The sequence below is a fragment of the Equus przewalskii genome, chromosome X, assembly GCF_037783145.1.
Source record: "Equus przewalskii isolate Varuska chromosome X, EquPr2, whole genome shotgun sequence".
Lineage (NCBI taxonomy): Eukaryota > Metazoa > Chordata > Mammalia > Perissodactyla > Equidae > Equus > Equus przewalskii.
This window is the reverse complement of record NC_091863.1, coordinates 60,751,291-60,823,379: the sequence shown is the minus strand read 5'-3', so window position 1 is coordinate 60,823,379 and position 72,089 is coordinate 60,751,291. Positions and strand designations below refer to the sequence as shown.

Sequence of the window (72,089 nt, the reverse complement as noted above, 5' to 3'; positions counted from 1 at the left end):
GATCCTTAAAAATTCTCATACAGATGTGTCAACGTTAGCATCTCTTTTTGTTATAGTAAATAATCTCTTTCTGTTATTGTGAATATTTTCCTAGAAAATCACCAGCCCTTTGTGGGATTTCTGAACAATAAGTCATCATAGGGAAGAGAAGTAGACATTAAATAATTTACTGTTAATTCAAGTACTAACAATTATCAAGCAGAAGAAAATTCTTCATTTAGGATAAACAGGATGGCAGAAGGGAAAGGTCACTGAATCTAGTAAAGAAGAAACTTTATCTGAGTGCAGTCAAATAAGATTAGACAAAAATGTTCAGCTTGTCTGATTTGCCATGGCTTATCAACATAGTCATGCTACACAGCAGGGACCAGAAAATTCAGGCCTCACCACACATGCTCTACAGAAAATATCAAGTGGTTTGTCTGGGCCAACTCTATATGCAACAGCTGGTAGATACTTTCCATCGAGAGACAGTGAGAATACTACCCTCATATTCTTGAGGGCACCCTAATGGGGTACTCAGTACTAGGAATCAGCATGACAAAAGTGGACTTCAGGGGAAGGAGTGGGAGTAGGGAACTATAAAAAGAAAGATGGTATTTAAGGGGGTGTTAAAAATCAAAGTTGTGCTTACCTCACTATTTTACAAGAAAAAACATCAATTCATTCGTTCTTTCACTCATTCATTCATTTTGTAACATTTGTTCAATAACTTTTTCTTTCTTTTTTTTTTATTTTTCCTTTTTCTCCCCAAAGCCCCCCGGTACCTAGTTGTATATTTTTAGTTGTGGGTCCTTCTAGTTGTGGCATATGGGATGCTGCCTCAGCATGGCTTGATGAGGGGTGCCATGTCCATGCCCAGGATCCAAACTGGTGAAACCCTGGGCCGCTGAAGCAGAGAGCGTGTACTTAACCGCTCCACCACAGGCAGGCCCCCAATAAGTTTTCCTTGATGGCCCCCAATAAGTTTTCCTTGAGCATTCCTCTTTTTCAGGGCACTGAGAAAGATATGAAGAATCACAAATCACCAGTCCTACACCCAAGGACTGTAAATTTAATGGAGAAGATGGATGTGTTCACAATTAACTCTAATGACAAAAGGAAGTGATAATGAACGTTGTGGCTCATTTATAAAATAAGGGAGCTAAATTGGGCCATATCATCTATAAGGTCATTTTTAACTCTGAAATTCTGGCTCTATGATTCTAAATATTAAAACACTGCTATTTTAATACAGTATGCTATAAAATAAAGCATGTTACAAGAGCACAGAAAAGGGAGAGGGCAATATTAATCATGAAGAGATATATTCAGGAATTTCATGGGAAAGGTCCCATTTGATCTAGACTTTTAGAGAAAAGTGTTTGCTAGGTAGAGAAGGTAGCAGAGGGGGATTTTTCAGGGTAGAGAAACAGCACAAGCAAAGGCTTTGAGGCAGGAATGTATTTTACTTTATTTGGAAAGAAAACAAAATTTATCTAATCATTACTCATAAATTAATGATGAAACCTGAGATTTAAAATACCTTTTATTTTGATTTAACAGACAGTCCTCCTTAGAGGTGTTGAAATTAATTTCTGTTTTCTCAACTGCAATTTGCACTTCATTTTGAATATTCTTTATGTAGCTTACCACTTATAAACTGTCAATGGATTGTTAGGTTGCTTTCATATCTTAGCTATTGCAAATAATGATACAATGAACATAGAGGTATATATGTCTTTTGAATTAGTGTTTTTGTTTTCTTTGGATAAAAACCTATAAGTGGAATTGGCAGATCATGTGATAAAGTCATGCACTGCATAATGACGTTTTGGTCAAAGATGAACCACATATACAATGATGATCCCATTAGACTAATACCATGTAGCCTAGGTGTATACTGGGCTATGCTATCTAGATTTGTGTGAATACACTCTATGATGTTTGTACAACAAAATCACCTAACGATGCTTTTCTCAGAACATATCGCCATCGTTAAGCAATGCATGACTGTAGTTCTATTTTTAATTTTTTAAGGAACTTTCATATTGTTTCATATATTGGCTACACCAATTTACATTTCTGTCAATAGTGTATGAGGGTTCCCTTTTCTGCACATCCTCATCAACACTTGTTACTTTTTGTCTTTTTGATAGTAGTCAATCTAACATGTGTGAGATGATATCTCATTGTGGTTTTTGTTTGCATTTCTCTAATGATTAGTGATGCTGATTAACTTTTCATGTGCCTGTTGGCTATCTGTAGGTCTTCTTTGGAAAAATGTCTATTTAGGTCCTCTGCCCATTTTTTAATCAGGTTGTTCGTTTTCTGATATTGAGTTGTATGAGTTTTTATATATTTTATATTAATCCCTTATTGGATATATAATTTACAAATATCTTTTCCCATTCAGTATGGTGCCTTTTCCCTTTATTGATGATTTACTTTGCTGTGCAAAAGCTTTTTAGTTTGATGTAGTCCCATTTGTTTATTTTTGCTTTTGTTGCCCTTACCTGAGGAGACAGACCCAAAAAAAATCACAAGACTCATGTCAGAAAACTTACTGCCTATGTTTTCTTCCAGGAGTTTTATGGTTTCAGGTCTTACATTTAATTCATTTTGAGTTTACTTTTGTGTATGGGGTAAGACAGTGGTCCAGTTTCATTCTTTTGGATGATGCTGTCCAGTTTCCCCAACACCATTTATTCAAGAGACTCTCTTTTTCCCATTGTGTATTCTCGCCTCCCTTGTTGTAGATTACTTGACCATGTATGTGTGGGATTATTTCTGGGATTTCTGTTCTGATCCATTGATCTATGTGTCTGTTTTTGTACCAGTACCATACTGTTTTGATTCCTATGGCTGTGTAGTATAGTTTGAAATCATGGAGTGTGATGCCTCCAGCTTTGTTCCTCTTTCTCAGGATTGCTTTGGCTATTCAGGGTCTTTTGTGGTTCCATACAAGTTTTAAGATTATTTGTTCTAGTTCTGTGAAAAATGCCTTCGATATTGCATTGAATCTGTAGATTGCTTTGGGTAACATATACATTTTAACAATATTAATCCTTCCAATCCATGAGGACAGTATATCTTTCCATTTACTTGTGTTGTCTTCAATTCCTTTCATCAATTTGTTATGGTTTGCAGAGTACAGGTTTTTCATCTCCTTGGTTAAATTTATTCCTGGATATTTCATTCTTTTTGAGGCAATTGTAAATGAAATTGTTTTTGTAATTTCTCTTTCTGATACACCATTATTAGTGTGTAAAAATGAAACAGATTTGTGTATGTTAATTTCATATCCTGCAACTTTACTGAATTCATTTATTAGTTCTAGTAATTTTTTGATGGAGTCTTTATGGTTTTCTATATATAGTATCATGTCCTCTGCATATAATGACAGTTTTATTTCTTCCTTTCTAATTGGATGCCATTTATTTCTTTTTCTTGCCTAATTTCTGTAGATAGGACTTCAAAAACTATGTTGAATAAAAGTGGCAAGAGTGGTCATCCTTGTCTTGTTCCTGATTTTAGAGCAAAAGTTTTCAGCTTTTCACTGATCAGTATGATGTTAGCTGTGGGCTTGTCGTATACAGCCTTTATTATGTTGAGATACATTCCCTTTATACTCATTTTATTGAGAGTTTTTCTCATCAAAGGATGTTGAAATTTGCCATAGCTTTTTCTGCATTTATTGAGATGAGCATATAATTTTTATTCTTCTTTTTGTTAATGTGGCGTATCATGTTGATTGATTTGTGGTGTTAAACCATCCTTGCATAAATCCCATTTGATCATGGTGTATGATCCTTGTAATATATTGTCAAATTCAGTTTGCTAATATTTTGCTGAGGATTTTTGCATCTGTGTTCACCGTGGATATTGACCTGTTATTTTCTTTTGTTGCAGTGTTTTTGCCTGGTATTGGCATCAGGGTAACATTGGCCTTGTAAAATGAGTTTGGAAGTGCCCCTTCCTATTCAATTTTCTGAAATAATTTGAGAAGGAGAAGTATTAACTCTTCTTTAAATGTTTGTTCAAATTCATCTGTAAAGCCATCTGGTCCTGGACACTTGATTGTTGGGAATTTTTTTATTACTGATTTAATATTATTGGTAGTAATCAGTCTATTTGGATTTTCTATTTCTTCTTGATTCAGTCTTGGAAATTTGTATATTTCTAGGAATTAATCCAATTTTTCTAGATTGTTCAATTTGTTGGTGTATAATTTTTCTTAGTAGTTTCTAGTGATCCCTTGTATTTCCGTGGTATAAGTTGCAATTTCTCTTTCATCTGATTTTATTCATTTGGGCCTTCTCCCTTTTTTCCTAATGAGTCTGGCTAAAGTTTTATCAATTTTGCTCATCTTTTCAAAGAACCAGCTCTTAGTTTAATTGGCCTTTTCTATTGCTTTAATAGACTCCATTTCATTTATTTCTGCTCTGAGCTTTATTATTTCCTTCCTTCCACTAGTTTTTGGCTTTCTTTGTTCTTTTTCTAGTTCCCTTATATATAAATTAGATTGTTTGAGATTTTTCTCATTTCTTGTGGTAGGCCTGTATCACTATGAATTTCCCTTTTAGAACTGCTTTTGCTACATCCCAGAGATTTTGGAACATTGTATTTCAATTTTTCTTTATCTCGAGGCATTTTTCTTGTTTCCTCTGATTTTTTCACTGACCCAAGGGTGTTTAATAGCATGTTGTTCAGTCTCCAAGTTTTTGTGTTTTTTTCCAGTTTTCTTCTTATAACTGATTTCCAGTATCATACTGTTGTGGTCAAGAAAAATGTTTGGTATGATTTCAGTCTTTTTAAATTTCTTGAGACTTGTTTTGTGGCCTAACATGTGATCTGTCCTGGAGAATGTATGCTTGAAAAGAATGTGTATTCTGCTGTTTTTGGATGAAATGTTCTGTATAGCTCTCTTAAGTCATCTGGTCTAATGTGTCATTTAATGACATTGTTTCATTATTCATTTTCTGTCTAGGTGATTTATGCATTGATGTAAGTTGGGTATTGAAGTCCCCTACTATTATTGTATTGCTGTCAATTTCTCCCTTTTTGTCTGTTAATAATTTGCTTTATATACTTAGGTGATCTTCTGTTTGGTGTATAAATATTTACAAATGTTATATCCTCTTGTTGGATTGACTCCTTTATCATTATGTAATGCCCTTCTCTATCTTTGGTTACAGTCTTTGTTTTAAAGTCTATTTTGTCTAATATTTGTGTTTCTTCCTTAGCTTTATTTTTGTTTCCATTTTCATGGAATAACTTTTTCTATTCCTTCACTTTTAGTCTGTGTGTATCTTTAGGTCTGAAGTGAATCTCTTGTAGTCAGCAGATAAACAAGTCTTGTTTTTTTAATCCATTTAGCTCCGCTATGTCTTTTAATTGGAGAATTTAATCCATTTAAAGTAATAATTGCTAGGTATGGACTTATTGCCATTTTGTTGTTTTCTGGCTGTTTTTGAAGTTCCTCTCTGTTCCCCTTTCTTCACTTTCTTTCTTCCTTTGTGGTTTGATGTCTTTCTTTTGTGTTATACTTATTTTCCTTTCTCATTTTCTTTTGTGCATTTATTATAAATTTTTTCTTTGTGATTACCGTGAGGTTCACGTATAGCATCCTATCTATATAATAGTCTTTTTTAAAGTTTATAGTAACTTAAATCTGAACACATTACAAAGCTTTACATTTTTACTCTCCCCGCTTTATATTTTTGATGACGCATTTTACATCTTTTTATTTTATGTATCCCTTAACTGTTTATTGTAATTTTCATTTTACTACTTTTATCTTTTAACCTTCATACTTGCTTTATAAGTAATTGATCCACTACCCTTATTATTTATTTACCTTCTCCAGTGAAATTTTTACTTTTGTATGTTTTCTTGCTATTAATTAGTGCCTTTTCTTTTTAGCTTAGAGAAGTCCCTTAAAAATTTTTTGTAGGGCCAGTTTAGTGGTGATGAACTCCTTTAATTTTGCTTATCTGAAAAACTCTTAATCTCTCTTTCAATTCTGAATAATAACCTTGCCTAGAGAATTCTTGGTTGGATTTATTTTTTCTTTCAGGACTTTGAATATGTCATGTTACTCCCTTGTGGCCTATAAAGTTTCTGCTGAAAAATCTGCTGATAGCCTTATAGAGTTTTCCTTATACATGACAAGTTGTTTTTCTCTTGTTACTTTTAAGATTCTCTCTGAAACTTTTACTTCTACCATTTGAATTATAAGGTGTCTTGGTATGATTCTTTTTGGATTCATCTTATTTGGAACTTTCTAGGCTTCCTGGATCTGGATGTCTGTTTCCTCTCCTAGATTAGAAAAGTTATCAGCAATTATTTATTCAAATAATTTTTTGGACCTTTCCCTCTTCTCCTTTTGGGACCCTTATAACATGAATGTTGGTCCACTTGGTGTTGTCCCAGAGGACCTTTAAGGTATCCTCACTTTTTACAATAAACTCTTTTTCCGTTTTTCTCCTCTATTTTCCATTGCTTTGTCTTCTAGATCACTAATTTGTGTTTCTATTCATCCATTCTACTGTTGAACCCATCTAGTGTATTTTTCTGTTCAGTTATATCTTCTGTTTGGTACTTTCTAATATTTTCTCTCTCTTTGTTAAAGTTCTCACTGTGTTCATCCACTCTTCTCCCAAGTTCAGTGACCATCTTTATGACCATTACTTTGAACTCTTTATCAGGTAGGTTGCTTATCTCCATTTCATTAGTCTTTTTCTGGGGATTTGCCTTGTTCTTTGGTTTGGAGCATATTCTTCTGTCACCTCATTTTGCCTGTCTCTCTGTTTGTCTATATGCATTAGGCAAAATGCCTACCTCCCCTAGTCCTGAAGGAGTGGACTTGTGTTCTTTGTGGCCCAGAAGCACAATCTTCCATGGCCGTTAGAGCTAGGTGCTCAATGGGCATCCCTCCTGTAGGCTGCATGTGTCCATCAGCTGTGGTAGAGCTGCTTCTGCAGTGTGGGGTGGGTGGGGCACGGGGTGTTTGCCCAGTCTAGCTGCAGTGCAGCTGCTGCATGGGGAGAGTAAGGTTTGGGGCACAACCAGCCCTGTTGTGGTTAGGCTGCTATGAGGGGATGTTGAGGTCAAAGGTGCTTGCCCATGCTGGTTGCAGCTCCATATTGGCATAAGGTGGACAGGGATGCAATGCTCACATTGACTTGATTCCAGCCTGACTGCTGCTAGGGAGGGCCAGATTTGTGGTGCTCACCGGGTTGTGGCATGGTCTTTGTGCGAGATGGGTGTGGCTCAAGCTGCACAACTGGCCACATTGTGGCTCTTTCTCTGTGTGGGGTGGGGAGGGCTCGTGGCACTTGCCTGGTCTCTTTGCAGTTCAGCTGCTGCATGAGGAGTTCTTGGCTCAGGATGCTCACCTGGCCTGCACAGGGAGAGTGGGGATCAGGACACTTGGCCTGCCTGGTTGTGGCTCACGCATCACAGAGGGTGGACAGAACACAGGGTGCTTGCCCAGCCCAGTTATATTGCGGGGTGGGTGGAGCACTCCCACCAGTGTTTGCAGGCTAAAGGAAGGGTGCCAAAAATGGCACTCGTTGGCTCTGTCACTAGCAAGGTAGGATGAGATTATAAAAGTGGCATCTTCCAGCACTTCCATCCCTGGATAAACTCCCAGCAGGTTCCAGCCTCTCTGGCAGTCCCTTTAAAATTAATAAGTGGGTCTCTTTCACCTGTAGTCTAGGTGCTTTTGAAACTATTGCTTTTGCAAGGCAGATCTTAGGGCAGGGCTGTCTAAACTTAAACCATTTAAGAGCAGGTTCTCCATTCCCTACAGTTCAAGGGATCTTCTGGTCTTAATCTCTATTGATTTTAAAAATGAAATATTTGAGGGCTCATTTTTCCGGTGCTGGCCCCAAGGGTTGTGGTGCCTGATGTAGGTCACAATTCCTTCACTTCTTGAGGGATGGTTTCATATTTTTTAAGATCTCTCTCAATTATGGGCCACCACACCTGGGGTGGGATCTTAGGTGAGGCTGTGTCTCTGTCTGTCCTACTTTTCTCCATTCATCCCTTTTATTTTTTGTTGTGGAGACACTGTTCATCTAGTTCTTAGGTCCTTTTCAGAAGAAAATTATTCCATTTTCAGATAAAAATTTGTTGTGTCTGTGGAAGAAGGTGAGTTCAGGGTCTTCCCATGCCACTATCTTGAACCCACCTTCTGAATATTCTTGTTTAGAGTTCTGTTTATTGTTTCCATAACATTCTTTCACAGTTGGTGTATTTACATATTTTACTCTACTTGCATTTCAAGATAGGCACTTGGTCTTAAGTCCAAATGCTGAATTGAACATGCATTATTTAAATGACTCTGGCAATTGGACAAAGAATATGAAAATTCTAAAGTGCATGAAAAATACCTTTTGGAGATGTAGAGGCACTAGCAAGTTACTTTAGTATTTGAAGAAAATTGAGAATTTAGTCTGATCGAGATACCTGTGTATAACTCTTACTGAGTGCCTAGGCTAACAACTACAATTTCTTGCATTAGGCCTTGAAAAGGTGGGCTCTGATTTTAGAGATTCCAGTAAAGTAACTAAGATCCAAAAGAACAAATAAACCTATAACAAGATAATGCCAACTGGAATATCAAAAAGAATAATGAAAGGATACAGAAAAAATATATTCAGATCTTAAAATTAAAAAATTAAGATCCCAGAGCCAGCCCTGATGGTCTAGTGGTTAAAGTTTGGCCCTCTTATCACTTTGGTGGCACAGGTTCAGTTCCTGGTCGTGAATCACACCACTCATCTGTCAGTAACCATGCTGTGGCAGCAGGCCACATAGAAGAACTAGAAGGACTTACGACTAGAATATACCATCACGCACTGGGGCTTTGGGGAGGAAAAAAAGAGGAAGATTGGCAACAGATGTTAGCTTAGGATGAATCTTCCCTAGCACAAAAGAAAAAAATTCTTTAAAAAATTGAGATCCTTTTAGGATCATCACAGACTGACAAGAACACGTGCCACAAAATTTGGCTGCTTTGCATGACAAAAAGTCATCCTTTAGAATTTTGGTACTTAAAGCTTTTCTTTCTCTTTTTTTATTCCTCTTTCCTTCTCTCTCTCCTTCTTTTACTTTCTTTCTTTTGACTTTATTTTTCCTTACTGAAACTTCACTCATTTAATCTATACATCATCTTTAGAGTTCTTTACGTTTCTATTAATACTTCTCCTCATTCCCCTCCCTTCCATCCTCACCATCTTTTTGAGGCCAGTGCAAGAGTTTACTACGCAGACACATTTTTCCAATTATTTCTCCCTGTTAAATCTATTTACAAGTTCCATTAATTTCAAACATTTAAGTTAGGTTTGTCTAGCGTGTTGTCTGGCATATACTGGGCTTGACTATGTTTTTTATTTAATTTAACATTTATAGACATGATGAGAAAAGACAGTCTTGAGAAGGAGAATTACCTTCAGAAGCATTGCATTTTATTTTAATGAATCTTTATCTAATCTTGCCACAAAATCTAAAATTGAATACATTAAAAATATTCTAAGAGATGGCTCAGAATTTCATGCTCATTAAAAATATAAACATATTTATTTTGTCTCCCTCCCTCAAGTTTGGACATGTAATACATATGTACTTTGTCAAAACATTTTTAAAAACAAGTAACGTCAAATATTGGAGTGTGTGTGTCTGTATCTGTGTGCTTTTCTTTCCAGAAAGTCATAAAGAACTGATATCCTTTCATCTTATTTTGTGAATAAGTTTTGTCTGTTATGGCTTTATGCTTCATGATGTCAAGTTTCATGCACGAAGATAGGCACCTTATCTGAGGTTATGCATTCTCTAACTCTAAGAGATGCATATCAGTCCACAGTTTCTGTGTTTCATCATTTGTTGCCATGAGTCTCACATAACTGAAAGCGTGTCGAAAGTGTTGCCACTTCCAGTTCACTGCAGTATTTCTATGTTTGACAGAGTAGGTTTAAAGCAAAGGAACTAAGACTGCCTCTTTGGTTCACAAGATTATCTTTCATTTAAAAGATCACATACTCTTAAGCATGGGTAATCTTCATTTTGCAGGAGATAGTTTTCAAAAGTTTCTTAAAGTGAATTTCTGTACTTATTTCATGGCAAAAGATTAAACCACAGCTGTTTTCAAAAGTTTTTACCTAGCTAAAATCCATTATTGAGAAGTTCATAGCCAAGGATACTACATTTCCAAAATCAAACTAAGACACATCTTACAAAAGGTAGAACATTTGCAGTTCATTTTATACTAGAAAATTTAGAGCATCTAGACAGTAATCCTGGCTAATGTGAGCATCTAGTATAGTGACTTCTATCTTTTTCCTTTTACCTTATATATGATTATCCCATAAAATCCAAATTAAACAATTGTACTGAGAACCTTTTATCAAGGCAGCACTGTGCTAAGCACCGCTGGGCACACAAAGAATTACAACAACTGACTTATTTAATGGTGCATTACAGTTAACGAAACTTTCATATGTATATAACCACATTGGCTTCTCCTAATAACTTGAGGGAAAAAGCAGGGGGAAGCGTCTATTTTATAGAAGCCAAAAGAAATGAACTGACATGTCTAAAGTTACATGGCAATTATGTGGACTGAAGTACAGATTTTTGAACTCACAAACCAGTCCTCTTTCCAATTTTTCTGAAGCATAAAACAGAATCTCTGAATTCAAGTTTACAATCTAGATTGAGAAGAGTTAAATAACAAGAGACTAAAACAAATGTTACAACATAACAATAGAGGAGCTGTGAAAAGAAGTAGACTGGAGAATAACTTTCAAGGCTAAGAATAAATAAAAGCAATCCCAAAGGAAAATACTGACATACTGAACTCTACACAAATGTAAAATTTCTGTACAATAAAAAATAACTAAAAAATTTCAAAGTAATTAGTGGACCAAGAAAATATGGCAGCAAATATGACAGACAAAAGGGCTACTCTTTGTAGTCTATATAAAGAGCCTATAGAAATGAAAACAAAGACATCCAAATATCCAAATAGAAAAATAGGCAAAAACATGAACAGACAATTTATAAAAGAGGATATAGTAGCAAATCTACATGTGAAAAATGTTCAACTTTCTACTACAGTGTTTGAAGAAATAGAAAAAAACACAAAGAGATACTATGTTGAACATTACATAGCTTTAAAATTAGGAGATGATACATAAAATTAATGTGTGTATAAAACTGGTGCTATCTTGAATTTCTGGTAGCACAAGAGCCATAACAATGGGAATACTCTTTTCCTCAAAAACCTCATTTCTCAAAATTTTTCTAAGGAAATCATACAAATGGAGACAAAATTTTATGCATAAAAATATTAATCAAAACATTACCTATACTAGCAAAACAATAGAGGAAGCAATCCAAGTAACAATAGGAGTATTCATGAGTAAAATATGATGCATACACGCGACAGATTTTTATAAAACTGTTAAAAATAATCTATCTGAAGATGGTAAGAAAATGGAAAAAATGCTTATAAAACATTGTTAATTGCAAAAAGCGTACTATCTGTTATGAAAATATACACACAACATGACTGAAATGGAATATAAAAATAAGAATATTGGAAAATTTGTTGAATCACCTGTGCCAGGCTGAGTTTTTACTCTGTTTCACACGTTATCTCATTTAATAATCATAGCAATCCTAGGAAGTAAGTACTGTTGTTTTTTCCTATTTTCTAGATAGGAAAATTGATACTTAGAGATGTTAAGTATTTCAAGGTCACAGAGTTCATGAATGATAATACATGGGACAGAAAAACCTATGCTCCAAAGGTTGCAAGTGTTCCATTTAGGGACCTGGAATTCTGGGTCAGCTTCTCCATCTTATCACCCTTCCCATTTCTCAAGTATTTCTTTCATATTGTACTGTTTCTATAATGAAAAATAACAAATAAATAATTTAATAAGAAATAAGGCAGTTGAAGATTCATGACCAAGTGAACAATTGCTAAAGAAATTCAAAGAGAGAGATCACTTCAGGCTTAGTGGCTTGGGAAGGCCACTACAACATTTGACTGGGAATTGGTAGCATAGCTGGAGGTTGCAGACGTGAAGGGAATAAGGTTGGGTATTCCCAAGGCGGTAGGAAGACTGAAAAGAAAGCTTTGTGGTAATGGTGGAGACCAAGCTGTGTTTAGGGAATAGTCAACCTGTTTGACTGGAGGGAAGGATATGTGTGAGGGAGCGTAGGCTGGAGAAGGGAAGTTGGGGCCAAAGTGTGAGGGGATTTTAATTTTAAGACAAAGAGATTTTGCCTTATTCCCAGAGGCAGTGGAGAGCCAATGAAGATGTCTTTATTTTTTTTTCTTTTTCTTTAAAACAAGCTGCATTTCTGAAAGACTGATATTATGGCAAAACCAAAGATGAACAGGAGCAGACAGAGAGAACACTGGAGACTTTCGACGTAAACCAAAGATGAGCTGGTAAGAGGCTGCAGTGAGGATTGCAGCGCTGCAAATGGAAAGGAACAGATGCAAGAGATATTGTCTGAGCCGACTTGGCAGACTATGGTCACTGATTGGATACGGGAGTGAGGAAGAAGGAAAGCATTGTTTGATTTCCCAGCACTCCTCAGGACTCCACACAGGTGCAGAATGTTCTTGACTCCTACTTTCAGTTCAAATGATTTTGAATTGATTTTGTACTTTTTTTTTCCTCCCAAGCATTTCAAAATGCCTTCTGATATTATTAGCATTCAACTAGGGTGTGGCAAAATCAGTCACCATTCTAATCAAAAGATTATTCATCCTAGTTCCCTAGTTAACGTTTACCAACTTTAAGCTAAACTCCAGCACATGAAGCAGGTACAGGGACTTTTGCATCAAGAAAAAAAGGTAAATTATACCAGAAGTATAGATTTATAAGCCCATCTCCTCATTTTATAGAAGATAAAACTGAGACCCTGAGAGGGGTCCTTACTGGAGGTTTTGCTGCCTGAGTTTGTTCATGGTATTCTTTGTTTGGCAAAACTCATTTTTCACAGCAGTATTTTCCTCCAAAATTTCTCAATTTCCCAGCTCTGATTCAGAGTGACAATCTGCAGTGAGACTACAGGGTGAAGGTTTTCTTAACATAGAGCATGGAACTTAGCCAAGGAGTGTCTTTTATGATGAATGAGGTCCTTGTTTCTACTAAAAACATTATCACGTACTATATCGGTTTTATCCTCAGATGTTCTGAAGTTTTTATAGTCTTTCCATTCAATGTGCTGGAGTCCCTTGTCACAGAGTCTTTTTAAAATATGACCATAGGGCATTTTAAAGTGGTGACATAACTATTCATAAAACCTCCTTCGTGGATCAGTCATGAAAACCAAAATCACATAAGCCAAAACATTTACTTCTGTGAAAATTGTGGTTACAATTCAATAACAATTTAAAGAATCGCTTTGAATCCATGTGCCTCATTTATGAAATCAATCAATTAGTGTCATAAGGAAGCTTTGGAGCACACCTTCAGACCAAGGCTTACATGATCTGGGCTGCTTTTACACGATGACCAGGCAGCAAGGATGTCCTAAACTATATGGAGAAGCAGCAGACTCTGTGTGGGTAAGAGAAGCAAAGGGGTGTGGAAGGATAAGCAGAGGGCACCCAGCAGGAGGTGAGGGGGAAAAAACCCAGATGTTTTCTAGTGTGCACTGCAGATAGATTAATATTAAAGTAGATACTGGATGATGATGGCAGCACCTGTGCTCATTGGGCCCCAGAGTAAATCATCACAATGTGACACTGGATCCGCCTGAAGACCAGATTGCAGATTCCAATGACTGTCCCTCACACCTGTTTATTTCTTGTCATCAGTCAGCGTGTGGGCAACTGTGTGTGTGTGTGTTTGCGTGTGTGCCCAGCTATGCATATCAGTCATGCTAAACCAAATGCTATTAAAAGTAAAACAAAAAAACTCTTTCATACAAATTACAGACTTTAATGTTCCCAAATTCTGAATTAATAAACAAAATAAAAAACCAACAACAAAGTCTGTACCAAGATAAAGTTCCTGGAAAGAAAAACTGGTTATGAAAAGAGGAAATGATAGAACATTGACAAAGGCATTTATTATTATTATTATTATTGTTTGATTTTGTGTGAAAAGGGTTGAGGGATATAAGTTTAATCATCAGTAACAGCTGGGTCAGAGGAGACACTAAACCCAGTAGGTGGCATACTGTAGTAGAAAGAGCTGAGGAATCATGGGCTTCCGGTCCCACTCTCCTGCTGACTGACTGCAAACTTTGGGCAAGGGACCTCTTCATTGGGCAGTCAGATAGGGAGTTGAACCAAGCTTTTAAGTCCCTTCCAGATCTGACATTTTGTGATTCTATGAGTTATTCTTTTTCTGTTTTTTTTTTTCAACAGAACAAACCCTTAAAACATAGCTATTTTGACATAGCCTTTCCTGAGGGGCCCAAAGAGAAGGCATGAGTATATTTGCAACAGTAATCTTGTCTTTGTGTAGGGTTGGGTTCTTCTTTCGTGAAAATGGGAGCTGACAGAACTGATTTAGGTTTTTCAATACAAATCTCTTTCTTCTATGCCCAAAAACATACCTTTCAAGAAGATTATATTAATGAATATCAGGCAGCCAGCAAGAGGCAGGAGGATGGTAGAGAAGCAAAAGCATCTACTCCCAGATTTTCTAAAAGACAGTACATACTGGAAAACTGCAAATCCCTCATTGCTAAGCAAACACATTCTTTATAGTTTTAGGGTCATAAAATTGTGAGCAGGTTTAGCTTTGCTGATTCTTGCCATAATGGAAAGAGCAGCATATAAAGACTAGAGGGCCCAGGCCTGTCATTCAACATCCCAGTCTATGTTCAGAGAGAACAAACATCCAGCATAAGTCCACACAAGCAAATACAGAGGCCTGTAGTTCGGAGGGAGAGCTCCTCATCACAACTGCCAAAGCTACTTAAAATGCAAACGGGACTGGGAAGGAGGCCTGGAGTTCTGTTAGGGCCCTCAGTGATTTAAATAAGGCTTGTGTACACATGAAGAAAGCCTACTCTATGCACTCCCCAGGCATGCAGTGTGTGGAGGGAGAAAAAAGCCAAGGAGAAGCAAGCCTGGAAAAAAGGGGGGACACAGGATGCTTCTTCATTAGGATATGCCTAGAGAGAGAAGGAGGAAAAAAGAAAACCGGGATTTCATTATGCCTTGAAGCCAACTGTTTTTCCCCCAGAAACATGGTTAATTTTCCAATGAATGTCACTGAATAGTCAGGATTTGCTAGGTGGGGTGTATGGGAAGGGTGAAAGGGTTTGTCTAATGGTAAATACATAGAAAGGAGAAAGCCTCTAACTTTCCGATAAAATTATTATTTCCTAAATGAGTCACAAAACAAAGGAGGTTGGTTGATTTTTGCATTTGGCATAGAGGATTCAAGGGCAAAAGGAAAAAAAGGGTGCTATGGTTTAATGAGACAAAACTTAATGAAGTGAAAAGTTTCTTAGTTCCTCGCTCCTTTTATTAAACATTACTCTACCAGAAGGTTCTAGTCAATTCTCTGAAGATTTTTAAGGATGAATTTAGTAGCTGGAATCTAGTGAAACAGAATCAAGGCAGGCTTGTTGTTAGCCCTGCTCTTACTTTGTTACCCACTTCTTATATCCCTTATATCCCAGAAGTGTGCCCCTTTCTCATTCCCTCATCCCTGTCAATACGCTAGTTCTTCAGATTTGGGGGGACTGACTTATGACATAATGGAAAGTGTTACATAGACTACAAAGACCAAGAGGCCAAGGTCTATTATTCAATGTGGCAGTTGATGTGCAGATTGAACAAAGAAAGGTTGCATGTGCACCTAGTCCTCATGAACTGCTCCCAGGCATCTGATGCTTACTTCTAATTCCTACTGCTCTAGTCCTCTGACGTTCTACTTATATGTTCTAACTTTCACTGCCTACTTTGAAATCTTCCTAAATCCACTATCCTGCTCTAACAAGTTTGTCCATCCAAGAGAAGAGTCTTAAAATACTGCAAGAAAATTTTCCTCCAATTAAAAGGTAAGATATCACAAGAGTAATCTATGACTCATTCCATAATCTTGTTACCAGTTGAATATCGACCTGTGCAAAGTCAGAACACATACTAAAAGGATAGTATCTGCTTACAGAAGAAATCCTTAAATCTGGGCTCTCTGTATCATCTGGGCTCCTACTAGCATGTCTCAGTCATTCGCTTGCAAATTTAAGTTTATCAAGTTGTACAAAGATCTTACGTTAATGTTAATGTAGGTAAATCTTTACTCAAAAAGACTGTCTCAGCCTTGACACCCCCCATTTTGGGTAGAAATGCTTTTATGCCAAAATGGATGATCTGTCTTAGAAAAAAACATTCTGAGTCCTTAGGGGCTTTGGTCCCCACCCTGTTCCTTGTCACTCAACCTGTTTTCCCACTTTACTTCCTTTTGGGTCAAGAGAGGAAATTCTACATTAGGCTAGTTAATTCGAGCCACTACTAAGAGCAAAATTATCTTTTCTGGCTTATAAAATTAAACACAAACAGAAGCTGTTACCAATGTGATCTGTAGATAGTTAAAATGTTGACATGTAGAAACAAACTTGATAGCTTCTGAATTTAAAGCTACATTGAGCATTTTGTGGTTTTAATTCTAGTTGTTATTAGTAAAGCACTAGTTCTTTCAAGAAAAAACAAAACAAAGAAAAACTTGATAAAATTTTCACATTGTTAAAGGCTTTTATGAAATAATTTAACAAAACAATACTTTTTTTATGAAGAAGATTAGCCCTGAGCTAACATCTGTTGCCCATCTTCCTCTTTTTGCTTGAGGAACTGTCGCCAAGTCAACATCTGTGCCAATCTTCCTCTATTTTATGTGAGATGCCACCACACCATGACCTGATGAGCACTGCTAGGTCTGTGCTCCGGATCCCACCCTGCGAACTCGGGCTGCTGAAGCAGAGCACGCGAACTTAACCACTACACCACCAGGTCAGCCCCAAAACAAAATAGTACTTTTAAAAATGGACTGTGCAAAATCCAATGTGAAAATCTCATATGACTAAAATTCTTGAAAACTCAAACCTGAAAACTCGTTTGGATATTCTTTTCTGAAGTCCAGCACAACTGTCTTTCCTCAGTTCTCCACCTGAACCTGCATGTTTTGTAGCTTGAAAGATGGAAATGCCAAGGACCTATGAATTGAAGAACAAAAGCTATTTTAGGTCGATTAAAATAAGCATAATTACAATGAGAGTGGTTTATGTACAAAATGGAAGGATATAAAGCTGAAGTCTAAAAGAAGGATTTCTGAATAGTTTCTCTGCTTTGAAGAGTTCCAAAGTTGCAAAAATTTACTGATAAGAATCCATAGGATTTCACTGAAGATAATGTTTATACATTTTTTTTCTGGAAAGAACTATAGCGGTATTATTGGTTGCCTACATTATACTGATTCCCCTTATTTTCTAGTTAAAGGAAACCCAATTTATTTACCCCACAAAACATGGCCTCCCCTAAGATCAGAGTGAGGTTTTTGGTATACATTTTCAGGCATATATCATTATATTTAGACTTCAGTATAGACTTCATTGTGTTCACCACCAAGTCTAGTTCCATCCGTCACCATACATATGTGCTCCTTTACCCCTTTCGTGCTCCCCCTACCCCCTTCCCCTCTGGTAACAATCTGTTCTCCATATGTATGTGTTTGTTTGTTTACTTCCACATGTGAGAGAAGTCATACTGTAATTACCTTTGTCCCTCTGACTTATTTCACTTAGCATAATTCCCTCAAAGTCCATCCATGTTGTCAAAAATGCACAATTTCATCATTTGTTATGGCTGAGTACTATTCCATTGTATATATATGCCAAATCTTCTTTATCCATTCATTCATTGATGGACACTTAGGTTGCTTCCAAGTCTTGGCTACTGTGAATATTGCTGCAAGAATCATAGAGGTGCATATAACTTTTCAATTTAGTGCTTTCATGTTCTTTGGATAAATACCCAGAAGTGGAATAGCTGGATCATATGGTATTTCTATTTTTAATTTTTTGAGGAGTCTCTATACTGTTTTCCATAGTGGCTGCACTGATTTTCACTCCCACCAACAGTTCCCTTTCCTTCACATCCTCTCCAACACTTGTTATTTCTTGTTCTGTTAATTATAGCGATTCTGATGAGTGTGAGGTGATACCTCATTGTAGTTTCAATTTTCATTTCCTGCATAATTAGTGATGTTCAGCATCTTTTCATGTGCCTGTTGGCCATATGAATATCTTCTTTGGAAAAATGTCTGTTCATATCCTCTGCCCATTTTTTGGGTTGTTTTCTTGTTGTTGAGTTCTGTGAGTTCTTTATATATTTTGGAGACTAACCCCTTATCAGACATACAATTTGCAAATATTTTCTCCTAGTTGGTGGATTGTGTTTTTGTTTTGTTCATGGTCTCCATTGCCGTGCAGAAGCTTTTTAGTTTGATGTAGTCTCGTTTGTTTATTTTTTATTTTGTTTCCCTTGCCTGAGGAGACATGATATTCAAAAAGATACTGCTAAGACCAATGTCAAACAGCATATTGCCTATGTTTTCTTCTAAGAATTTTATGGATTCAAGTCTCACATTCAAGTCTTTAATCCATTTCGAGTTAATTTTTGTGTATGGTGTAACATAACGGTTTACTTTCATTCTTTTGTATGCGGCTGTCCAGTTTTGCCAACACCATTTGTTGAAGAGACTTTTGTTTCTCTGTAGTACGTCCTTGGCCCCTTTGTCAAAAATTAGCTGTCAATACAAAAAATAATAAATGTTGGAGAGGTTGTGGAGAAAAGGGAACCCTCATCCACTGCTGGTGGGAATGCAAACTGGTCCAGCCACTTTGGAAAACGGTATGGAGATTTCTCCAAAAAAATAAAAATAGAATTACCATATGACCCAGCTATCCCATCATTGGGTATTATCCAAAGAACTTGAAATCAATGATACAAAGAGGCTTATGCACCCTTACATTCATTGCATCATTATTCACAATAGCCAAGATGCAGAAGCAACCCAAGTACCCATCGACTGATGATTGGATAAAGAAGATGTGGTGTGTGTATATATATATATATATAAAATGGAATACTACACAGCCATAAATAAGAAAAAATCATTGCATTCACAGCCATGTGGATGGACCTTGAGGGCATCATGTTAAGTGAAATAAGCCATACAAAGAAAGACAAACATCGTATGATTTTGCTCATATGTGGACTATAAACAAACTTACAGACAAAGAGAACAATTTAGTGGTTACTAGGGGTAAGGGGTCAGGGTGGGCACAAGGGGTGCAGGGGCACATTTATATGGTGTCTGACAAATATTAATGTACAACTGAAACTTTACAATGTTATAAACTATTTAGACCACAACAAAAAAATTTAAAAATAATTAGCTGTCAATAGATGTATGAGTTTATTTCTGGGCTTTCAATTCTGTTCCATTGATCTGTGTGTCTGTTTTTGTGCCAGTACCATGCTGTTTGTATTACTATAGCTTTGTAGTATATTTTGAAGTCAGGGATACTGATGCCTCCAGCCTTGTTCTTTTTGCTTTGAATATTGGGGGTCTTTTGCTGTTCCATATAAATTTTAGAAGTCTTTTTTCTATTTCTCTGAAAAATGTCATTGGGTCTCTTATTGTGATTGCATTGAATCTGTAGATTGCTTTAGGTAATATGGACATTTTAACTATGTTTAGTCTTCCAATCCATGGGCATAGGATATGTTTCCATTTCTTTAAGTCTTCTTCAAGTTCTTTCAATAGACTCTTATAGTTTTTAGTGTATAGGTCTTTCACCTCTTGGTTAAATTTATTCCTAGACATTTTATTCTTTTCGTTGACTGTAAATAGGATTGTATTCTTGATTTGTTTTCTGTTAGTTCACTGTTAGTATATAGAAATGCAACTGATTTTTGCATGCTGATTTTGTATGTTGATTTGCTACCCTACAACTTTGCTGTATTCATTAATCACTTCTAATACGTTTTTTGTGGATTCTTTAGGGTTTTCTATATATAGAATCATTTCATCCCACAAATAGTGACAGTTTTACTTCTTCTTTTCCAATCTGGATAGCTTTTATTTCTTTTTCTTGTCGAATTGCTCTGACAAAACCATCCAGCACTATGTTGAATAAGAGTGGTGAGAGTGAACATCTTTGTCTCGTTCCTGTTCTTAGAGGAATAGATTTCAGTCTTTCACCATTGACTAACATTGGCTGTGGTTTTGTCATATATGCCCTTTATTATGTTGAAGTACTTTCCTTCTATATCCACTTTATTGAGACTTTTTATCATAAATGGATGTTGGAAATTTTCAAATGCTTCTCTGCATCTGTTGAGATGACCATATGATTTTTATTCTTCATTTTGTTCATGTGATGTATCACATTGATTTATTTGCCAATGTTGAACCATCACTGCATCCCTGGAATAAATCCCACTTGATCATACTGCATGATCCTTTTAATGTATTTTTGTATTTGATTTGCTAATATTTTGTTGAAGATTTTTGCATCTATGTTCATCAGTGATATTGGCCTGTGACTTTTTTGCTGTAAAATTGATCCCTTTTTGCTCTGTCCTTGGCTGGTTTTGATATAAGGGTAATTTCGTCCTCATAAAATGAGTTAGGAAGCATCCTATCCTCTTCAGTTTTTTGAAAGAATTTGAGAAGGATAGGTGTTAAATCTTGTTTGAATATTTGGTAGAATTCACCAGAGAAGCTGTCTGGTTCTGAACTTTTATTTTTTAGAATGTTTTTGATTACTGTTCAATCTCTTTACTTGTGCTGGTCTATTCAGATTCTCTATTTCTCCTTGATTAAGTTTTGGGAGGTTGTATGATTCTAAGAATTAATCTGTTTCTTCTAGCTTATCTAGTTTGTTGGCTTATAACTTTTCAGAGTATTCTGTTATAAACCTTTGTATTTCTGTGGTACCTCTTGTAATTTCTCTTCTTTCATTTCTGATTTTATTTATTTGAGTCTTCTCTCTATGTTTTTAGGGAGTCTAGCTAAGGGTTTTTCAATTTTGCTTATCTTTTCTAAGAACAAGCTTTTAGTTTCATTGATATTTTCTGTTGTCTTTTCAGTCTCAGTTTCATTTATCCCCCTCTGACTTTTATTTTTTCCTTCTACTGACTTTGGGCTTTGGTCTCCTTTTTATATTCTTTTAGGGAGAGTGTTAGATTGTTTATTTGAAATTTTTCTTGTTGCTTGAGGTAGACCTATACTGCTGTGTACTTCCCTGTTAGTACCACTTTTGCTGCATCCCATGAGTTTTGACATGTTCTGTTTTCATTTTCATTTGTCTCCAGGTATTTTTTGATTTCTCCTTGATTTCTTCATTGATCCAATGGTTGTTCAGTAGCATGTTTTGTAGTCTCCACATATTCGTGACTTTTCCAACTTTCATCAGGTAGTTGACCTCTAGTTTCATACCATTGTGGTTGGAAAGAATGCTTGATATGATTTCAATCTTCTAAAATTTACTAAGGCTTGTTTTGTTTCCTAACTTATTGTCTGTCTTTGGGAATGTCCCATATGCACTTGAGAAGAATATATATTCCACTGCTTTTCACTGGAATGTTCTATATATATTTATTAAGTCCACCTGCTCTAGTGTTTCATTTAAGGTTAATGTTTCCTTGTTGACTTTCTGTCTGGATGATCTATCCATTGATGTCAGTGGGGTGTTAAAGTGCCCTACAATTATTTTAATGCTGTCAATTTCTCCCTTCAGGTCTGTTAATAGTTGCTTTATATACTTTGATGCTCCTATGTTAGATGTATATATATTAGTATTATGTCTTCTTGGTGGAATGTCCCTTTTATCATTATATAATGTCCACCTTTGTCTCTTGTTATCTTTGACTTAAAGTCTATTTTGTCTGATATATGTATGGGTACAGCTGCTTTCTTTTGTTTGCCATTTTCTTGGAGTATCATCTTCCATCCCTTTACTCTGAGCCTATTTTTGTCCTTAGAGCTGAGATGTGTTTCCTGGAGTCACCATATTGTTGGGTCTTGTTTTTTAAGCCATCAAACCACTCTGTGTCTTTTGATTGGTGAATTCAATCCACTTACATTTAGAGTCATTATCGATATATTACACCTTAATACTATCATTTTACATCTTGTTTTATACTTGTTCTGTATTTTCATTCTTTCTTTTTCTTTGTATTTCTATCTGTCATTTCAGTTTGGTGGTTTTCTGTGTTGCTTTCCTCAGTTATTTCTCTATTTATGTTTTGTGACTCTGCTCTGATGTTTTTGTAGTTATTAAATTTGTATAAATGATCTCATAGATGAGATAGTTCTCTTTCTGTTGATAGCATGTTATGTCCATTAGCTTATGCAAGTTCCATCCTTTTCCTCTTCCATTTCTATATTTTTCTTGTCACAAATTATCCTTTTTCTGTGTTGTGAGATTTTTGCCAAAGTGAATTGGTTATAATTATTTTTGATGCTTTCTTTCCCTTTAGCTTTTATGTTATAATTAAACGTTTACTAATCTATTCTGATAGAGAGTTACAATTTTCTGATTCTCTCTGTCTATTCTCTTGCTCAAGGTTTTGTAAACATTTGCCTTTTTGTTTAATGTAGGAAGACTCCTTTTAACATCTTGTAAATAGGTCTAGTGGTGATGAACTCTCTCAGCTTTTCTTTGTATGGGAAAGCCTTTATTTCTCTTTCATATTTTAAGGATACCTTAGCTGGATAGAATATTCTTGGCTGATCATTTTTTTCTTTCAATAGCTTGAATATATCATTCTATTCTCTCCTAGCCTGTAGAGTTTCTGCTGAGAAATCCCCTGACTGCCTGATCAGGATTCCTCTGTAAGTTATTTTCTTCTCTCTAGCCACTAGAGTAAGTTTTGACTACACTAAGTCAATCGTGGGAATTCCATTCATTGTACTTGCCCATAATTGATTTAGGAATGAGTATAGGATACAGTCTGGCCAATGAGACATCAGAGAAAGTCTGCTGAGAAACCTCTGGGAAACATTCCAGAGTCTGTGCTTATAACCATTACTCTAGACTGTCTCAAAGATTGGAACTGAGATAAGGAGCACTAACTGGGTACTCTTTTCAAGATGTGATTAGTTTCACTCTTGAAAAATCCAGCAAGGCTGAAGTTGTCTCCCTTTACTTAAACCAAAGAACACTGGTTGACTACTGATGCTAGTGTAGCTATGCTGTAATGAAAAGTAAAGTGTCCTAATGCCCATATGTGATATTTCTTTTAGAAGTCCTTTTCGTGCTCTGCTTTAGAAATTTTCATGGCATTCATATTGGTTTACATAAAATCCCTTGGTGTGATGGAGACATCAAATGGCATGCACTAAGAGATCATATTTGCAGACTACTACTGATGATATATGGTACTGGTGGTGAAAGGCAGGAGACGTCTGTTGTATCCTGAGGTACAACAGAGGACAAAAACCTGAACTTTGAGTTAGAAGAACTAAAACCTGTGTTCTAGTCCAAGCTCTGTCACACTCTGGTTGTGTGACTGTGAGAAATCCCTCATAACCTCACTTTCTTCATCTGTCAAAAGGAGTTGAAAGGATACTCACTCTTGCCACTTTTATTCAACATAGTATTGGAAGTCTTAGCCAGAGTAGTTAGGCAAGAAAAAGAACTAAATACATTCAAATTGGAGGAAAAAGTCAAAATGTCATTATTTGCAGATGACATGCTATTATATATAGAAAACCCTAAAGACTGCACCAAAAAACTGTTAGAACTAGTAAATGAATGCAGTAAAGTTGCAAGATACAAAATCAATATACAGAAATATGTTGCATTTTATACACTAATGATGCATTATCAGAAAGAGAAATTAAGGAAAAAATTCCACTTACAATTACATTAAAAAATATAAAATAGGAATAATTTAACCAAAGAGATGAAGGACTAGTACACTGAAAACTTTAGGATATTAATGAAAGAATTTGAAGAAGACACAAATAAATGCAAAGATATTCCATGCTCATGGATTGGAAGAATTAATATTACTAAAATGTCCATAGTACCCAGAGCAATCTACAGATTCAATGCAATTCCTATCAAAATTCTAATGGTTTTTTTCACAGAAATAGAACAAATGATCCTAATATTTGTATGGAACCACAAAAGACTCCAACTAACCAATCAATCCTGAGAAAGAAGAGCAAAGCTGTAGACATCACACTTCCCAATTTCAAACTATATTATAAAGTCACACTTAGCAAAATAATATGGTATTGGCATAAAAACAGACAGATCAATGGAACAAAATGGAGAGCTTAGAAATAAACACATTCATAGATGGTCAATTAATTTATAACAAAGGAGCCAAAAATATACAATGTGGAAAAGACAGTCTCTTCAATAAATGCTGTTGGGAAAACTGGACAGCCATAGGCAAAAGAATAAAACAAACCACTATCTTATACAGAAAAATTAACTTAAAATATATTAGAGAATGTAACATAAAACCTGAAACCATAAAATTCCTAAAAGAAAACATAAGCATTAAGCTTCTTGAGGTAGGTCTTGGTGAGAATTTTTTGAGCCCGACACCAAAAGTAAAAGCAACAAAAGCAAAAATAAATAAGTGAGACTACACTAAACAAAAAAATGTCTGCATAGCCAAGGAAACTATCAACAAAACAAAAAGGCAACATATTGAATGAGAGAAGATATTTGCAACTCATATATGTGATAAGGAGTTTACATCCAAAATATATAAAGAACTCATAACACTCAATAGCAAAAGAACCAAACAACCCGATGGAAAAATGGGCAGAAAATGTAAGTAGACATTTTCCCAAAGAACACATACCGATGGCCACTGGGTGCAGAAAAAGATGCTCAACATCACTAATCATCAAGGAAATGCAAATTAAAATCACAATAAAATATCACATCACACCTATTATAATGGCTATTATCTAAAAGAGCAGAGATAATAAATGTTGGCAAGGAGGCGGAGAAAAGTGAACTTTTGTGCAATGTTGGTGGAAATGTAAATTGGTGCAACCACCATGGAAAACAGTATGGAGGTTTCTCAAAAAATTAAAAATAGAACTACCTTATGATCCAGCAATTCTACTTTTTGGTATTTATCCAAAGAAAATGAAAAGACTAATTTGAAAAGATATATGCACCCTCATGTTCACTGCAGCATTGCTTACAATAGCCAAGATATGAAAACAATCTAAGTGTCCATCAACAGATGAATGGATAAAGAAAATGTGATATATATATATACACACACACACACACGCACACACAATGGAATATTATTCAGCCATAAAAAATTAAATCTTGTCATTCATGACAAACTGGATGGACCTTAAGGGCATTATGCTAAGTGAAATAGGTCAGAGAAAGACAAATACCATATGATCTCACTTATATATGGAATCTAGGGGAAAAAAAGCTCATAGATACAGACAACAGATTGGTGGTTGCCAGAGGTCAGGGGTGTGGAGTGGGGGAAACAAGTGAAGGTGGTCAAAAGGTACCAGCTTTAATATATAAAATAAATAAACCATGGGATGTAATATACGGCAAGGCAACTATAGTTAATAATACTGTTTTGAAAGTTGCTGCATATTTGAAAGTTGCTAAGAGACCTTAAAAATCCTCACCACGAGAAAAAAAGTCTGTAACTATTTACGGTGATGGATATTAACTAGACTTATTGTGTTGATCATTTCACAATGTATGCAATTATTGAATCATATGTTGTACACCTAAATCTAATATGATGCTGTATGACAATTAAACCTCAATAAAAATTATCACATGAAAAAATTTTTAAAAGAACCCAATGAGGTAGGTGTTATAGATGAATATTTATTTCCCAGTGCTCCTGCTTCCATGTGGAGAGGCAGAATTCCCTAGAGAAGAACTTCCCGCCTTTTGCTGTCACACACCCCTATTTCCTCCTTCCCATGGGAGCAGTGACTTATCTGCCAGTGAATTTAAGAGAAGGAGTGCATTTCTTCCTTTTTGAGATTGCAAAGCAATAGGTAAAGTGCATTCGGACTGTTCTGTGGCAGGTGTACCCTGTGGACTAGACCTGCCAGGGGCTCAATTCAATTCATCTGAAGGGGTATAAGAGCAAATCCATTTGCCCCACCAAAATCACACACATTATTAAAAAAGCTTTATTAGTTACTAAAAGGAAGGAGGTAATAAGTTCTGCCACAATGAATATACAGTCTCGCACCTCATAATGACATTTCGGCCAACAACATAACACATATACAACAGTGGTTTCATAAGGTTATAATGGAGCTGAGAAATTCCTATCTTGTAGGGATATTATAGCCATCATAACACTGTAGCATGACACATTACTCATGTGTTTGTGGTGAGGCTGGTGTAAACACACCTACTGTGCTGCCAGTCATATAAAAGTATAGCACATACAATTATGTACGGTACATAATACTTGATACTGATAATAAATGACCATGTTACTGGTTTATGTATATACTATACTATATTTTTTTATTTATTTCATTTTTTTTATTTTAGAGTGTTTTACAGTGTACTCTTTATACTTATATAAAAACAGGTTTATTATAAAACAGTATGCCATGTTATGCCAGCAGCAGCCTTATACATCTTGTGCTTATTGGGTCTCTTGGTTGCATCATTTTCTCTTAATCTCATGTTGTTTTTTCACCATGGCCCTTAAGCATACAAAATCCACTGCTAATGTTGCCAGTAACAGGATGAGTGATTAACAGGAAATGAAATTACAGTGATTAGAAACTACAAAGGTGGCAAATCAGTCATATTATTGCTTACTGTCAGGCATGTCGTATTCCACCATAGCTATAATCTTGAAGAACAAGTGATGGAAGTTGTTAAAGGATCTACTTCATTGAAGGATATCAGACATGGAGACACTTCTAATCACCTGGATTGAAGAACAGACACAGAAGCATAACCCTCTCAGCATCATGACAATCATAGCCAAAGCAAAAAGTTTGTTTTTGGTTTTTGATGTTGAAAGAAAAGGTTGAACCTGACTATAATGCTGAATTTATTACTAGCTCTGAGTGGTTTAAAAAGTCAAGCATTATCATTCATTACATTATGTGTAAGTTAGTGGTGAGTCCAAGAGTGTTGATGTGAAGGCAGCTGAAGAATTTGAAAAGTCTAGATAAGCTGAGTATGGCAGAAAATTACTTGCCCGGGCAAATATTCAATAGGGATGAAACCTTGCTACTCTGCAAATGGATGCCTGAAAGGACCTTCATCCACAAGGAGGTCAAGTCAATGCCAGGTTCAAAGCTTTTAAGGACAGGATAACAGTCTTCCTTGGGGGCAAAGCTACAGGTTACAAATGGAAACTATTTGTGATCTGGCACAGTGAGAACCCCAGGATCTTCAAGCATATCAATAAGCACACACTTCCAGTGTACTACAGGAGCAATAAGAAGTCATAGATGACCCAGTTCCTCTTCTAAGATGCCCTCCTGAATTGCTACGCCAGCAAAATGGAGTACTCTTTGGAGAATAATACATCTTTCAAAATTTTGCTTACTGTTTATAATGCTCCTGGATATCCCCCTTTTTTGGGTGATCTTTATCTCAATATCAAAGAGATGTTTTTCCCTCCAAACACCTCTTCTTTGATCCAACTAATGGATTAAGGAGTTACAGCAGCTTTTAAGGCTTATTACCGGAGGAAGATTTTTGCCCAGGCTATTGCTGCAACTGAAGAAGACACTGAAAAGACACTGATTTAATTCTGGAAGGATTACAACATCTATAACTGCATCAAGAACCTTGTTTGGGCTTGGGGTGATGTCGGCGAGAAGTGCATGAATGGCATCTGGAAGAACACACTCAAGAGGTCCGTCTATGACTTCAAAGGATTTGCAAAGGATGAAGAGGTTTCAAAAATCAACAAGGCTGTGGTTGAGATGACAAACAACTTTAACCTAGATGTGGATGAGGATGACATTGAGGAGCTCCTCGAGGTGGTTCCTCAGGAACTGACTAATGAGGAGTTGTTGCAATGGCAACAAGAATGCATACCTAAAGAAGGGGCAAGAGAAAAGGAAATAAAAGGAAAAAGGCAAGAGAAGAAAAAGAAGAACCCCTAAGAAAATTCACAGTGAAGGGGTTAGCAGAAGCTTTAGCAGACCTCAACATGCTCCCCCAAAAGTTTGAAAACATGGACCCTAATATTAAAAGGCTTTCATTAATAGAGAAGGATGTTCATGGTGTATTTTCTGCTTACAAGCAAATCTATGATGAAAAAAAGAAACAAACCAAGCAAACCACCATGAACTTATCTCTGAAGAGTACACCTCCTCAAGAAGAGCCTCAGGCAAGTCCTTCAGGAGCTATTCCAGAAGAAGGTATTGTTATCATACGAGATGTCAGCTCCATGCATCTTGTTGCCCCTGGAGACCTTCCAGTGGAATAAGACACAGAGATGAAAAACAGTGATATTGCTGATCCTGACCCTGCATAGCCCTAGGCTAATGTGTGTGTTTGTGCTTTAGTGTTAACAAAAAAATTTTAAAAGTAAAAAAAATTAAAAATTTAAAAATAGGAAAAAGCTTATAGAATAAGGATATAAAGAAAATATTTCTGTACAGCTGTACGTGTCTGTGTTTTAAGCTGTGCTATTACAAAAGAGTCAAAAAGTTTTAAAAATTTTAAAAGCTTATAATGTAAAAGAGTTACAGTAAGCTAAGGTTAATTTGTTATTGAAGAAAAAAGACATTTTTCATAAATTTAGTGTACAATGTATATAAAGTCTACAGCAGTGTACAGTAATGTCCTAGGCCTTCACATTCACTCACCACTCACTCACTGACTCACCCAGAGCAACTTCCAGTCTTGCAAGCTCCAATCACGGTAAGTGTCCTATAAAGGCACTTTATCTTTTTTATCTTTTATACCATTTTACACCATTTTTTATCTTTTATATTATATTTTTACTGTACCTTTTCTATGTTTAGATATGTCTGGATACACAAATACTTACCATTGTGTTACAATCACCTACAGTATTCCGTACAGTAATATGCTGTACAGGTTTGTTGCCCAGGACCAATAAGCTATACCATACACCCCAGGTGTGTAGGAGGCTATACTATCTAGGTTTATGTGAGTACACTCTATCTTCTTTACACAGTAATGAAATTGCCTAAGAATGCATTTCTTAGAATGCATCTCTGTTAAGTAATGCATAACTGTAGAAATTTTGTAGGATCAAATGAAATAAGGAATGTAAACCTAATGTCATTCTATACAGACAAAATCTATTACTATTCTATTGCAGAATGTCTTCTTTAAATGTCTTTATAGAAGATAGCATTCTTTATATCCGCATTTTCTACATAGCATAAAATTGGGCACATAAAAGAAGATTGCTGTAGATTTGTTAATTGGTAGATTGAAGGCATGAGACAGTATAGGCAGTATAATGCCACCATATTTTTCATGTACTTTCTTCCCACAGAGAAGCAATTGTCAACAACTAACACAATCAGTAACTCTGGTTTGAAAACTGACTAGCTATTTGATCAGACTCATGCGAGACACTGTGGAGATATAAAGCATGAGACTCAACCCTTGCCTTTTAGAATCATATAATATAGTTAGGGAGATGAAATACAGTTACATACAGTGGCATCAAACAACAAAAGAAAGAGTTTATTTGAAGGTAGTGTTGGTGGAGATCAAAGTATGGGACAAGAACTGTGCTCCAGGAAAGTACCATGGAGGAAGTGAGACTTAAATGATGAACAGATTTCTGCTGTGTACTTATCCCCAAGGAGATAGTTGTGCTTAAGACTTTCTGAGGGTACTACATGGTTCCAAGGCAAGGTATACTATATATTATGCCCTGTCTCATCAAGTTTTAAAAATACATACAAACGGGGGCTGGCCCCGTGGCTGAGTGGTTAAGTTCGCGCGCTCCGCTGCAGGCGGCCCAGTGTTTCGTTGGTTCGAATCCTGGGTGCGGACATGGCACTGCTCATCAGACCACGCTGAGGCAGTGTCTCACATGCCACAACTAGAAGGACCCACAACGAAGGATATACAACTATGTACCAGGGGGCTTTGGGGAGAAAAAGGAAAAAATAAAATCTTTAAAAAAAAAATACATACAAACGGATGGAATCACACAAGCATCAATAGGAGCTATCTCTGAAGGAGAAAAGCCCATGTGGGAATTGCAGGGGTTGTATGTACAGAGGCAGAACTGGTCCCACCTGCTTTGCGGGATGATGTTTACAATTTGACTGCTTGGCTATGAACTTCAGGTTCAGTTTAATTCAATATTTTTACTGAGCCTTCTCTTTGTAACAGATAAAAGACTAAACACTGCCAAAGATTCAAAGGTGAGTTAGACAGAGACTGATAGAGGTAAAAGATAGATATATATAGAATTGACTATAGAACAAGACACTATTTATAATAGTATAATATACAAACCCACTTCATTTTTTGAAGTGAATCCCAGAATCACTTCCAGTCACTGCAGAAGCACAGGGACTTGGCTTGTCCCTTACAAATAGTTCTGTCCTTCTTCCACCAGGCAGGAAAGCCAGAAGTACAAACTCCACAGATACCCCTGCACATAGAAAACACAAAAATGAAGATGATACTAGCAAGGACTAAGGAATAAGAGCAACGTCAGTTATTGCTCTAGTTTAAGGTGCAGTGTGTGATGGGAAGAACTTTACTATCCTATGCTGTACACCATCAATACATAAAGTATAATAGATGTGCTTTGCAGGGTTCCAGTTAATACTTCTTTGAATGCTGAAGATAGTAGTGTGATTTAGAGAAACTAGTCTCAATAGAATATGCTCATTAAAACACACACACAGAAAAAAATTATGTGCTTAGTCGATTTGTTGAGAGACATTTTTGGCTTCTTTGAATTTCCTATGTAAACAATTATAGTTACCTTTACTTTCAATTGCTGGGAAGAGATTTCTAACTGTATTTGAGATGTAGATTTGGAATTCAGATGTTGTTTCTTGCAGAGTTGTCTTTGGGAGAAATTGCTGTATAAGTGCCAGAATCATGCTCTGCTCACAGTCTCAGCACATTCATCATAGTATTTGTTGGATATTCTTGTTAATCAGTCATTACTTCCTCTTCCCAGCCTCATCCAGGTTCACAGTCCTATAGGATATACTTGCCTCCTGAGCAAATGGATTTCCTGGGTCAATTCTAAATATACACGCATTTTTCTTTTCTGTGTATGCTTCATTTTTGTTTAATAGTAATTCTTGGTATCGATTGAGAATTGATTTATTCTCAAGCTCTTCATAAATAAGCTATCAAATAAGATACCAATGTCACTTGATTAAATTTTCAATCCAAAAAGGGTGCTGAAAGGGAGACTAAGAGTATACCAGAATGGTATACCTTTTTAGGGGCCTTGCAAGGTTTACAGAAGTGGAGAATTAAGATTTCACAGTCTAAGTAAATAAAAGGTCTTCTTAAAGCTTAAAAGTCAAGGGACAACACTGTAGTGGGGGGAAGAAAGTATTCTCCTTATTTATAATGAATGTTGGCACTTGTGTAATTAGCTATTTTTATCTGTAAATGTCATTATTCTCATCTTCTCCATTTACTAGAATCTTTTAATTATAATTTCCAATGTCAAATGTGAGGAAAGAAGCCACTTGTTCTGTGTTAACCGCAACATGAAAAAAACATAAGAGAAGAGACCCCTTCCTTCCCAGGCTGTGTGGACAATAGATTTGTTTAAAATTCTTCTCAACGTTATAGAGGCAATTACAAATTTTAGTTTCTGGAACAAAAATATTAAAATTCTGAGAAGATAATTCCCCTGGCTTGAAAATCACAAAGTATAATTGATGTATTGATGAAAAACAGTACAGAAGCTGTCTCACGCTACAGCGTTCCTTTAGATTTGTTTCCTTTTGCACTAGCACAGAAACCTGGCAACGGTACTAAAGTATAAGAAATACTTTTTGTGGATCTTGAGTTTGCCTTAGAAGATTATCAACCAGGATTTTCTGCTTATGATCTGACAATTTGTTGGGACTGGCAGTACCATTGATCTGACAACAATATAATTTAGAGCGTTTCTTTGTTGTATATGCTCTTCTGGCCTCAATATTAACAATATGCCATCATGACCTGGATTAATTAAAGGCTTTGGAATATTAATACATTAGAGTTAATCTAAAAATTAGTGAAGTGAAACAAAAACAAAATTGCATTTCAAGAACAATTAAGGTGAATCATGTGTCATAAAATAACTTGGCATTTTGTGTTAAGACTAAACTAGTAACAGAATATGTTGAGCCATCAACAAAACTAAACATGGGGGTAAAAATAATATCTGATCTAACAAACATTAAGAAAAATACAAATACTTGTGCTTTCATTGAGCAGGAACATAACTTCTAAAATCACAAAGACATTTTAGTATCACCCAGTAATATATTATGGAGCAACTGAACCAACCGGACATTCTCAAAAGCATTCCTGCGGCTAGTCTTGAGTTTCTCAATGGTATTACTCAGGACTGGAACTTCTGTAAAATTTGATCAGATAAGACCTGTTCAGATATTGATTCATAACTCTATTTTGAAAATTCCCCACATAGTCTGAAACAAGGTAAGAATTGTTACACAATTTAGAGAAGGTGCATTGAAAATGCAAATATTTTGCTAGATTTTTCTGTCGCTCTAAATGACAAAAAAAGAAAAATGAGTCTTATAAATTAGGGTGGGGCACAAATTCCTCTTAACCTTGAAGATAGGACCACATCATTGTGAAAAAATGATGAAATCTGTTCTTATATGTAAGAAAACGTTGCATCCTCTTATTACTATAGCTTACTAGTCTACAAAAAAAACCCTTAAATGGAGTCCAGAAATAAGAATCTATTCCAGAAAGTGAGTGTTACTTTGTGTGAGGAGCCCTAGCTATGCTCCTACGGCTGAGCTACATATGCAGGGAAGTAGTGGACCTAGAAAACGGCCTGGCTCTTTAAAGATTTAAACCAAACTCCTGGAATTATACCCAGAAGCAGATGGCTGACCAGCTCTCCCTGTAGCTGCTTCTCTGCTGACAAAAGTAACTACACAACTCAGGAAAAATATGCTTTACGATGAGTAGCTTATAACCATGTACCCACGGCGAGTAAAGTTTTAAAAGGGTTTCAAATGTTTTCAGTTCTGAACAAAATCCTAAGCAGGAATCTCTGTTTGCAATATGGGCAGGGGATTCATGCTTCATTTCCCTAGAGAATATGCTGATTATTTCCCCTGCTTTCAAGCCAGCTCCCTTCTTGATTTTCCCACTTCTTTTAGTGGCAGCAAGACAATATAGTGGTTAACAGTATAAACACTGGAATCAGACTGCCTGGGTTAGAATTTGACCTTGGGCAAGTCATCTAACCTCTTGGAAACTCAACGAAATGAGGAACATAATAATACATCACAGGGTTGTGGTAAAGATCAAATGACATAATCAGTTTAATGGGCTTAGCACAGAATCTAGCATTTGATGTGTTTGACAAATGTTTAGTATTGTTATTATCAAGGGTACCACCATTTTCCGAATCTTGGATTCCCAGTCATTCAAAATGGAATTATTTTTTCTAATTTTTCTCCTTCATATGCTTTATCAGCACCAGACCTTGTAAAGCACGGCTCCTAAACATCTCTGGAAGTTATCCCCTTATTTTCAATATGGTAATCATCAATGTATTCCACCACCCCTCACTTGGAATATGGGAGTGCCCTCTGAATGGTTTCCCAGTACATCCTGCTGTTAGATTAATCTTCCTAAACAGAATGCTGGATGTAAAGCCATTGCAGGTGAGCTAGGAATTTAAACACTCCTACTAGCACTGGCTGTGGGTGGAACTACTCTGCTGGTTTGTAGAATTGCTATATCCTACTCCACAGCACAAGACCAGTGCTACCACTACAAAAATTGGAGAACTTATGACAAATACGTCATTGCCATAGGTGCAGTGGTGATATGCTCTATAAGGGCAAACTCGTGTCTGCTTTGCTCACCACTGTATTCTCATGGCTGATCACAGCACAAGGCAGTAGATCCTCAGTAAATATTTGATAAACAAATAAGTTAATAAATTAAATGGTATCATAGATGCCACTAGTAGCCTTATTTTTGTGTGAGTGAATTTTTGGTAATTTCAGATCATTCAAAGAGAGTTAACATGTTTTCTTGGCATCCAATTGTATGCCACGTTCCATTCAGCCTAAACTGTGATAATTTAGTCATCATCTGGCATGTGAGAACAGGGAAGTCATTTATAAACTTGAATGGTGTGCATTCAGACATGATTAACAATGAAAGCTGGAATCAGCATGGCAGCCAGATCCCCACAGTTTTCAAAGACAAGAAAGTAAGAAAAATTGATTCTAAGAAACCAGAAGTTGTTGCTGGGAAGGAAAGAGTATAAGAAACAGCTTAGCCAATGAGAAGTGTTTTTTAGTAGATAGAAATACGTTCAATATTGGTTTCTGCCCAATGGTCAGGTGGCAGATTATATTTTGAAATTCAAAAACATGAAGGAACTATTTTCCCTTCCTGAAATGGGCACTAAGAATGGGTGTTGTTGCTATTCTATAATTGTAACACAAATACTACTTATTTTTATTGAGAAAGTAACAGCAATATCTGCTAATCTGAGACCGTGCTTGCATCACATATGTGCAACAGCAGCAAAGGCCTTTAGAGAGGTGTAGATGCCATTCCTTACAGGGAGCATGGCATTAACAAACAGGAGATAGATAAATTTTTCAAAATCCAACAGAGAAGTTAGATGTTGATTTACGTGAATATTGTCAGAAGGTCTGACCTTTTCCAAGATGACCTATATCCAGATACTGTGGAGTCTTAAGCAGCTCTAGAAGCTAAAGAATAGTTGAAGGATAAAATTCATAGATCATCCTCATAACCTTGAAACACAGGTATGTTGCAGACTAAAAATAAGAATCCTGGCGGGACCAACTATTTCCCTCTCCTATCCTGTTAATAATTTGAAAGGTTTTTCCCCCTGCATTATCCTAAATGATCCTCACAGCAACAGGATGAAAATATTACACTATTCTACTGAGGAGAAAACTGAGGCGCAAGGAGGTGAGGTGACATGCTCAATGTCATATACTCAGCAATTCATCATATATTCCCTTGGTTATTTTTAGAGTTTGGGTCTATGCATCTGTAAAATGGAAATAATCCCTGCTCCTTCTGCCTGACCACATTTGAGGGAAGATACACTAAGATAATACATTACTATCTCATCAAGCACCTTGCACTTGGTAGGTAAATGTTTAGGAGCAATCTTTTGTTCAGCAATCTGTATGGTGTGGATCACAGGGTCAGAGTAGCACAGACTCTTTGTGAGTTGTCACAAAGTTGATGGCAAAGAGAAGGTAACTGTAAAGAGAAACATCCTAAGAAGTTGAGATTTCCTTAGCCTACACTAAAGGTTGCCTGATAAATTTTAAATTATAATGGCCAGACTTAACAAAGAATAAGTAAAAGAAGATAAGATGCTGATATTTCTAAGCAAACTCAAACTTCCTGCCCTGTGTAAGGCACAGGCTCCCCACTGTTCATTTCCCTTCATCTACCTTCCCATCTGCGGGCCTATCTGGGAAAATGAAGGCTGTCTTCACAAAGCTCCCACAGTTGAGACAGGCAACAGGCTTCAGAGTCAAGGAAACCTCTGTAGGTAAACTCCAACCTGGAATTTCTTGGACAGAAGGGTGGTGACTCTTAACATATTCAAGTTCCTTCAATAAGTATATGGGTAGATGGGGGATTCTCTAGCACAAGCTGGATTCTTTTATTTATTTATTTTTTTGATAAGTGTTATTGCCTTCACACATCAGATCCCTCTACTGTCTTTGGCAGCAGGACTATTTTTAAACTGTTTACCACTACCACCTCCAGTCACCAACCTTCACAGCATGAATTTCACATGGTGAGGTTCTCTATCAGTGTTACAATCAGAGAGAACCGATTGCGAACAAATAGCGTGATTACACTGGCTGAACATGTAAATGTTTCAAAAATAATTTTTAACTCAGCCCCTTTGAGATTATCGTTTTCCCACCAGAGCTGTGTTAGCATCTGGCTAAATTTTGTGTCCTCTACCCACACTTCCACCTTCCTAAACACATAGGTACACACACACTCCTGCTTTTCTCCCTGCAGATTTCACAGCTGGAGGCTGAAGAGAAAAAAGCTCTGAGCTGAGACCTTACTCTGGTTTCCCTGACCTGGGAGAGTGAAAAGATCTGGACTATTTCAGGGATTCACTCTGCGCTTTCCACCCTCCTCTATGTCTCATCATGTCCTACCTGCAAAATGGCAAATTGAGGAGGCAGGAGTCTTATATTTCTGATTTAGCATTGCTCTAGGTTGGGAAATTAAAATTACAAAGCAAACAAACGCGAAGAAAGAAAAAAAAATGTTGAGAGAATGAAACAAGTAACTATAAACGGGCTTCTGAGTGTTCTTTAAAGGGAAAGTATTATTATAAAGGTACAGAACAGTCATGGAGCTGTGCTTTGGGGACCTGGGTGGGTGCAGAGCTGAGGAAGCTTGGGTTGGTGCCAAGTTACAGTTCCTAGCCCTGCAGGGGGCCAGGCCCAAGTTTGGGAAAACAGAATCAGGGTCAGGGGCTATTGTGGCATGGACAGAGGCAGAAAGACACGACACAGCAGGCTTCCTTCCTGTCTTGCCCTTATCTTAGGGCGCAGAGAGTGGGTGGGAGCACGCCTGGAGTGCAGGTGAGGCACGTTGAGCCCCAGCCGGCCAGGGCCCCACCTCCCCTCCTTTTTTCCCACTGGCAACCCCCACCCCCATCCCAGCACTTGGACCCCCTCCCGCTCTTCCCTCGGCCCCTCCCTGGGCCCGCCCACGGTCTCCCACCCAGCTTGGGACTGCGTCATAAGTATCTCCAGACCTGGGCTTGCAGAAGCGTAAGGCAGACGGGGGAGAAAGTAGGTGCTGCTAGGGCCAGCGTGATCGTCTCCTTTTCCAACCTGCAGCCCAGGACGCTGATTCGAGCCGCGCCTTACCGCGCAGCCCGAAGATTCACCATGGTGAAAATTGCATTCAATACACCCACGGCGGTGCAAAAAGAGGAGGCGCGGCAAGACGTGGAGGCCCTCGTAAGCCGCACGGTCCGAGCTCAGATCCTGACCGGCAAGGTAGTTTTCCCCACTCCACCCCTGACTGCCTGCTAGGATCGGGAAGGTAGGGAGGAGGTGGCTGGGGGGAAGAAAGGAAGAAGGCGGCAGAAGACAAAATGAAAGCTGCCCCGCAGCTCCTGTGTTCCTGGGCGGTCCCCTCTGCGCTGTCCGTCGGGTTTGCCCGGTCGCCCCGGTTCTGTCTAGAACCTTTCTAGACACCTTTCGCTTGCCCATGCCCCACGCCCCTTAGCATCTCCGCTCGTCGCGCCACGTTCCGTCGGTTCCAGCCCACGCTGTACACAGCGGAGGGATATTGGAAGGAGTTTGAGGAGAACCTCTAGGACTCGACGTCAGCTTCTATCTGGGGGAATTTGCGGGGGGCTGAGGATCAAAGAGAGAGGTATGATCCCCAGTTCCCAGCTCCAGGGGCGCTCACAGCCTGCAAAGGGGTGGAGCGGACACGTAGGGTGAAGCAAGGGCCAGAGATTTAAGTCTTTTTTTTTTTTTCCTTTTGACGTGTGCGGAGTTCTATGAATCTGTCTTTCTAGGATCATTGAGTGTTTGTCGGGGTGGGTGGGGGACAAAGGGCAGCTTAGACTCGCAGAGGTATAAGTTGGGGCAAGTGTGTTTCTGTGCCCACCCGCCCATGTATATTTCCAATTTCTTCCTGGTCATAAGCGTCGTTCAGCATTCGGTAAAGGAGCTGTCAAAATTGAAATTGCTCTTAATTAGAATTTTGGATGTTCACTGTGCCCTCTTACTGCAAGAGCCTTGTATGTTTTCGGAGTGACATTTCCTAAAGAAAACACTCTTCTTCCTTAAAAAAAAGTTTGAGGGTTTTTTTTCCTTTTTCTTTTTTTGGTACTTCCTTTTTGAGCGATATCCCTCTACCCCACCTCCCCCATAGAGAGATCTGAAGCAAGTCCGACCTCATAGTTTAAACTTCTTGCATTGCCAGGAACTGGGGGAGTTCCCCGCCCCAAATGTTGGCCATTATTTATTTAACCAATTTCTGTTTCCTTTAAACATTTAACATGTTTTTTAATGTTTGCAAACTACCCATTTTCCTCAGTAAAATCTCAAACTTAAAACGCACAATCGTATTTTCTTGTTGTACAAAATCTGTGAAGTGTTGCAGCTTGCAGATCTGTCCTAACTTGTCTTTTTCTCTCTATAAAGTTTTAACTTTTGTGCTCAGAGGGGAGATTTGAAAAGTGCTTTGAGTGAAATGAGAACCCATGTAGTATCACTGATTATGTACACAATTTGAAATGCTAATGTGCTGATGCAGAATTTTTATCATGGAAGCCTTCGATGTTTAGCCCAGCGATGAAGCTAATTTTTGTGTATTATACGTTTCAGAACCCAAAAGTAATACCCTCTGCATTGTTGAGGTTTTGACTAAATGACAGAAGGTCAAATAAGTAATTGTTCTATTTACTTTGTAGGTGAAACATGGCCAGATTTTTTGGGAGGTCTAATTAGATGCCAGTAGTTAAATATAGCCACACAGTAATCCCTTTTTTCCCCTCACCACTAAAAACTTCATGACTTGTAGTTGGATTCAGTTAATATGCAAGCAATACTTCTGCCAGGCCTGTGGTGTGATGAGGAATAAACAAAAATGAGCATTTGCACTATGATCATATTTCTTTGTTAGGTGTTGGAGAAGCTCCTACAGGATCTTCTCCTGGCCACTATTGGACACTGATTTAATAATACTTGACACATTATATAGTGATGTATGTATTGATCAGCTCATCAGAGATTGAGCACAACAGAATATTATGTCAGAGGTGGTGTACAATGACTTTAGAGTATAGTTCAGAGAGAAATTAGCTATGGTAAGTGACAGTCTCCACTACTCTGAAGTCTAGAAATTTAAATGAAAAAAATCCTTATTCCTATATGGTGGATTTTTTTTTTTTTTTTGAAATTGACAATCTAATACTTAGACCTTTCTTAATAATAAACTGCCTGAATTATTGGAAGGAGAAATGTAATTGCAGTACAGATTGTTCTTCTCCTAGCTCAGTGACAAGAAAAAAAAGAAATTTATTCCTTTCAGCATTTGAAATTAAGTCATTTTGTGACTTATAGGTAAGTTTTTTCACCTTTCTGGACCTCAATTTAATAATCTAAAATATAATTTCGAAGCCTCTAGCTCTAGATTATGGTGATTCACATCATAATATATAGTTATCTTCATAGTGTTTATCTTAGGTTAAGGTTATTTAAATAAAAATAATTTAAAATTCTCGAAATTATTGGGACAAGGAAAAGCCTTCAAGGTTTATAGTGTATTAAGAGGATTTGAACTTAAATAAATTTAGCTAAAAAATGTGAATACCAAATTTCTTTGAATTTTAAAGAAAAATCTTTTTTGACAAACCTTTTAACAAATGGTTGCCTCTCCTTAGAATTCATGCGTTTGTTTTCACTAAATTCATTGAAGGTTAATTAGGTCCCCTAAGTATTATCCTAGTTGTCATGGAAAATAGCTAATGGCTTGAAAGACTAAAACAATTCTATTTACATACCAGTCTGAATGATTTACCCTATGATTACCAGAGATTAGATTTTTAAATTTGCTGACTTCATTTATTCTACCCTTGAGTAATAATGGTCTTGGGGCATATTGTGACATACAAGAATGGGATTGGAGGCCCCTTGGTCCACTCCCCTGGGAAGAGTACAGAGTTAATCAGTTACTTGTTTGCTTTGGATCTTTCTTGTTCCAATTCCTAAACAAATTATGGATTTCACAGAATTTTACAGTCACTGTTAAACACACAGCTTTTGTGCCTAGCTACCACAAATTCTGTACTTTAAAATCTATAGTGTTTTGCTCAGAACTTGGAAAACATTAGTTCATTCGTGAAATACACAGCTATAGAATATTGGTGACATTAGGAAGCCTAGTTTCTCACTAAAATTAGGAACATTATGAAATATATCTCACCTTCAATACTTTAATTTCTAACATAGAGGAAAATGGCATATACCTGCCTTATAGAACTCCTTCCTATAAAATTTAATTTTTAAAAAAACAGCTTTTTGAAAGTCAGTTAATAAATCAAAGGATTTTAATTCACTTTTTTACTTAGCAAATAAGTTGATTTACAAAAAATAGTAAAGAAACATAATTATATTCCAAAAAGTTAGTGATTCTATCCATGTATAAGTCCAAAAAGTGACAAACTTCCATTTATTAGAGTATAACTTATTGCATAAATGAATAGTTATTTTCAGCTGATTCTAGAAATGTTTATTTTGAAATAACTTCATATCTATGTTTGGGTTTGGAAATGCCAGAAGGAAGGTTAATATAATTGGAGAGAGATTTTCACATCTATTAAACATCAGAAATTGTCTTGAAATGATTTTAAGCTAGGATAACTTAATAACATCGTTTTAAAATATCTTGAATTTCAAGGAAGGTAAATTGTACACAGAAGCAACAATGTGTCTAAAAGTGCGATCTGGTTTTTGTTTTTGGTTTTGCTTTTTAATAAATAGGAGCTCCGAGTTGCCACCCAGGAAAAAGAGGGCTCCTCTGGGAGATGCATGCTTACTCTCTTAGGCCTTTCATTCATCTTGGCAGGACTTATTGTTGGTGGAGCCTGCATTTACAAGTACTTCATGCCCAAGGTAATAATAATTACAATTCTTACAATTTGGATTACTAATTGCTATACATTTAGTAGCAACTTAAATAATTCTGCGGTGGTCATCAGAGAAATGAAGGTTTAGGGAAAGTTTTCAGATTACCTCTCAGTTTATAAAGTTGATTTGTCTTCACGGTGATAACTGTAATCAACAATCCTCAGCTTGGCAAACAGTACAGTGAATTGATATGACTGTGAGAAATGATTCAGATGTCATGACAGTGAGTATCAGAAGGTTTTAATTCTCTCTTCTTTGTCTTTAGAATACCATCTACCATGGAGAGATGTGCTTTTTTGATTCTGAGGACCCTGCAAATTCCCTTCGTGGTGGAGAACCCTACTTTCTGCCTGTGACCGAGGAGGCTGACATTCGTGAGGATGACAACATTGCAATCATTGATGTGCCTGTCCCTAGTTTCTCTGACAGTGACCCTGCAGCAATTATTCATGACTTCGAAAAGGTGGGTTTCTCATTCTTCTAGGTATTCCTGAGTTTCCTTTTTTCTTAATTCATTAGTAAGTGTTAAATCTGTTCATGAATGTACATCTTTTTGCTGCAAAGTCCTTTTCACTTTTTTGCTACCGAATATGCATTAGTTGATTTTGAAATGATGTAGCTGCTTGTGCTAATAGTAGTTGGAACATCTGCAGCATCTCTACTCGCTATAGCATAACTAACTTTTTCCCCTCCCCACCAGGGCATGACTGCCTACCTGGACTTGCTGCTGGGAAACTGCTATCTGATGCCCCTCAATACCTCCATTGTTATGCCTCCAAAGAATCTGGTGGAGCTCTTTGGCAAACTGGCAGTATGTATTTTGGATGTCAAATTTTTATATAAGCATTTCCAAATAATTTTGCTTCCTCATTTAAAAAAATTGATGATTTGAGCCAAAACATTCCATTTCATTGAAATAATTTTCAAATAAAAACTATTCTGTGAACCTAAAACTGCTCTAAGAAATAAAGTCTATTAAAAAAAGGATATCTGCTATAGGTAAGGATTTAAAGTGTTTTAAAAAGTTTTCATTTCCATTTTTTTTTAATTTTTAGAGAGGCAGATACCTGCCTCACACTTATGTGGTCCGTGAAGACCTGGTTGCTGTGGAGGAGATTCGTGATGTTAGTAACCTTGGCATTTTTATTTACCAACTTTGCAACAACCGCAAGTCCTTCCGCCTTCGTCGACGAGACCTCTTGCTGGGTAGGCAGTTCATTCCTTCTTTTACTCTGTGTTATCGGGACAGTGAAGGAGAGTGGGAGTGCAGTACAGGGGAAAGTGGAGAGCAAATATACATATGTTTTCATTTACATAAAAAATTAAAAAGTCACTATTTTATGCATTTCCTCACAGGTTTCAACAAACGTGCCATTGATAAATGCTGGAAGATTAGACACTTCCCCAACGAATTTATTGTTGAGACCAAGATCTGTCAAGAGTGAGAGGCAACAGAAAGAGTATCCTTAATAAGAAGAAGTCAGAAATTTACAATACGACTTCAACATTAAAGTGTGTGAGATACTCAAGATATTTACTCATGCATTTACTCTATTGCTTATACTAAAAAACAAAAAAACAAAAAAAGGGAAAAAATGTACTAACCACTGCAAGCTCTTGTCAATTTTCAGTTTAATTGTCATTGCTTGTTGTTTGAAACTGAAATTAAATAATTCTTATGTTTTCTTTTGAATTTATAGGGTTTAGAGTTCTGAAAGCAGCATGAACGTGTCAGCTAACATCCTGACAATAAATCCCATCCTTTGCGATTTGTTTAAAGTAAGCTCTTCACTCAATCATAGGGTAGAGCGTATTTTACATTTAAAATATTTTAAATTGTTTTTGACTTTTTTCTGTAAAGTATGTCCAATCTCTTACCATTGTTTTTTGTTTTTCATTTTGTGCAACTTTCCTGAATTTAGAAATTGCATCTTTGCATTTCTGTTAGGTGCTGTGTAACAGATCTGACTTATATGTGAAAAAATTTCATAAAAAAGTCACTCTAATGCAGTGGTTCTTTTTCACTGATATGTGTATTGTGAAATCCACAAAACTGTACAAGTGCTGAATGCTGTAAGGAATTTAGGTTGTATGAATTCTACAACCCTATAATAAATTTTTCCATATTCAACAACTGTTTCTCACTTGAGGTATACTTAATGTGAACAATTAACATTACTTATTTAGCTTTGGCTTACCTGAAACAGATCTAAAATTATGAGCTTAGCTTTGCCCTTATTCCCACCTCCACACATTTGTATTTTATCATTTCGTATTTTACTTCTTTTTTGATAGTTTATCAATTACTGTTTTATAAATACTCCATAATAAGCTTATATGTGAATTCAACTATTTAAGAGTTTTCAGGCCCATAGCAATTTCAAACTTTTAAATGTGTTTCTTTTTCATAAAAATATAAAACTCATAGATGCCTGTAATAGGTCACAATGAACTAACCTTGGATAAGATGTCGATGACTTTTAATAACTTCATAAGCTATGATCTCTACTTACTTACCGAAGGGTATAAATTCCATAGAATGGGGGCCAGTGCTTTAGACTTTCTATAGTTTTAGGTTAAAAATTGTTCCTGGGGCCAGCCCATTGGTGCAGCGGTTAAGTTCACACGTTCCGCTTCTCGGTGGCCCGGGGTTAGCCAGTTTGGATCCCGGGTGCAGACATAGCAGTGCTTGGCAAAAGCCATGCTGTGGTAGGTGTCCCACATATAAAGTAGAGGAAGATGGGCATGGATGTTAGCTCAGGGCCAGTCTTCCTCAGCAAAAAGAGGAGGATTGTGGTAGTTGGCTCAGGGCTGATCTTCCTCAAAAAAAAAAAAATCGTTCCTGATCACCTGCTGGTAGTGACTGTTGATTACTTTCGGTAGCCAAAGCTGTACCTAGTCGAATACATAGCCCTAAATACTCTCTTTAAAAAAAGAAATACATTAACTGAATATTTAACTTCAAGAAGTTAAAGAGGCAGTCAAGAGACAAGGTTTTCTCATGAACAGCTATCAAACCAAAGCAAAATTTACAATAATTTTGAAGGTGACATTCACATAAGATAGAGGATATGATTCCAAGAAAGAGGTCCTAGTATGTAAAACAACATGATCCTAAAGGAAGTTCCATGTAGTGAGATGCATTGTTTATTAAATGTGGCTAAATGAAAAAATAAAACAAAAGTCCTAGTTGCTAAGGTATGTAATAAGATAAGGCTAGCAGCCCCCCAAGTGCAACCTCTGGTAAATTTTCACTACCAATAAATATTTTGAAAAATAGAAAACCCTCAGAAACACTAAAAGTGTAACTGAATGAAAAATTAATGCTGGATTCTGTGAGGAATTGATATGTGATGGAGACTAGCTCTCCTCTCACTCAGAACCCAGGATCTATATCAACCAGAAAAGTGGGCAGTCATCTATCTAAGAAATGTTCTGTGAAGCATAGTTCTAGGTTTCATACCTTGTGCTACTTTTTCCTTCTATCCCTTCACCCACCCTCACCTAATTATTAATTGACTCGATTGATGGATTGATTGATTCATTCATTCATTCACTCGTTTGCCAGGCAGTATTCCAGGCACTGGGGATATGTACCGTTGTGAGCAAAACAGACATTGACACCACCCCTGTTGAGCCTCTGGCCTCCTGGGGGGAGAAAGACTTTTTGTCCAAATAATTGCAGTATTTTGTTATAAAGAAAAAATATAGAATGCTTATGAGAGTTTATAACGAGGATGCCAATCCTGGACTATTAATGAAGTCTGAACAAGAATGGAAAATCTGAGCTGAGCGTTGAAAGATGAGTAATATAAATGAAGTAAATGAAAGGAGAACATTTCAGTGAGAAGAAAGTGGGAGCTAAGTTCCTGAGGCAGTAGGGAGTGTGGTTGTTGGAGAAAGTGAAAGAAAGAGAGGCACATGGAGTAAAGAGAATTGTATGAAAAGAAATTGGCAAAATAGACAAGTGTCCAGATCATGTAGGACCCAGTAGGATAGTTTTAAAAATGTATCATTCTTAAAGTAGTGGTAAACCATTGAAGGATTTTAATTAGAATTATGGAAGGGAACAAATTGGTATTTTTAAATTATCACATTGGCTGCAGTGAGAAAAGGGAAGGAAGTAAGACTAGTTAGGAGGTTATTTCAGAGGTTCAAGCAAAATATGATACTAGATTGGACTAGGAAAGTAAGAGTGATGAAAGAAAGAAAGATAGGAAATGGAGATATATTTTTAGTATAAAGTTAACAGAAAATAGTTATGGATTGGATGTGTAGAGTAAGGAGTGTCAAGGGGTTTTGTCATTGATGACTCCCAGGTTTTTGGCTTACACACTTGAATGAAAGTGTATAAGGACTTGGCCCTGCAGATCCCAGAACTTACTCAGGGTAGATAGAGGGAAATCCATACTTTACATGTCACTCAGAATCTTGGCAAAAACAGATGGCACTCTCAAACAGGATAATGAAAAGAGATTAATAAAGGGACAATGGTGTAAGAAATGTTAATAGAAACAAGTTTTGGTGAAGCTCACTAGGACTAGAAACACTGAAGAACTCTTTGAACCCTAGCTTTGAAGATTCAGGGGAAAAGAATGATTCCCAGAACCTAGAAAAACTAGTTATAAGTGTGGACTTTCTCTGACAGGAGCTGTGGCCTTTGGTAAAAAGACGAAGCGAATTTGCCCTTTAATCTCCTGATAGTGTCCCCTATGAGCCAAACTCAACTACAAGCCAGAGAGAAAGGAGTGCATTGATGCAGTCCACAAAGGTTAACCTCCTGGTTATAAGCAGAATGGGTAAGAGTGAAGAGTGGTTCTGGAGAACAAAGCAGGGAATATCCAGCACAACCCATTCTTTTTTCTACTCAGCATCCACTCTTATTGTTTGTCCAGATAACATATTCATGTTTCCAAAATAAAGAACACACAAATTCCCGTCAGCTACCATCTAATTGCAAGGTAACATCAATTAAATGATTGTTTCCACCAGAAAATAAGATGTTAGTTACCACCATTGCTCTTTATTTAAGTATGCGGGGCTGGAAAGAAGGGAAAAAGAAACAAAGTAAAGCACTGCTTCTTCAGCCCCTAATTTTCTAGCTGCTTATGAGTCCTAAGTTGATAATCATAGTTTTTTCGTTTGCCACAACCAATTCCTTTTCCTCCTTTGCCCTCTGCAGCATCTTGGCTGGGTACGTTTTGTTTTACTTAGTGAAATAACCCAAACCTTTATCAGTGCAGCATCTGGATCTTTTGACAATCCTATATTTGTTGTAGTTTTCATTGATTATGCCTATTTGGCAAGAGAGTAAAAGAGGCACCTCAGTGAATCCATTGGGTTCCAATAATAGTCCTCCTTGGGGCTGGCCGGGTTTGCATAGTGGTTAAGTTTGGCTTGCTCCGCTTTGGCAATCCAGATTCACGGGTTTGGATGCCAGGTGCAGACCTACATCATTCCTCAAGTCATGCTGTGGTGGTGACCCACATACAAAAAAAGGGGAAGATTGGCATAGGTATTAGTTCAGGGCCAGTCTTCCTCACACCAAAAGAGAGGATTGGCAACAGATGTTAGCTCAGGGCTGATCTTCCTCACCAAAAAAAAATATGTATATATGTACTCCTCCTTAGCTTTATTGTGTAACAGCAACCCAAATTCCCTTTGATAATCTGAATCCAGAACCCCAGCCTGTACGGTGATTCTGTGCCTGTTAATTCATAAGGAGCCTCAAATAGCTAAGAATCAGCCTCAGCTTCCAATTTAATGAAACCATGACTCTCTTCTTTGGTGGAAGCATTCTACTCTTGAGTAGTAGGACATCTAACCCCACCAAACCCAATATCATGGTAACAGGAAACAAAAATATCTTTCATTGAATTGTTAGATAAAATAATGAGAGGGGCAACTCTCACCTCCACCCATTGGTTCCTGGCTATGGGGGAGAGGACATCATTTATTGACTGCTGCTGTAAGGTTTCTGTCTCAACTAGAACAATCACTGAATCTTCAGGATACCATTCTTTGTATCTAATTTTAAGGATTCATTGCATCAGATAATACTACTTTTATGATGAGTAGTTTGGGTTTCATAGTAACTGTGTCCCATAGTAAGGCATTCGGGCTCTTACTAAGTGTGTTAAAAATACAGCAGTAATATTTCAAATTGAGAATAGTTGTCAGAAGAAGAGGGCATGACCTTACTCAAGATTCTTAGGAGTTGGCACCGTGCTCATCCTAGAGTATCTTTGCCACAGAAACTTCCAATACCATTGTGTGTGCTGGGTCATAAGGCCCAAGTAGCAGAGCAACTTAAACTGAAGCCTAGATATACTTTAGAGTATTCCTTGCTCTAGAACATACGCAAGACTGACAGCCTTATGTATTACCTGGTTAATAAGTTTAACCAGCAAGCTAAAGTATGGTGTATGTTACCTTCGAAATCCTGAAAGTTCTACCAATTGTATCTCTTTCTTCGTGATGGACAGTTCAAGGCGCAAGAATTGTTTTGCACTTTAGAGGGGATATCCTGACAGGCACCAGGCCACTGGATCCCTAGAAAACAACAAAGGTGTGACAGGCCTCTGAACATGCATGTCTTTCCTGCAACACTTATAATGCTTGTTACCTCCTGCTCATCAGGTTCACTTAGCATAATGTCTTCAAAGTTATGGAGCAGCATGATGATTAAGAGGATATCAATAAAATTAAGGTTACTCTCAACCAAATTTTAACAGAGTGCAGAAAAGATTATATAGACCTAATATAAGAAAGGGAAGACCACATGAAGGCAAACTGCTTCTGATTTTCTTTACTGACAGAAATGGAGGAGGAGAAAGGGATTTGCCATGGAGATGACTGCATATTAACTGCCAGTATCTGTGTTGATTTGCTTCAATAAAGACATTACATCCAGAGCTGAAGCTGAATTAACCTCATGCTCTGATTAAGTTTGCAATAATCCCCAGTCATTCTCTTAAGATACACTTAGCTTTTGCCTCCAGTCAAATAAAATTAAATGGCAATATGGTAGGACATACCGTTTTTGGATCTTTGAGATCTTTGATGATGGTACTAAACTCGACAATTCCTTCCCCTTTTGGTTTTCTGTCTTGGCAAGGTATAAGGAGAATTGGGGTATGGAGAGTTCTGGTGACTCTCATTTGCCCCTTCCTTCTATAATAGCTCTCTCTCCCTGAATTAGGGAACCTATGTGGGGATTCTTCTAGTTGTCCAATAACTTCCAGAAAAATCTCGGTATTTTCTTTTTATCCAGTATTCCTGGTAAATGGACTTGGGTCATTCTGGACAAGGAATGAATGAATACTAAAAGTATACAACTGTGGTTCCATTTCAGGCTTATTCATAAAAGGCACCCAGACTCCCTCAAGCAAAGGTTTCCAATTTTGTGAATAGTCACAGGTATAGAAACTAGGTACAAGGCTGCATATCCCACGATAATCTTTCAAATTAGATTGCTTCCTAACATACCTCAAAGTTTTTCTGTATAAATGCATCAAGCAGCATCTTAATAGCTTGCCTTTTTCATGCTTAAAGATGCCATGGCTAATTAGCCATTACCAGAGAATCTTGAGACACAGAATACTTGGTTAGTGCTTCAGCTCTGTGGTTTATCTAATATATCAATTGCTTTCACCTTGTCTGTGATAGTTAAGAGACGTTAAGTATGACAGGGAAGTTCTCGCATGTCAACCTCATTCATTATCAGCCATTCTTGAGTTCAAATTTCAATTTAGACAACCTAGGAGACAACACCATTCTTCAGTGCTCAAGTCGACATATAATATCACCAAATCTAGATGAATACTGGCATACCAATGAATTTGGCCTGATTAAGTCTTGTATTTCGTCCTCCATGGTCTAACCCTTAGAATCAACTCTCATGTATGCTTCCATCTTTCTGAAGATACATATTGTCAACACGCACAACTCTTTTGATCTCAGGGTAGCATGTAAATTTTTCTTAATGGGGAACAAAAGGCTTGTATATCACACCAAAAGAGTTGTATCTTAATATAACTCAGATAGAAGGGTATAATAGAAAGCTTGAATATGTTTAAATATTGACAGGAAGAGACCATTAGAGAGGCACAGGTTGAAGATACAAGAGAGATGGGGACATTAGTGGAGCTAGGTCCTTGAGAAAGTGGTAAAGAAGGGAATCCAAAGCATGAGCAAAGAGATTATCCTTAGGGAAAAAAGAGTTAGATCTCTTCCATTGAGCTAGAGAAAAGAATAGGAGATTGTTGACAAAGTTTGACTTTGATATTTCAAAGTTCAGGATAACGAATTTGATATTTTAAAGTCCAGGATAATGATAAGGTTGAGAGTATGATTGTGGGAGTAGATGACAGAAGGGGAGTGGAAGTAAAGGACTCTGGTGATGAGGAAATTAAGAACCAAGAGGCCAGTAAATTGGATGTGTATTCAACATGGTTGTTGATATAGCTGAGAATAGTAACAGAACCTGAGAGAGAAAGAGAGGCAGGTGCCAACATTTTCAATAAATGATTAGCAGGAAGAGGGGGAATGACTAGGAGGTAAGCATTTTCTGGCAACAAGGAGTGGATGGTAAAGTCAGAAGTGATGAGCCCCAATGGCAAAGAGATTTTATATGGGATAAGTATTGATGGTCTGAATGTATGTATGATGAGATTTTAGGAGCAAAGCCATTAAAATCAGCAACAAGAGAAGGATTCTTCTATTAGTGCTACTGTTCAATGCAATACCACCATTATTTGCAAATATTTTTCTATATAGAAAATCCAGAAGAAATGACTGATAAACTATTCAAACTAATAAGATAACTGAGAGGAATATTTTATAAAACATGTCAAATTTATTCTAAAATCTACATGGAAGAGTAAATACAGAAAAGTGGTCAAAATAATTTTGAAAGAGTGTAACAAAACGGTTGGTTTTTCTCTACCGTATATCAAAATTTAACCTGAAGTTTTAGAATACGTTACCTTAAAACAATAAAATATTCATGTTGGAAAACAATCAAGAGTCTGGTTAATATATGTGTGTGTGTGTGTGTGTGTGTGTGTGTGTAGTATAATATGATAAGATATAAGTAATCTGATATTAGTATAAAACAAAACAGACATATTAAATCAGGGAGAAGGTTGAGCTAGTCAATGAATGTTTTTGGAAAAATCGATTATCCATAGAGAAAACAATGTTAGAATGTAAGTGTACACAATTAACAAAGCATTTTTCCCAGTGTATCAATGACGTAAATGCAAAAAGAAGCAAACATAAAAGTAATAAAAGGAAATATAGAAGAATTTTATATGACCTTGAAATAGGGAAGGATTCCTTAAACAAAGGAAGCAAAAATTATCAAGGAAAACAACTAATACTTTACTACATCAAACACTTAAAATCTTTGTTTCCTGAAAACAGACAACAGACTGAAGGATGATATTTATAATGTATATAACTGATAAAATATCCAGAATTTGTTTTTAGAAAGCTTCTACAAAATAAATAAGAAAAATGAGCAAAGGATATAAAGAGACAAGTCACAAAAAAGTAAGAAGAAATAACAACAAACCTAGGAAATGATTCTCAATCTCTCTAGTTATCAAAGAAATAGAAATTAAATAAAATGAGATATAGGCATGCTTTATAACTCAGCAATTTCCCTACTTGGTTATGCTGCAAAAAAATTCATACATGTGTTCAAAGAAGCATATATTTGATGCATTAAATTACTGTATATCAATCTAGTCAGATTGCCGGGAGTTGTTTGTAGAAGTGAAAATTAGAAATAAAATGAATATTCATGAGTAGTAATAGATGACATTTATTGCATGATTCCCATGTAGCAGGTGCTGTCTTGAGTGCTTTACATGTATTACCACCTTTAGTCCCCACAACAACCACATGAGGAAAATATTATTATCTGCATTTTGTTGATGAAAAAGAATGTCACAGAAAGATTAAGTAACTTGCTGCAAGGTTCCAAGATTTCAGCCCAGCAATTTGACTAACCTTCTTAACCACTGTGATATTATGCAGTGAATTGGCTAAATAGACTGTAGTATATTAACCATGGATCTAAAAAATTAGGTACAGCTAAATTTAGATCTCCAACATGTAGATCTTTAATGAGGCAGAAGTTAGTGCAAAAATCTCCAATATACATTCCAGAATGAAAAAGTGAGTTGCAGAAATATGTCTGGTATGATAGCATTTATTTTTTTAATTTCCTATGCATACCATATATTTTCTATGTGTACATAGAAATACATTAAAAACACAAAGAAAAATGTTTAAAAGGAAGGAAGAGAGTGGATGGAACAGAAATTAAGAGTGGGAGGTTCAAAGGAGATTTTAGCTTTTTTTATAATATATTAATTTTATAAATTAATATTTTAAAAAAGTGAAAAAACTTTTCATTTGACTTTTTTTTTGAGGAAGATTAGCCCTGAGCAAACATCTGCTGCCAATCCTCCTCTTTTTGCTGAGGAAGACTGGCCCTGAGCTAACATCTGTGCCCGTCTTCCTCTACTTTATATGTGGGACACCTACCACAGCATGGCTTGCCAAGCGGTGCCATTGTCTGCACCCAGGATCCGAACCGGCAAACCCCAGGCTGCCAAAGTGGAACGTGCGAACTTAACCACTGCACCAGTGGGCCAGCCCCTCATTTGATTTTAAAAACAAAACACGGAAGCAACAACAAACTATTCAGAAATCAATGGTAATGATAAATATCAAAGCCTTTGGATGAAGTATAGCTAGAGAAAAAAATCAGTCTTAAACATCTTCATTATTTACCAGAAGGAATAGACTAAGATTTTAATTCAAGAAGTTTTACAAAAGCACAAAAGTTGATGAAAAGAGAGTAGTAGAAATAAATTAAAAAACAATAAAAATATTTTTAAAATTAAAATGTAATATAAAATTAAATGTTCATTCTTAAAAATATCAATTAGGCAGACAAGGCTTTAGCAAAGCTATTTAAGAGATTTTTAAATGAAAGGGGGGCAAAAGTGCAAAAGTTATAGGAATTAGAAAACTGATTTAACCACAGATACAAAAAAAAGTTTGTTTAAATTGTAAGAGACTATTATGCAAAACTCCTAACCTACTCTGTCAGAGTCCAGGAAAAAACAGATGGCATACTCAAATACTTTAACTGCAGAAAGTGTGATGAAAAGGTTATTTACAGACGTACAGTCAGGGTGAAGAAAATCAGCAGGCAATGTTGAAATACCCGGGGAAAAGCTGGAGGGTGAAGCTATTACCACTGTTAGCTGAAAGGAGCAAGGGAGAGATGGTGTTAACAGAGCCAGTGAGAGCTAGAAATATGGAAGTGAGAATACCCAATAGGAGCTGTTGCTATAGAGTTATATGGCCACTGCCAGAACTGTGGCTTCCTTCTTTCAGTAGCATAAATTTTCAAGGTTCATCTATGTTGTAGCACTTATCAGTACTTCATTCCCTTTTATTGCCAAATATTATTACATTGCATAGATATATCACGTTTTGTTTATCCAATCATCAGTTGATGGAGATTTGCATTGTTTCCACTTTGGAGCTATTATGAATAACATTGCAACGAACAATTATATTCAAGTTTTCATATAGGCATATGTTTTCATTCCCCTTAGGTAGATACCTAAGAGCAGAATTGCTGGGTCATATAGGAAGTCTATGTCGACCTTTTTGAGGAACTTCTAGGCTGTTTTCTAAAGTGACTGCATCATCCAATTCATTTTTCAACTCTGATAGCCCAAATTGAAAAAAATGTTGGAGTTTCTCAGGGTTTGATCCTGGGCCTTTTCCCTTCTCAGTACTGGAATGTTCTCATAAATTTTGAATTCGAATGACTTGAAGTGGTTCTTGTACTTTCCGCTGGAAAAAAAGACTTCACTACTCCTTTTAACTCGTAGAGTGGTTATATATCAATAAGAAAAATACAACTTGCCCATTAAAATTGAGTAAATGTTTGGAGCCAAGAATATACAGAAGAAAAAAATCTCTAGAAATAGCTAATAATCCAGTAATTGAAGGGACACAAATTAGACTGAGACTATTTTTCACTAATCAACTAGTAAACAGTAAGACAGTGTCTGTGAAGATATGGTAATAATAGCTATTATGTTTTTGAGTGCTTTATGTAAGCCAGGTACTTTACATGCATTATTTCATTTAATTCTAATGAAAATAATATCAAGTACACAGGTGCTTTTATTAACCCTATTTTATAGTTCAGAAGACTGAGGATAAGAGAGGTTAAGTAACATGCCTAAGTCACACAGCTAGTAACTTGTGGGACTGGTATTTGGATCCAGATAGTCTGACACCCGTCCCTCTGCATCTATGATTTTATGCCCACAAAAATGAATGTTCCCTGTTCCCTTGATCTAGGCTTTTTCTTCCTATCTGCATACCTGGGTTAAAGGAGGTCTAGCAAAATAACGCAAAGAAGTGACAATATGAGAGGGGATTAATAAGAGCAATAAGATGGTTGGTTTGTCCTGTACATGTTCTTCTTTGGAGAATAAGGAAAAATTAAGTTTAATCAAAGAGAGAAAAATAAGGAGCCGTACTTCCCTTCCAAGGACTACAGAACCTCAGGCTTTGACTATGCAGGGTAACGTCAAAATGGAACCAGAACCCTGTAGTGGAGAGAAAGCTGGAGTGGAACATACAGAAGAATTGGAGTATGAGAGTCCCCAGCAGAGGCTTAGATTTTTTCAAAACTCAATCCAATGGAGAAAATACAAACATTTCATATTATCCTATGGCTTTTTTGCTTAATTCATTATTATTGAAAATTTCAAACATGTACAATGATAGAATAATATAATTAATCCATATTTACTCATGACCCAATTTAATTCTTATCAATTCATGGCCAATGCTGATTCATCTATATGCCTATACTAATTGTTAAAAAAAATCTTGGGGGCAAGCCCCGTGGCCGAGTGGTTAAGCTTGTGCGCTCCGCTGCTGCAGCCCGGGGTTTCGCTGGTTCGGATCCTGGGCGAGGACGTGGCACTGCTCATCAGGCCACGTTGAGGCATCATCCTACACGCCACAACTAGAAGGACCTGTAACTAAGATATATAACTAGGTACCAGGGAGGATTTGGGGAGATAAAGCAGAAAAATAAAAAAGATTGGCAACAGTTGTTAGCACAGGTGCCAATCTTTAAAAATAAAATCTTATCTGCAAATAGTTAGTATATATCTTGTAAGAATAAAACTTATATTTAAAATATATATTTTATTCAACTAAAAAAGAATCTAGAATTCTTTAATACCATCAAATATTCAGTGTTCACAATTCCCTTGTTGCCTCAAAGTTTTCTTTTAAAATTGTGGTGAAATATACGTAACATAAAATTTACCATTTTAATCATTTTTAAGTGACATTAAGTATATTCACCATGTTGTGAAACCATCAGCACTACCCATTTCCAGAACTTTTTCAACATCTCAAACAAAAACTCTACCCAATAAACAAGAACTCCTCATTGTTCTCTTGCCCCAGCCCCTCGTAACCACTGTTCTACTTTCTGTCTCTATGAACTTGTCTATTCCGGGTACTTCATATAAATGGAGCCATATAATACTTGTTCTTTTGTGTCTGAATTATTTCAATCATCATAATATTCTCAAGGTTTATTCCTGTTGTAGCATGTATCATAATTTTAATTGTTCAAGGCTTAATAATTTCTATTGCATGTACATGCACATTGGATATGTACAACATTGCATGTATATACCATGTATGTGTTAGCCTTTCATCTATTGGTAGACGTATAGGTTTTTTCCACGTTTTAGCTATTGTGAATAATACTATTGCTATGAACATTGCTATACATGTCTCTTTTTGAGTTCCTGCTTTTGATTCTTTTGAGTATATACCTAGGAGTTGAATTGTTGCATCATATGGTAATTTTGTGTTTAACTTTTTGAGGAATCACCAAACTGTTTTCCACAGTGGCTGCACAATTTTACATTCTCACCAACAATGCACAAGGGTTCTAATTTTTCCACATCCTCACGAACACTAGTTAATTTCTGCTATCCAAGTGAGTGTGAAATTGTATCTTCTTGTGGTTTTGACTTGCATTTCTCCAGTGCGTGGGGAGGTTGACCAGCTTTTCATGTGCTTCGTGGCCATTTGTATACCTTTTCTGGAGAAATATCCATTTAAATTCTTTGCCAATGTTTTAAATGGCATTGTGTTGTGGTTGTTCTTGTTGAGTTGTAGGAGATTTTTATAGAATCTAGATATTAATGCCTTATCAGATATATAATTTGAAAATATTTTCTTCCATTCTGTGAGTTGCATTTTCACTCCCGTGATAATGTCCTTCAGCGTGGAAAAAGTTTTAAACTGATGAAGTCCAATTTATCTATTGTTTCTTTGGTTGCCTGTGCATTTGGTAGCATATCCAAGAAATGACTGTCAAATCTAATGTAAAGAATATTTCCCCTATGTATTCTTCTAGGAGCTTTACAGTTTTGGCTCTTACATTTAGGTCTTTGATCTATTTTGAGTTTATTTCTGAAAGTGATGTGAAGTACAGGTTCAACTTCATTTTATGAGTGTGAGTATCCAGTTTTCCCACATTTATTGAAAAGATTATTTTTTTCTTATTGAATTGTCTTGGCCCCTTTGTCAAAAATCAGGGAATCATATATGTGAGGGTTTATTTCTGAGCTCTATAATCTATTCTATGTGTTTATATGTATGTCCTTATGCTAGTACCAGACTACATTGATTACTATACTTTTACAGAAAGTGTGAAATCAGGAAGTGTGAGTCTCCTAACTTTGCTCTTGTTTTTCAAGATTATTTTAGCTATTTGAGATCTCTCTAGATTCTGAGAATTTTAGGCTTGGTTTTTCCATTTCTGAAAAAAATACCCTTTGAATTTTGATAGGCAATGTGTTGAATCTATAGATTACTTTGGGTAGTATTGTAATCTTAACACTAGTAAGTCTTACCATCCATCGATTATCCAATCAATCAATTGAACATTGATTGTCTTTCCACTTATTTCTTATAAATAAATGAGAATTTATAATTAAAGAATTATTCTTCTTTAATTTCTTTGAGCAATGTTTTGTAGTTTTCCGTGTACAAGTCCTCCACCTTCTTGGTTTAATTTATTCCTAGGTATTTTATTCTTTGTGATGCAATCATAAATTAATTGTTTGCTCAATTTCATCTTTGGATTGTTCATTGCTACTGTATAGAAATGCTACTGATTTTCATATGTTGATTTTGTATCCTGAAACTTTGTTCAATTCATTTATTAACTCTAACAATTTTTTGTGGACTCTTTAGGGTTTTCTATGTATAAGATCATGTTACCTGCAAACAAAGATCATTTTATTTCTTTCTTTGCAATTTGGACACCATTTATATATTTATTTATTTAGTATAAGTACTCTTGCTGGAAATTGTAATATTATTATTGGGATGTCACTGCTTCAAGACAAGACTGCTGAAACACCAGGCAGAAGATTGGGTAGGAGCGAACAAAAAATGGCACAAAACTTTCCTACTCTTTGAAGATGACTTTTTCTTGATTGGACATTCACTTTGTTGCTATAAACCTTTGACTGTTTCCAGAGCTTCAGAAAATTTGGTTCAGACTGTTACTGCTTTTTTTTTGATGTTTCTATGTAGGACTGAAAGTTTGGAGCTTTCTAGTGTGCCATTTTTCTAATGTTTGCTTTAAAATAATTAAATTTGTTTGTTTGAATTGGAATCTGAATCCAAATAAGTTCCACGCATTGAAATTGGTTGATGACTTTTTAAACCAGGAGTGTCCCTTCATATTTTACCTCTCCCCTTGCAAATTTGTTGAAGAAACTGATTTGTTTGTCTTTTCATGTTTTCTGTAGCCTGGAGTTTTAAAAATTGCACATAGAGTTTTTAACATGGCACTCTATACACGGTATTTCTTGTAAATCAGTAAATAATTAAAAGATTTTGAACATATTACGGTTCTTCATTGCAGGTGTTATGAACTTCCATTATGAGGTACATAATGCCTACTTGCTTTTAATTTTGTGCTGTTAGCAGACATTGATAGTCATCACCTAGATCCATTGATTCTTTAATGGTTACAAATGGTGATATTCTAATTTTACTATTTCTTCTTCATTCATTAGCTGGATTACCTCAATAAAGGGAAACTTACTCTCACCAACTAGCTTTTCACACTAAAGTACAATTTGAGTTGGAAAGATGTGTATATGCTTGATTCTTTCCTGCTATTTACCTGTTTTCAAAATAACGAATTACCTCCCTAGCATAGGAGATCAAAGAGGATTTTTTTAATCATGAATTTAAATATACTTTGTGTTCCAATCTATTTCAGTTATTATACTTATCGGCATGTTTTTCTTCCCAATTTTGGCCAGCAAAAGCTTTTTCAAGTTGGCTCCTGAGTCATTGTGAAGTGACTCCACTAGACTCTTGAGTGTAGCTTGATTGATTAGTGATAAGATTTTTTAAAACTCCAATTGCAAATCTCTCCAGACACTGCAGGGCATAATGATAGGGCTATGATGATATTACCATGCACTTTGGTGGGAGTGCAAATTGGTACAAACTTCCTGTAGAAAATTTGGTAATATGTATCTAGAACCATAAAAATGTTAACATACTTTGAACCACAGCACTGCTTCTAGGAAGCTAGCCTAATCGAATGATAAATATTTTGGTCAAATGTTTCTGTAAAAGGATGTTTATTGCAGTGCTATTTAAAACAATAAAGAAAAATTAAAAATTTGGCTGAAAGTCCAATAAAGTATGGCCCAGTCATCTAAGGGGATATAATGTACCTGTTAAGATCATATTCTTAGAGAATGTTTGCTGTGCAGAAACATTTTAGTTTGATGTAGTCCCACTTGTTTATTTTTGTTTTTCTTGCCTTTGCTTTTGGTGTCAAATTCAAAAAACTTTTCCAAGACTGATATCAAGGAGTTTATCACCTATGTTTTCTTCCAGATGTTTTAGGCTTTCAGGTCTTATGTTCAACTCTTTAATCCATTTTGAATTAATTTTTTTGTATGGTGTAAGATAGTGGTCTAGTTTCATTCTTTTGCATGTTGCTGTCCAGTATTCCCAGCACCATTTATTGAAGAGACTATCTTTCCCTATTGTATATTCTTGGCTCCTTTGTCATAAATTAATTGACCTTTATGTGTAGTTTTATTTCTGGGCTCTCTATTTTATTCCACTGATCTATACATCTGTTTATTGAAATACAAAAAATGTTTGTATATTGATTTTTTTATCCTGAAATTTTACTAAGTCTAACAGATTATTGGTGGAATCTTTAGGATTTTCTGTATATAGTGTCATATGATTTGCAAATAGTGATAGTTTTACTTCTTCTTATCTGATTTGGATGCCTTTTATCTCTTTTTCTTGCCTATTTCTCTGGCTAGGATTCCAATACTATGTTGAATACAAATGGTGAGAGTGGACATCCTTGTCTCAATGTCTCAAGTGATGAGACATCCTTGTCTCATTAGTGAAAGCTTTTCATTAGTGAGTACGATGTTAGGTGTGGTTTTGTCATATATAGCCTTTATTATGTTGAGGTACATTCCTTCTATACCTACTTTGTTGAGAGTTTTTATCATAAGTGAATATTGAATTTTGTCAAATGCTTTTTCTGCATCTATCGAGATGATCATATGATTTTCAACCTTCATTTTGTAATGTAGTATATCACATTGATTGATTTGTGGATGTTTAACGATACTTGTATCCATTTAATAAACCCCACTTGATCATGGTGTATGATCCCTTTAAACTATTGTTAATTCAGTTTGCTAATATTTTGTTGAGGACTTTTGCACATATGTTCATCAGTGATATTGACCTTCTTTTCTTGTGGCATCCCTGTCTGGTTTTGGTATCAGGTTAATGCTAGCGTCATAAAATGAGTTTGGAAGTGCTCTTCCTCTTCTAATTTGTGGAAAATTTTGAGAAGGATTGGTGTTGATTCTTCTTTAAGTCACTGGTAGAATTCACCAGTGAAGCTATCTAGTCCTGCACTTTTGTTTGTTGAGAGATTTTTGATTACTGATTCAATCTCCTTACTAGTAATTTATCTATTAACATTTTCTATTTCTTCATTACTCAGTCTTGGTGGGTTGTATTTTTCTAGGAATTTATCCTTGTCTTCTAGGTTGTCCAGTTTGTTGGCATATAATTGCTCATAGTAGTCTTGTATGATCCTTTGTATCTCTGTGCTATCAGTTCTAACATCTCCTCTTTCAGTTTTTATTTTATTGAGTCTTCCCTCTTTTTCTTTGTGAGTCTACCTAAAGATTTGTCAATTTTGTTTATCTTCAAAAAACCAGATTTTAGTTTCATTAATCTTTTTTCTTGTCTTTTTAGTCTCTTGTTTTATTTCTTTCCACTCTGATCTTTGTTATTGTCTTCTACTAACTTTGGGTTTCATTTTTTTCTTCTTTTTCTGGTTCCATGAGGTGCACAGTTACTTTATTTAACATCTTTCTTGTGTCTTCATGTAAAGATTCAATGCTATGAATTTCTGTCTTAGAGCTGCTTTTGCTACATTCCCTACGTTTTGGTACATTTTATTTCCATTTTCATTTTCTAAAGTTTTTTCTAATTTCTCCTTTTGCTTTCTTATTTGACTTATTGGTTGTTCAGTAGCATGCTCTTCAATCTCCATATATCTGTGAATTTTCCAGTTTTCTTCTTGTGATTGATTTCTAGTTTCATACTGTTGTGATTGGAAAAGATGCTATATATTATTTCAATCTTCTTAAATTCATTAGGAATTGTTTTGTGGCCTAACATATGATCTATCCTGGAGAATGTTCCATGTGCACTTCAGAAGAATGTGTATTCTAGTGCCCTTGGGTGGAATAGTCTGTATAAGTCTGATAAGTCCATCTCGTCTAACATGTCATTTAAGGACTATGTTTTCTTATTGATTGTCTGAATGATCTATTTATTGATGAAAGTGGGATATTAAAGGCGCGTAATATTATTGTTTTGTCTATTTCTCCCTTTAGGTCTGTTAATAGTTTCTTTAAATATTTAGGTGCTTCTATTGGGTGCACAAGTATATACTCTTGTTTGGAGTGACCTTTTTATCATTATGTAATGACTTTCTTTGTGTCTTATTACAGTCTCTGTTAAAGTCTATTTTTCTGATGTAAGTATAACTACCTTTGCTTTCTTTTGGTTTCTATTTGCATAGGATATCTTTTTCCATCTCTTCACTTTCAGGCTGTGTGTGTCCTTACATCTGAAGTGAGTCTCTTGTAAGTAGCTTATAGATGGGTCTTGTTTTTTATTCATTCACCTACTCTATGCCTTTTGAGAAGAGAATTTAGTTCATTTACATTTAAAGTAATTATTCATAGGCGTGTACTTATTGCCATTTTGTTAATTGTCTTCTGGCTGTTTTGTACTTCTACTCTTCCTTTCTTCTTCTTTTGTTCTCTTCTTTTGTGATTTGATGATTTTCTGTAGAAGTATGCTTAGATTCCTTTCTCTTTCTCTTTTGTGTATGTACCATATATTTTTGCTTTCTGGTTACCAGGAGGCTTTATAAAACAGCTTATATTTATAACAGTCTATTTTAAGCTTATAGCAACTTATGTTTGAGTGCATACTAAAGCTCTACATTTCGGGGCTGGCCCAGTGTCATAGCAGCTAAGGTCATGCACTCCACTTCAGCAGCCCAGGGTTCCTCAGTTCATATCCCAGGCATGGACTCACACACTGCTTATCAAGCCATTCTTTGGCAGGCATCCCACATATAAAGTAGAAAAGATGGGTACAGAAGTTAGCTCAGGGCAAGTCTTCCTCAGCAAAAAGAGGAGGATTGGCAGCAGATGTTATCTCAGGGCTAATCTTCCTCAAATAAATAAATAAATAAATAAAGCTCTATATTTTTACTTACCCCTCACATTTTATGTTTTCGATGTCACAATTTACATTTTTATCTTGTAAATCCCTTACTAATTTATTGTAGTTATATTTTACTACTTTTGTCTTTTAACCTTCAAACTAGCTTTAGGAGTGATTAATCCACCAACTTTATAATATTAGATTATCTGAATCTTAATATATATTTACCTTACCAGTGAGATTTATACTTTTATATGTTTTCTTGTGATTAATTCATGCCTTTTTATTTCAGTTTAAAGAATTCCCTCAACATTTCTTGTAAGGCTTATCTAGTGGTGATGAATTCCTTCAGCTTTTGCTTGTCTGAAAAACTATAACTCCTTCAATTCCGAATGACAACTTTGCCACATGGAGTATTCTTGGTTGGAATTCTTTTTACTTTCAGTACTTTGAATATATTGTGATACTCTCTTCTGGACTACAAAGTTTCTGCTGAAAAATCTGCTGAGTCTTATAGGGGTTCCTTCGTATATAACAACTTGTTTTTCTCTTCTTTTAAGATTCTCTTGCCTTTAACTTTTGACATTTTAATTATATGTCTTGGTGTGTGTTTCTTTGGGTTCATCTTACTTGGAACTCTCAAGCTTTCTTGGATCTGCATATCTGTTTCCTTCCCCATGTTAGGGAAGTTTTCAGCCATCATTTCTTCAAATAAGTTTTTTGCCCCTTCCTCTCTCTCTCCTCTTTCTAGGACTCCTATAATGAGAATGTTGGTCCCCTTGATATTGTCCCATAAGTTCCTTAAGCTATCTTCACTGTTTTTCATTCTTCCTTTCTTTTTGCTGCTCTGATTGGGTGAGTTCCACTGCCTGTCTTTCAGTTCACTGATCCTTTCTTCTGCTTCATCTAGTCTGCTGTTTAACCCCTCTAGTGTATTTTTTAGAGCAGTTATTATATACCTCAGTTCTATGAATTTTATTTGGTACTTTCTTAACTCTTTGTTGAAATTCTTGCTTTGTTAGTCATTCTTCTCCAAGCTCAGTGAGTATCTTTATAACCACTCTCTTGAACTTTTTATCAGGTAGACTACTTATGTCTGTTTTATTATTTTTTTCTGAGGTTTACCTTGTTCTTTCATTTGGAATATATGCTTTTACTCATTTTGATTGGCTCTGTGTGTTGGTGTCTATGCATTAGATGAAACAGCCACTTATCCCAGTCTTGAATGAGTGACCTCTTGTAGGAGATGAACATTATCATGCAACCTTGCCCTAGCTCTTGGTTGTATCTCAAACTTTTGTGATTGTCCAAGCAGCCTACATTATTTTTAATGGCTCCTGATAGTTGAGGTATGCTAAGACCTGTCAGTGTCCCAAAGTGAAGGATCTCAGTCTCCATCTAGATTCAGGCTGATTGGAAGCCAGATCCTTATGCAGAAGCTTTTAAAGTATGCAAATTTAACTCTTTCAGAGGAAGACTGGGAAACAGACATTTCTTTCTGCTCCCTCTCCACTGATCTCTGGAGTGATAGGCAGTTAAGAACTGTTTCTTTCTTTGTTATCATTCCATATAACTTGTGCACATAATTATCACTGGCTACCAGAATCAGGGGATAAAGAGGCACCACTTGAGCAGCGGCCACAAAACTGGGACACCAGATGCCTGTACAAGCTCTGCTTCCAGAGCTATTGGTGCTCTGGAGCATGGCAGATGGAGAGCATAAAGATAACACCCACCCTCTGGATAGGGTTACAGTTGGCCCTTATGTGTGTGTTTTATTAGAAGCCTGTCCCTCAGGCTGCAACTATGAAGATATACTAATAGATTTCTTTCACAGAAAGACTAGGCACTTAAGTCTGTTGCCCCTCGCTGTGCCCTGCAGGTGGTAGCTGGTTAAGAAGTCTTTCTCTGTTTGTTAAAGTCTTGGGGGACCCACTAGCACAAGCGATGTTAGAGGTGTCCCCTGGGCAGCAGCCACAAAAATTGGGGCCCCAGGCAAGTTCCTTTCTGGGAGATACCAGTGAGCTGGAGTGAGGCATAAAGAGAGCGCAAAGATGGTGCCTAGTAGTCTCCATCTTTGGAGAATATTTCAGTAGTATCCTACACGTATGTTCAACACATGCCTGCCCCTCAGTCTGATGCTTTAATATAAACAAATAAGCCTCTTTCACAGAACGTCTGGGCACTTTTCAATCAGCTACCTCTGTGCTGGGTCATGGGGTGGATGAGCCCATGCATGTGAGCACTTTAAGAAGCGTTTCTTAGTTACTCATAGTCTTGTGGGTCTTGTGGATGCAAGCCCCATTTGTTTTCAAAGCGAAATGTTTTGTGAGCTCATCTCTCAGGTGAAGGTTTAAAATTTGGGTGCCATATGTAGGATTCAAATCCTTTGCTCCTCAAGAAGAAGTTCAAGTTTGTGAGTTCCTTCCTGATTGTGGGTTGCTGTACCAAGGGTGAGATTTATAGTGAGATTGTGTCTCAGCCTCTCCTACTTGCTTGATGTGGGTTTTTTTCTTGTTCATTCAGCATGTAGGAGTCACTCAACTAGCTTTTCGGGTTTTTTTCAGAGAAAATTGTTCCATATGCAGCTGTAAATTTGGTGTGTCTGTGGGAGGAAGTAAGTTCAGAATCCTCCTGCATCACTATCTTGAACCAGAACCCTAAAAAATAATAATTTAACAATAATAAGGATGGACACAAATCCTAGATTATCTTATGGGCCCAAACAAAATGAAGAATTAGCTAGGAGATAAGCTAAAGAAAAATAAGAGTGAAATAATTATCTTATTTAACCTTGGGACTACTCAGTAGAGAGTGTATCTATTGCGTTATAGCTAAATAAGAAAATATAAGTTTGCACACACGTGTGTGTTTTAAATACAACTCTCAGCCTTTTGTAGATGAAATAGGTAGAAAATGAATTAGTCTAGAGTGTCTTCCAATATTTAAATTTGGGGTTTAAATTTTATTTTACGTGAACTTTTGTACTTCATAAGTTATTATATAAATATACATAATACATATTTATGTACTGTATTTTATGTATCCTAAATATGGAAGATGAGATATAGTTTTTTCAAGCATCAATGGAGCACTTATGAAAACAGATAATTATTAGATCACCGAGAAAACCCTCAATTTATTTCCAGAATAAAACTATTTATGCTGCATTCTCCAGTGAAATGCACTTGAACTATAAGCTAAGTAAGAGATGGTAAATTATTCTTGTAACAAAAAACCTGAAAACTGTAATTATTACTTGGACAATGAGAATACTACTTTGAATTAAAACTGATGAACAAAGCATAGATATAATAAGTAACAAATTAAAATACCTTTCGTCTTCATTAAATAGTACTTAGTAATTAGCAAGAAATAAAAGTCAATAAATTCAAAGAATTATAAACAAACACAAGGTGATGGTAAGGAATGTAGGAATATTGATATAATAAAGATAAAATTAGAAATCAGAAATTAGGGAAACAGAAAATAGTAGAATGGATAAATAAATCCAAGAGATGTGTCCTTAGGAAAGCCCCAAACCAAACTGCCAACCATTTGACAAATCAAATCACAATAAAAACAACAGAGAAGGAAGGAAAAATGACTTATCTGAAAAAAGCAATAAATTCTATAAACCTCTACTGAGGCTAAAAAAGGAAAAAACAGAGAGAACACAAAATACTAATATCAGAAATCAAAGTGGACACATGACTATGGATGCCACAGATATTCAATGGATAATAATGAAATCCTATGAACAACTTGATGCCCACAAATTTGATAACTTAGGTGAAATGGACCAATTCCTTGAAAGACACAATCTGCAGAAACTCATACAAGAAGAAATAGAAAGTCTGAATAAGTCTATAAGTATTGAAGTAATTGAATCAAGAATTAATAATGTTCCAAAACGGAAAGCACCAGGCTCAGATGGGTTCACTAGCAAATCTACCAAACATTTAAGAAAAAAATTACACCGATTCTCTACAGTCTCTTTCAGAAGACAGAAGAAGAGGTAATACTTTCTAAATCATTCTATGATGTCACCATTATCATAATAAAAAAAAAACAAAGACATTGCAAGAAAAGAAAACCAATATCTCTCATGAACATAAATGCATAAATCCTCGACAAGATATTGGCAAATTGAATCCAACAACGTAGAAAAAGAATTATACATCCCAACCAAGTGGGATTTATCTCAGGAACACAAGGCTGGTTCAACATTTGAAAATCAATTAATGCAATTCATCACATTAACAGGCTAGAGAAAAAAATCACATGATCATATTAATTGATGCAGAAGAAGCATTTGACAAAATATAACATCCATTCATCATTTAAAAAGCACTTAGTAAGCTAGAAATAGAGAACTTCTCAACTTGATAAAGAATATCTATTGAAAAAAAAAACTATAGCTAACACGTTGCTTAATGGTGAGAAACCCAAAGCTTTCCCACTACGGTCAGGAACAAGGTAAGAATGTCCACTGTCACCACTGCTTTTCAACATCATATCTATCTAATGCAATAAGGCAAGAAAGGGAAATAAAATGTATACTGACTGAGAAGAAAGAAATAACACTTTGTTCGCAGATGATGTGATTGTGTAGAAAATCTGAAAGAATTGACCAAAAAAACTCTCAGCTCTAATAAGCAATTATAACAAAGCTGTGGGTTACAAGGTTAATATACAAAAGTCAATCACTTTCCTACATACCAGAAATGAGCAAGGCAAATTCGAAATTAAAAACACAATACCATTTACATTAGCACCTTCAAAAATGGAATACTTGGGTATAAATCTAAAAAATATGTACACAACCTAAATAAGGAAAGCTACAAAATTTTGATCAAAGATATGAAAGAAGAACTCATGGATAGGAAGACTCAATCTTGTTGTGGTATAAGTTCATCCCATCTTGATGTATACATTCAATGTAATCTCAATCAAAATCCCAGCAAGTTATTTTGTGGATATCAATAAACTTATTCAAAAGTGTATATGGAGAGGCAAAAGATTCAGAATAGCCAACACAATATTGAAGGAAAAGAGCAAAGTTGGAGGACTGACACTTCCTGACTTCAAGACTTAACTACAGAGCTACAGTAATCAAGACAGTCAGCTATTGGTGAAAGAATATACAAATTGATGATGTAGAATAGAGAGCTCAGAAATAGACTTACATAAATACAGTCAACTGATCTGTGACAAAAGAACAAAGGCAATACAATGGAGAAAAGATACTCTTTTCAATAAATGGTTCTGAAACAACTGGATATCCACATGAAAAAACTGAATTTAGACAGAGTTTACACCCTTCACAAAAATTAACACAACATGAGTTAGGGACCTAAATAAATCAAAATGAATCACAGACATAATGGAAAATGCAAAACTATAAAACTCCTAGAAGAGGACAAAAGAGGAAACCTAGATGACTTTGGTATAGTAATGAATATTCAGATAAAACACTAACGTCACAATTCATGAAAGAAATAATTGATAAGCTGGATTTCATTAAAGTGAAAAACTTCTGCTCTGTGAAAGATAATATCACGAGAAGGAGAAGACAAGCCTAAGACTCTGAGAAAATATTTTCATGTGATAAAGATGTGTTATCCAAAATTTACAGATAACTAAAAACTCAACAATAAGAAAGCAAATAGCCCACTTAAAATATGTGACAAGCGAATTTCTGATTACTGGTTCCACATGTAAAGAGCTGAGAAGTTGCCACTCCACCCCAACAACAAGGAAAAAGCTGAGCAGTCTGAAAAATCAAAAAATTTTCTTGGATCTATAAGAGAGGGGAAGAGAGAGGGAAAACCACTGTTCCCATGATTAGAGAGACAGACAGGATAATATAGGGAGTCACAACTTACCAGAGGAGAGTCATGAGCAGAAACTGCCGTGGGAATCAGTGCCCAGTTATGAAAACCTGAGCTGTAATTGGTGTATTGCTGGAGGCTTAGTGTGGACAACTCTGAGAGTCAAAAACTCCAGAAGGATCCAGTCACAGGAGGCCCCCACAATAAAATATTGTGAGATTCACCTCCAGGAACTCAATAAAGTCTTTATTTCTCCTTCACTTTTGAAGGATTATTTCACAGGGTACAAAATTCTAGGTTAGTGTCATTTTTCTTAATATATTTTAAATATTTCACTTCATAGAAAATATTCCACAATAAAAATTCTCACAGTCAATAGATGAGAAAAATTCCCTCAGGCTTCTAGCAGGAGGGGAAAAGGAACCATTTTAAAATACACCAGAGCACCTTGTTCTTCTTAACAAGGCCTACCCTTATGGGAAACTAGTTAATAAAAGCTTAACCTGCTGGGGTGTTATCAGAATTATCAGAGCCTAAATGTCCTGTGGGACAGAAAAGCCCAACTTCAGCCCAAACTGGCAATCCTTTCTCCCCTAAAGGGGTAGAAAAACCTGTGAAACACTTGTGAAGTTCACAGTCCAGAGGCATAGGCTTACTAAAAGACTGATACCTAATCATAGGACTATAAATGTTTTCCCTGCCTCCACACCTCATCACCACAAAAATAAAGGCCTATTTAAAACAACTCCTTTTACCCAGTTCCTCATGTCCAGAAATCAAGAAAAATCTACAAGGCATACCAAAAGGGGAAAAACATCCACAATTTGAAGAGACAGACTAAGCATCAGTGCCAGATATGGCAGGGATGTCGAAGTTATCAGATTAGGAATTTAAAACCATTATGATTAATATGTTATGTGCTCTAATGGATAAGGTAGATAATATGCAAGAACAGATATATATATATGCTTAATATAAGTGAAATGAATTAAAATAATGATGTAAGGGATGAGAGGGAGGAATCAGGATTATTTTGTTATTGTAAGGTACTCAAACAACCCATGAAGTGGTATAGTGTTATTTGAAAGTGGACTTGCATTACTTGTAAATATATATTCCAAACTCTAGGGTAACCACTACAAATAATAAAAAGAAGAAGTACAACTGATATGCCAGGAAAGTAGAGAATATTTAATCATATAAATGCTCAATTAAAAACAAAAAACGCAGGAGGCTGCACACATGGCATAGTGGTAAAGTTTGCATGCTCCACTTCAATGGCCTGGGTTCACAGGTTTGGATCCAAGACATGGACATACACCACTCATCAGCCATGTTGTGGCAGCAACCCACATAAAAAGTAGAGGAAGATTGTATGTGGGGTGCTTTAATGACTCTGCCATTTGGCTGGCCCTGAAATGCAACTGATTTTTATATGTTGATTTGGTATCCAGCAACAAAAAAAATTAACAACCCAATTAAAAAATGGGCAAAATATCTGAACAGACATTTTTCCAAAGAAGATATACAGGTGACTAAGAGGCACATGAAAAGATGTTCAATATCACAAATTATTAGGGAAAGGAAATCAAAACTACAATGAGATATCACTTCATGCCTGTCAGAATGGCTATAATTAACAAGACAAGAAATAATGAGTGTTGGAGAGGATGTGGAGAGAAGGGAACACTCATACACTGCTGGTAGAAGTGCAAACTGATGTATTCACTGTGGAAAACAGTATAGAGATTTCTGAAAAAATTAAGGATAGATCTACCATATGACCCAACTATTCCACTGCTGGGTATCTAGTCAAAGAACATGAAAAACATGAATGCATAAAGATGTATGTACCCCATGTTCATTGCAGCATTAATCACAACAGCCAAGACTTGGAATCAACCTAGGTGCCCATCAAGGGACAAATGAGTAAAGAAGATGTGGTATATATACACAATGGAATACTACTCAGCCATAAAAAAGATGAAATCTGACCATTTGTGACAACATGGATAGACTTTGAGAGTATTATGCTAAGTGAAATAATTCAGAGGAAGAAAGTCAAATACCATATTATCTCACTCATCAATAGAAGTAAAAATAACAACAAACAAACACACAGAGACGCAGATTGGATTGGTGGTTACCAGTGGCGGAAGGGGAGAAGGAGAGCAAAAGGAGTGATTAAGCATATATCTGTGGTGATGGATAGTAACTAGTCTTTAGGTGGTGAAAAAGAAAGATAGTTTCAGAAAATACACATTCCCAGTATTCCAGAAAGTTAAACTCAAACCCAGTAAAACTTTAGACAAAATTAAGAAGCTCAAGTATGCCAAAGTTTGAGTTGAAAAGTTGTAAACAATGAAACCATAAAAAATTAAATTAATGTTTATATAATCATTAATATGGTTATAAAACTTCATGCTAATGTCAAAAATAAGTCTTTGAAGAGAGGACACATGACATACTAAATAAACATTTATCATCACCATCATCATCATCATCATCATCATCTATATTTAAAATGGATGTTAAATAGGGGTTTGGGGAAAAAAGCATGTTAAATTTCCATCGTATAAAGAGTCTATCAATAAATACTATGTTATCCTTGATCTTGCTAGAAGATAATAAATTCTTTTTGTATTTAAAATTATCCCCTACAAGAATAAGACTAGAATAACTTCAAATTGCTAGAATAAAAAGCTAACAAAAGTTGAGTAATTCAGAAGAAAGAAAGCTGTGGTACATGTGTTAAAGGTTTAATATCTTTAATATGTAAAGAGTTCTGTGGAGGGATCAGAATTGGCCACCCCAAAATGTGTCTCCCTGCTTTGCCTTGATTATTTTTAGGAAGAAAAGACTCTGAAAGAAACATTGACATTCCTCCTAGTTGCCTAAAAGTATTTAAGATAAAAGGCCTGTCCCAAGCACAGACCATCACCATAGACAACCCTGGGTATCAGAAGACTGGGGGTGTCCTTGCTGAGCCCATTCTTATCAAAGTTATGTTTATCAAAAATTTGCTTTTCCATTTCCATGTGAATTGCCGTCTTCCCCTTTGGAGCCCCAAACCACTAACCCCAACACTTTCCTTTGTCTTTAGCTGAAGATGATATTTAAGCTGGCAGCTTGGCCGCTTTGTTGAGTTACCCAGTTTTCTTGGTTTTTTCCCATGTATACATGTTATAAAGTTTGTTGGATTTTCTCCCGTTATTCCGCCTCATGTTAATTTAATTCATAGCTCAAATAGAAGAACCTAGAATGGGTAGAGGAATTCTCCTCCTCCTCCACAGTTCCTGAAAACAATATACAAGAATAAGAGAACAACTCATATCTTAAACTTGATGCCGTTCAAATTCTCCAGACCATTAGATTTGCAACACCAAAAATAAAGTATCATTTTATTATTAGGAATCTAGTGAGTTCATATGGAACATGTACCCCAGCCTCTTTATTTCTCTAAATCCATACCAGAGTCTTGGGATTTTACTGATAGTCTAGTAGGCCACATGGAGTAATAGGAAATTAGTAAGAAGAGAATTTCAGCAGATGATTGAAGGAAGAGGGAAGAGGGAAGGGAAGAGGGAAGAGAAGATCAGATATCATCCTGACCTTTTATACAGCACCAGTCACTAGGAAGGAGGAAGCATAAGAGAATAGCTCTACTAACTGGTATGGCCTTGTGGTGCAAAGTGTCTTGGACTCTGACTAGATATATATTCCTGCCTCTTGGAGGAGGATCAAGGAGAAGGGTGGGAAGGGAGTGGAGATTTTCTCTTCCCCTCTAGTTTAAAACATACAACAAAATGTTTGTTTAGAAATGATGGTGAAGAGATCTTGTCAAGATGGCAGTGTAAGAGAACTCTCAACTCACTTCCTCCCACAAACACAACCAGGTTACAACTATTCTTCAAAAAATTACCCAGGAGAGAGAACAGAAAACTAGATAAACAGAACTCCCACAACAAGGGACAGTCCTGAGGTTGAAGAGGCAGAAATTCCTTCTGTAGAGAAAAAAGCCACCGTCTCAAGCCACAGAGCTTCACAGCTGAGTGGGAGCCATCCTAAGATACACAGCCTTCCCTGGAGAAGTAGAGACCTTAGTGGGGGCAAATTAACACTATAAGCATCCTTCACACTCAGCACAAATGAGACAAGTGTCATAATATCTGGCTTTGTTGGCTATTAAATACAATGAGGAATACACTCAGAAAAGCTATCACACCTAAGCCAAAAGAAGCCAGCTCCTAAAGGGCCCACACACAACTTCATCCATCTCAGAGAACAATGTAAAATCACCAGAAAGAAATGCACACAGTCCTTTGGTGAAAAGAAACTCACCAGGCAGGCCCAGGGTGCATCTCGGTGAGAGGTGAGACCTCTCTGGAGACTGAGTCATTGGTGGCAGCCATTGTTGTAACCTAACACAGGTGTGCTGACACAGAAGCTGGCAGACACCATTGGAATTCTTCCCCTGGCCTGATAGCCAGGGTGTCTACCCCACCCACTAGAGCACAGATTTAATCCAGTTCAGCCAGGGCAGGCAACCCACCCTAGGGACTGGCCCCACCCAACAGCAAGCCCTCAGGCTACTTGGCCTACATAGACTGGATGCTTCAATCCTCTACAGGCCAGTGAGTGTGTCTGCCTCTGTGGAGCAGGGCCTGTTTGAGGACCAGGTGAACTGTGGGAAGCATTAGTGGAGAGCATGGGGGCCTCTGCAGTGGGGCGACTGGGTATGCTCCAGAGGGTCAGGAAGTGTGCATGGGCAAGGACTGTGTTGATAGTGTATGTGGACCTGTGGAGGTGGGTCTTATCAGTGGCAGAAGAGCTGTGCTTCACAAACAGCCACAAAGGGGATTGACCCACCTTCCAAAGCCTGAAACAATTGGGTACTCCCATACCTGGGGCCAGCCCCACTCAGTTGCAATCCTAACAGAACTGACTACAGCCTTGCAGGTCTGAGGCCTACAGCAATTGTAAGCCCCTGAACCTAGCAACCAGCCACACTGGGTGCTTAACACTTAACAGAAAAACTGCAACAGGAGTGTACTATTAGACCTTTTAGCCAATGGTGCCGGGGCTCCCCAAACCTGATTTACAAACAGGAGGCCAAGGAGGGAAAGTCTAGTATCCCTGGGTACCTGCAGTAGGAGCAACCCTGCCACATCAGAAGGACACACGTAGCCCACACAGAGGTCACTCCTAGAACATTTGGACTGGTGATGAGAGGGAAGCACACTGCTGGGCCTCAAAGGTGTCTCTTACATAGGCCACTTCTCCAAGACCAGGAGCTATGGCTCACTCATCTAATACATAGATATAAGCACAGAGAAAGAGGCATAATGAGGAGGCAAAGGAATATGTTTCAAGCAAGGGAATAGGACAAAACACCAGAAAAGGAACTAAATGAAACAGAAATAAATGATCTACCTGACAA

The 72,089-nt window shown here is 36.5% G+C and overlaps 1 protein-coding gene and 1 long non-coding RNA gene across 5 annotated transcripts; one reads left to right on the top strand and one right to left on the bottom strand.

Annotated features, from left to right (window-relative positions):
- Positions 1–17,064: 17,064 nt before the first annotated feature.
- LOC139081147 (uncharacterized) lies at positions 17,065–30,643 on the bottom strand. Of its 2 annotated transcripts, XR_011536205.1 has the most exons (3): positions 30,509–30,643; positions 26,848–26,959; positions 17,065–17,184 (listed from the first exon to the last, which is right to left on the bottom strand). It is a non-coding gene; the product is annotated as an uncharacterized lncRNA (long non-coding RNA). The 2 variants fall into 2 exon arrangements; XR_011536204.1 differs by lacking the exon at positions 17,065–17,184 and having other exon boundaries at positions 23,612–26,959.
- A 6,023-nt stretch (positions 30,644–36,666) lies between these two features.
- On the top strand, positions 36,667–43,041 carry ITM2A (integral membrane protein 2A). Of its 3 annotated transcripts, XM_070605924.1 has the most exons (7): positions 36,667–36,836; positions 37,098–37,259; positions 40,761–40,892; positions 41,173–41,370; positions 41,608–41,718; positions 41,963–42,113; positions 42,264–43,041. In XM_070605924.1, exons 2-7 carry the CDS (start codon positions 37,149–37,151, stop codon positions 42,350–42,352), a joined length of 792 nt encoding a protein of 263 aa, XP_070462025.1. In that variant the 5' UTR covers positions 36,667–36,836; positions 37,098–37,148; the 3' UTR covers positions 42,353–43,041. The 3 variants fall into 3 exon arrangements, with proteins under 3 accessions (XP_070462025.1, XP_070462026.1, XP_070462024.1); XM_070605925.1 differs by lacking the exon at positions 40,761–40,892 and having other exon boundaries at positions 36,812–36,836; XM_070605923.1 differs by lacking the exon at positions 36,667–36,836 and having other exon boundaries at positions 36,969–37,259.
- The last annotated feature ends 29,048 nt before the right edge of the window (positions 43,042–72,089 follow it).

Coding starts and splice junctions, on each gene's coding strand:
- ITM2A (XM_070605924.1), top strand. CDS start 37,149: ATGGTGAAAATTGCATTCAATACACCCACGGCGGTGCAAAAAGAGGAG. Junction 40,893..41,172: donor ACAAGTACTTCATGCCCAAG/GTAATAATAATT, acceptor CTTTGTCTTTAG/AATACCATCTACCATGGAGA. Junction 42,114..42,263: donor TCGACGAGACCTCTTGCTGG/GTAGGCAGTTCA, acceptor ATTTCCTCACAG/GTTTCAACAAACGTGCCATT.